The following is a 72,089-nucleotide window of genomic DNA, read 5'->3' as shown; positions in this document are numbered from 1 at the left end:
AGCTTCTTTCATGGCACGGCGGAACTGTGCTCTACATTTCTTGTATATGACTAAATTCTCCTCATTACGGTGCATGCGCAATCGAGTTAAAGACTTTCTTGTGGCTCTGTGCAGGGCAGTTAGTTCTGACGACCACCAGGGGACTGGTCGTCGTCTGAATATCCCAGTTGTTTTGGGAATGGAATTCACTCCTGCTGTGTGAAGAGTTCCATTAAGTAAGTCTATGGCATCATCAACTCTTTCAAACTGTTCTGCATTTCCTTCAATTTCACTTAACTCCCGAAATCTATTCCAGTCCGCCTTATCAAGATTCCATCGAGGTGATCTTTGTAAAGGTGGACCATTGTTGGTGTTTATAATGATTGGTGCATGATCACTAGTATGCCAATCATCTAATGTTCTCCAATTAAAATCGAGAAGACAGTTAGAGCTTGCAACCGATAAGTCAATGCAGGACAAGGTACCTGTCTGTACATGAAAATGTGTGGGCTCTCCTGTATTGAGGAGTCCGACATCTTCATTCTCCAAAATTGACGATATAATATTACCCCTTGCATTTGCTAAAACATCACCCCATAAAGGATGTCTACTATTAAGGTCTCCTAGTAAGAGAAAGGGTTGTGGGAGTTGTTTAATCACCTCTACTATATTATCATATGAGATGTTATCATTTGGAGGCAAGTAAAGAGAACAGATTGTGTATTTTCTCCCTATATCAATCTGTACAGCCACTGCCTGCAGAGGGGTACAGATAGACAAAGATATTTGGGGAACATCTCGACGAACGTATATAAGACTTCCCCCATGGCTCCCTGCTCGTTGATCATATGGTGTCCTATAGCTAACATACTCTCGAGGACAAGGAGTATTAGCATCGAGCTTGCTTTCTTGTAGACATACTGTTATAGGGGAGTGCTCACGTATGAGGAGCTTAAGTTGTTCATATTTCGCCCTTAAACCCTGGCAATTCCATTGCAGAATGGTGGAAAAAACTATGTTTTATTTTTTGGAAGACACCTTAGATGAAGTCTTCCCATTGGCAATATTTGATCTAACAATGTTTCCCGGAGGTAACTCTAGAGAGGATCTTGATATAGTGGGTTTTGTGTTTCTCTTTTTCTTTGTGTCCTTTTGATCTAATTGTTGAGGAGGATGGTGGACCTCAACTTGAATTTCTGATTGGTTCAATTTACCTTCTAGTTGTTCAGAAACATCAGCAGACAAGATATCATATTTATTGGAAGTCGTGACTTTAATGTTTCTTATGGTAGGAGGAGAGAGGGAGGGAGGTCTCTCTCTTTTTCGATTAAAAGGTTGTGATCTGTCAGGTTTTTGCGACTTCCCCACTACGGGTTCACCAGGTAAATTGGTTTCGAGTGCAACCTCCATCAGATCAGGCAAGGAAACGGCCTGTGAGAGGTTTGTACTATTGTTTAAAATCGGAGTAGTTGGCTTTTGAATAATTTTCAGATCTTTAAGTGTCCGTTTTGATTTTTCCACAATTTCTGGATATAGATTTTCGATGGGACTTTCAACCTCTTTAACTACTTTCATTTGTTTCTTTATCTTAGAAGTAGAGATATAATTTTCGTCTGTGTGGTTTGACAAGTTTTTCTTCAGAACCATTGAAAAAGGTTCCCCTGGTCTTATTTGCTTTTCAAGAGCTCTTTTACGAGCCTCTTTAAAAGTAACCCTTTCCATGGTCCTAATGGCCTGGATTTCTTTTTCAAAAATAAACTTTACACAGCTTTTAGATGTAGCTGGGTGTGCTTCCCCACAATGTATGCAATTAGGGTTTTCTATGCATACTCCATGACTACTTTTTCCACAGTTGGCACAAACAGCTGGCTTATTGTTTAGTTTTTCTTTACATTTCTGGCTTAAATGGCCATACATTTGGCAATGATAACATCGCAATGGTGACGGGATATATGGTTTTACCTTCAAAGATAGCCATCCAGCTTTTATAACATTTGGTAATTGGCATTGATCAAATGTTATAATCAGAGTAGCAAGAGGGATACGTTGTTCTCCAACTCTCTTTCTCATTCTGACTACTTTAACTACTCCTTGACTTCTCAGTTCATCCTCTATTTCTTTCTCCTCTATATCCAACAATTCTGGAGCATATATCACACCTCTACTCTGGTTGAAAGTAGGGTGTGAAACGCATTTTACGCTATGACCATTCAATGTTGTAAGTGTTTTTAACCTTTCACCTTGTAATGGGGAGAGTGTCTCTATTAAGAGACTTCCATTTCCCTGGGGTAAAATTTTTGGCTGCCCTCCACATAAGGTAACTATTTCTCTATTAGCTTTAAAAACATTTATACGCTCATTTCTTCCGTTTTCAAATTCCAAGATAAAAAAATTTTCATAATTCACTACTTCATAGTGACCAGGTAATACTTCTACTTTTCTATACCTTTCTGTACTGTCATCATTTTTCACTCTCTCTCTCTTCTTCTCTAGCATTTTATTATTCACATGACGTGAATAAGGTTCTAACGTTACAATGTTAGAACCCGAGTTGGAGCTGTCTGTGCCGAGGTCCATGTTTGTATTTTCCAGGTCGTCAACAGAGGTGTTGGGTTTTTTTGAAAAAGCAAGCCGGGTTATCCACCTCTTATCGGAGGATGTCAGTCCTCCTATCCCATGTGGCCCAACACGAGAAGAGGCTTCAGCGGGGACCAGTCCTCTATTAGAGAGGGGCTGCCTCTCTTAAGGTGGGCGTACACTGGTCAGTGGGGGTAGTTAGCCCCTCCCACCGTCGACTCCAATGCCTGGCGTCAACCATTACCCGCAAATATGGGTGACTTAAGACCGGATCACTGGAGCCCGACTCTTAACAGACTTGGTCTGCACCCAATGGGGTCTGCCAGAGGGTGATGGCGTCTAAATTGGCACAGGTTGAGATGGAATGCACTCCATCCCACACTCTGCCAAATACAAAGCGGCATCCAAAGTAAAATCGAACATGCCAAAGTCGTCAACAATATCGAGCCCAAAAGGAAGAGATGGGAGGAAAAAAGAAATAATCAAAAGCAAAAGAGAAAGTGCTGACTGATTTAGTTGAATCGACAGCTGGGCACCGAGGTCCAATGGGAAATAGTTCCCACTGTTCATTAGAGCCCAGCTGCTAATCCCTAAGCCCCCCATCCTCGTCAAGGCTTCAGCATCTGGGGGGTCCATTCCTTTGAGCCTGAATGCAAGACTTAAGGCTGAGCGATAGCCTTTCACTGCCGAGACTGAAAGGCGCATTTCCTCCCGCAGATAAACGAGGAACTCCGCTATTGCTGGTAAAGTGGCATCGAGGGGAGAGATACCCCTTCCACGGCACCAACCACAGAAAACTCGCCACATCGCCTGGTAGACTCCTGCGGATGACTTGCGCAGGTGGCCAGACATCCTGTTCGCAACTTGTTGCAAAAATCCTCTCTCTGTGAGGAGATGCTGGATAGTCTCCAGGCGTGAAGTCGAAGCGAAGCTACGGCTTTGTGGTAGATGTTGGAGTGTGGTTGTTTGAGTAGCTCGCGACGTGGAGGGAGCTCCCTCGGAATCTCCGTGAGGAGCTGCAGAAGGTCCGGGAACCACTCTGCATGATGCCATAGCGGAGCTATCAAGGTCATTGAGAAATTGACTGATGTTCTGGTCTTGTTGAGTACCCTCCTCATCAGACAGAACGGGGGAAAGGCGTACACATCGACGTTGTCCCACCGTTGTTGGAAGGCATCCTGCCAGAGCGCCTTGGGGTCCGGGACTGGGGAGCAGTACAGCGGGAGCTTGGTGTTCAGCGCCGCAGCGAACAGATCCACCGTTGGGGAACCCCCCAAAGTCAGGACTTTGTTGGCTATCTGAGGATCCAAAGACCACTCGGTACTCACTATCTGCGTCGCTCTGCTCAGACTGTCGGCGAGCACATTCCTTTTGCCTGGAATGAAGCGAGCCGCTAGTGAAATCGAGTGGACTTCGGACCATCTCAGGATCTCTACTGCAAGATGGGATAGCTGTTCCGAAAAGGTACCTCCCTGCTTGTTGATATAAGCCACGACACTGGTGTTGTCGCTCATCACCACCACAACGTGGCCCGCCAGGCCTTGGTGGAACTTCTGAAGTGCCAGGAATACGGCCTTCATTTCTAGCAGGTTTATATGAAGGTACTTTTCTGATTCTGACCACAGGCCTGAGGTCCTGTGGCTCAGAACGTGGGCCCCCCACCCTTTGTTTGATGCGTCCGAGAACAGCATCAAATCCGGGGAAGGGACGAGAAGATCCACTCCCTTTCGTAGATTCTCGTCTGCCACCCACCAACTGAGGTCTGCCCGTTCCGCAGGTCCCATTGGGATCGAGGTGTCCGGGGAGTCGTGTCCTTGACTCCACCGAGACTTGAGTCGCCACTGGAGGGATCTCATTCTGAGGCGACTGTTGGGAACGAGACGGGTCAGGGAGGAGAGGTGGCCGAGGAGACGAAGCCACGATTGGGCTGGGAGTTCTTCTCGATTGAGGAAAGGTCTCACAACCTTCCTCAGCCTTGCTATCCTTTCGTCTGATGGGAAGGCTTTGTGGAGATTGATGTCTATGACCATACCTAGATATACCAGTTTCTGAGAGGGCTGCAGGGAGGACTTCTCGAGATTTACCACGATCCACACATCCTGGCAAACTTCGAGGAGTCTGTCTCGGTGGCGAAGAAGGGTTGCCTTCGAGTCCGCTAGGATCAGCCAGTCGTCCAGATAACGAAGGAGATGGATGCCGATCCTGTGAGCCCACGAAGAGATGATGGTGAATACTCCTTCTCCAACATGGTCTGGACTTCGGCCCAGAGGGCCTGCCCCTTTGCCGATCCCATGGCAAAAGAGCTCAGCGACACTGGATTCACTGTCAGGGGAGGTAGAGAGGCTGTGAACGGGACGCGATAACCTAGAGAGATCATGGAGATCGTCCAGGCATCCGCCCCGAGTTGCTGCCACCTTGTCGCGCAACTCTGTAGGCATCCCCCCACTGGTGGACATGCAGGGGGATTGCCAACCCTAGCGTTTCCGGCCTCGGCTGGTACCTCTAGGGTTTTTGCCTCCCCTGGAGGACTTCCTGCCCCTTCTGCTCTTGGCAGGAAAGGGCTTAGACACCTTGGGCTTCGCTGCGGTGGTGATCTTCTTTGTGTCCTTAGCCGGACGGGGCTGCTGGACTGCTGGAGGTTTGTAGGGCCTCGATGTCAGGGCCCTGTGGATGAGAGAAGCCTGGTTGGATTTCCTCCACCTCTCAGCAGTGAGCTCCACGTCCTTAGGCTCAAACAGGCTCTTACCGAGAACGGAAGTGTGTCTGAGCCTGCTAGCCTCTGCACCGAGTACCTTATGATGGAACCTCTCGGCCACAGCGTCCCGACGCTTGAGGATCGTATTGGCCCACAAGCTCGAGACTTGGTGGGCCAGAAACTCAATGGTCCGTGTGCCTGAGAGAAGAAAGGTTTCAGCCCTTTCCTGGTGCTTTCTTTGGAGAGGTCCTCGGGCCGCACCAGGATGCCCAGAGACCCCAGCCAGATGTCGAGCCACGAAGTCGCCTGCATGGCGCACTTGGTGACCTTCTCCTGGCTCAGGATCTCAGTGGCTGAGAAGGACACGTGCCAGTTGGAGTGTCTCTCAAGAGGGACTCCCCCTGTGAGTTCTTCCACGGAGTGGTGTAAGGGAAGACTCAGACAAGACTTCTCGAGGATCTCGAAGTACCTCCTCTGGTGGACTCGAGGAGGAGGGAGGAGTTTATCACCGGCACTCGATCTGCTGGAGGAGGCAAGCTCAGAGAGCTGGCCCTTGACCTTGTCCCTGGCACTCTTCATCCCCTGAGACCAGGGCAAAGCTGCACTGGCCCTAAAGGGTTTCTGGGTGCCGTAGACGCGGTCCAGGACCGTGTCCTTCCCTTCACGAGGTGGGACCTCAGGGTCTGGGATCCCATTAAGGTTCCTCATGCGGGTCAGGACTTGCCAGAACACGTGTTCTGACTCCTGGTGTTCTCCTCCCGATGGACTTGCAGCGAAGTCTCCCGTCCCCAGAGGCTCTTCCTGGGGGAACACATGGACATCCTCGACGGCTCTAGACGGTTCCTGCCTGATCCTCGCTGACAGTTTGGGAATCGTCTTAGAGTCCTTAGGCTCCCTCCTGGGCGGGAAACAGGACTCAAGCAGCGAAGGGGGCAGGCTCTTCTCCACCTCTGGACGAGAAGACCTCTCGGGGAGAGGCGGAGCCTCCCCCATTGGTGCAATGGGGGAGTGTTCCGGCTCATCCGACTCTCCTGAGGAGGGGGTAATCCTCCTCCGCAGGGGAGGGCGAAAAGGTTTGGGGGGGAGAAGGAGCCTTGCGCAAGGATCTGCGCGGAGACAGAATAGGCCTCGCAGGAGGTTCCACGGGAGAGACTCCTCTCTTCCTCTTCAGGGGGGAGGAAGCTGCTGCTGGTTCGTGGCCTGAATCACAGAGGGCGGGCTTAATAGCCTGCACAGGGGCTCTGACTAGGGTGCCGAACCAGGGCTGCTGTCTGACACCCCCTCTGGAGGGAAGGGGACCGAGGGATCCCTAGGAGGAGTCGACAAACGAGGGTTCGCCTGCAGGGCTGAAAGAGAAGAGTCCCTAGACCTGTCCGGGAAGCGCCCCTCCTCCGGCGAGCGCGCTGGTCTGCGCTTGCGGGGAGGGGAACGCGACGAAGAGGAGTCCGCCTGGTGGCGCTCGCGCTATGCTTCGTAAGCCGGGCCCTGGTCAGGGTCGCGTGTGAATGGCTGGCGCGATACTAGAAACTCTCGTTCGCGCGGGGGCAGACGCGATGGCGGGGATTCAGGAGCGATGGCGCGGGTGCGTGGTCGCAAGAGCGTGTAGGCGATGGTGAGGGCGTGTGGCGAGCAGGAGCCGGAGCAGGAGGCGGCCGAACGCGCGGGCGCGCAGCGACCTGGTGCGGCCCCGAAGGGCGAGAGATAACGGAGGCGCCTGAGCGCGTGTCCGGAAGAACCGGCCGAGGGTGCATTAGCGCTGGAGCAGGGTCGCGAGCGACCTGGATGGAGCGTTGGCACGGCGGTTGGCGCTGGTCGGATAAGACCGGCATACCCGCCTGTGGGCGCGTTGGTCGCGCCGGCGATCGTGGGCGTGCATGGCGCACATCAGGATGCGGTCGCACCGGAGTGCGTTGTTGCGGCGGCCGCGCAGGGCGTGCCGTTGGATGAGGACGCTCTGGTGTTCGCTGAAGGGCAACCTTAGTCGCCTTGAATACAGGAACAGGGCGCGTTACCGGCGCGTCGTGCGCGGTTGCATCGGATGCAAGCTCGCGCAGTCTGGAGGGAGAGCCCAGAGGCGGCCGTGAGCGCCCGTGCGCTAACTTGGGAGCCTCCTAGGCGACGGGCTGAGATGTCGCAACGCGAGGGCGCGTTGGTGAGCGCATGGTTGCTGGAGCTGGAACCGCGCGTCTCCCCAGACGGGCGCGACGAGTCCGTAGGAACCTGTGCACCAGCTTAGGTGCCTCCTGGACCACGCGCGACGAAACAGGAACTGGAGGGCGCCGAGGCGCTGGAGGGCGCGTGAGCGCAGGTGGCCGCTGGGGCACCGGTCGACGCGTATGTGCATGCGAGTGCAGGAGCGCCGTGTCAGGAACTGGGCGCGTATGCGCAGGTGAGCGCTGGCGCTATCTCAGGAACTGCTGGTGGGCGCGATGGCGCAGGTGGGCTCTGGGGCACCGGTGGGCGCGTATGTGCAGGTGAGCGCTGGAACGCCGTGTCAGGAACTGGGCGCGTATGCGCAGGTGAGCGCTGGCGCGCTACCTCAGGAACTGCTGGAGGGCGCCGGGGCGCCGAAGGGCGTGGGTGCACAGGGGGACCCTGGCGCGTAACAGGATCAGAGGCGCGAACGCCTGAGGGTAAGCGCCAAGGGGCTAAGTCAGGAACAGCAGCAACATCAGCAGGCGAGCGCTCAGGCTGTGCCTGGCGCTTGAGAGCAAGAGGCGCAATTTTGCCCGAAGGGCCCGGGGACTGCGCAGTGGCAGTATCAGATGGCGCGTCACGCGCATCAGGAACTCTGGAAGTGGATGGTCTGGGCGACAGGTCACAATGTCCCGAAGGGCGACCATCCTCCGAAGGGGATCGCAAACGATCCCCGGAGAGGTCTAGGTTGGTAGCTGGCAGGACAGGAGAACGGCGAGTCGTCTCCTCCGCAGAGGATTTTGGCGACGACGAGCCGAAGAGGCACCTCTTAACCCCCTTGTAAGGGGAAGGAAGGCCTCTACGGCAAAGGGGAGGACGAGCCTTCCGCCTTATACGCCCACGAGGGGCCGTGGGATCAGCAAGCTGACCATCGATGGGCCTCCGAAGAGGAGTCTCTGTAAGCGAACTCCCCCGAGGGGGAGAATCGCCGGCAGGAGAGACCATGGGACTTAGATCCTCCCTCGAAGGATGTTCGGAGGGAGAGTCTAAGCCTTCAGCTACCTCAGCCACAGGAACAGGAGTTTGGCTAGACCCACGGGATGTCTCCGTCACAACAACGTCAACCACAGACAGAGGATCTATCTCCACTGTAGTTGGCGATTGTTTGACGGCTGCAACCAGTTTGATCATGTCAAACAGGGCTTCCTTGGAGGGTGAACCCTGAAGCCCCAAGGAAGCCCAAAGCTGCAATAAATCATTGTTAGACACAAAACCCTCCTCCGAGGGAGGAGGGGCAGCTGCCTCGCTATGGGAAGCAACTACCTCTCCCGCACCCCGGGATCGGTCAAAAGCACAGCGGTCTACGCTACCACTCGCCGGCCTCTCGGAAGAGGCCGCTCGAGGGGGAGCTTCGGAGGAGGAAAGGGCAACGGAAGTAGTCGTCCTGGAATTTTCTCTCTTCAGAGAAGCCTCTGAAGGAGAAAGATCCCTTTTGGCCTTCTTCTTACGACGCCGGGCAAACCTCTCCCACTGGGAGGTAGGCCACTCCCTACATTCAATACATACGTTACCACTATCACACCGTTGGCCCCTACAGTGAGGACACAAGGTGTGGGGATCCGTGTTGACCGCCGACATAAAGGTCCCACAAGGGCGGCCAGGAAGTCCAGGGCACGTACGCATAACGGCAGAGGCCAACTTCAGTCACACTGCGAAAAAGAAAAAGCAAAAAAGACAGATTAATTATGGCAGTCAAAGCGATGAAGAGCACAGACAGGTCTGTTCCCTACCCGAGCCAAAAGTAAAGTGACCCTTTCACCGGTGTGTGTGAGGGGGGGGGTAAGCTAGCTACCCCTCCCTACCCCCCCGCTAACTAGCGGCGGGGTAGGAAACCCTCGTTAAAACTTTTATGGCTCATCATTCAGCTACGCCGAAGTAATTACCCCATGTAAATATTGTGGTTTGTATTTCAGTTACAGAACAAACCCCTATTAAATATTGTGGTTTGTATTCCAGTTACGGAACAAATGCATGTTCTGACTCTTGCTGGTCTCCTCCTACTGAAGGACTTGCAGCGAAGTCTCCTTCTATCCCCGAAGGCTCTTCTTGGGGAGAGTCGCAGAAATTCCCTGAGTGGCTAGTTGACTCCATCCTAGTCCTAGTGGAGGACTTAGGCAATGTTTTGGAGTCTTTAGATGCCTTCCTGGGAAGGATTTAAGACTCCAAAATTGACGAGGGTGGCATGTTCCTTCCAATCCCTGACTGAGTGGACCCCTCGGCGCTTAGAGAGGTTTCCTCCATTGGTGCGATGGGGGAAAGTCTCTCCTCGCGTGATTCCCTTGGAGACGGGAAATCTTTGTCTGAAAGGGAAGGAGAGGCAGTCTGAGGAAAAGACGGAACCTGCCTCGAAGGTCTGCGTGGAGTCAGTTTCGCCCTTGGGAAAGTGACCGCGTCTGGAACTCCTCTTTATCTCTTCAAAGGGGTAGAAGAAGCCATGGTTCTGTGTCCCAATTCAGAGAGGAAAGGCTTGAAAGCCTGAGCTACGGCTCTGATCAGGGCACCGAACCAGGGCTGTTGGCTGACAGACGCGCTGTCAGACATACTCCTTGAAGGGAAAGGGATTGAAGGATCCCTAGGAGGAGTCACTGTAATTGGTGGGTTCACCTGTGGTAGCTTTGGGATCCTGAACCCCTCTGGAAGTTTCCCTTCTCCCACAATGCGCGGTGGCATGCGCTTGCGGGGAGGGGAATGAGGCGATGGCGACCTTGCCGTACGTCGTTCTTTGGGATGTGTAGTCTCGCGCGCGGGAGGATATTGACACTCGAGCGAGGGAGAATAATAGCATTCACGCAAGGGACAACATCGGGCCTCGCGCGCGGGAGACTGGTGGCGCGTGGGCGCGCACTGGATTCATGCGGGGAGCACGGGAGAATGTTGCCGCGCATCCCTAGGAGAGGATTGACGAGCGTGCGCATGGCGCGCGTGCATATCCTTGTGGATGCGCGCGGAGTCATGGTTTGACAAACACAGCGGTTCCTTTCAGTATTCATTATTCAAAACTCACGGTGCAAGACACAGTTCAGTACTGAATACTGAGAATAGTATATACAGGAAGTAAACAATGATTATGATAGTTAACAGCAATAGCAGTTAAGAACTATTACAGCAATAATTAGCTTAACAGTTATATGAATATTACTTCGGAGAATAACAATAGTTAGACAGTTAAGTATACAAACTATCTCACTCCCCTTCTTATTTATGAGACAATGTATGAATAAATCGGGAATATAAACAAAATAAATTTACTAAATAATACAAGAATAAAATAACATAAAATAAATAATTGCTATTTAACAGGTTGCATTTATCAAGACGAGTATTATTGCCATAAGCAATTCTGATCGTCTTCTAACTCATTCTCGCTGTTAGAACATTCATCCCAGAATTCCTCCTCTTCCGATTCATAGGATCTTTTACTGGGATCTACCTGCAAACGACTTGGGGGATGGCGCTCCCGAGTAGACCGACGTATTCCTCCTGAACTACTTCCAATCCCTGACTCTATTCTGATGACTTCTTCATCTGAAAGATCAGCCAATGCGGTTTCCCAAGAATAATTACTTACAGGTGCCTTCTCCAGTTCGTCAAAATGTCTTATCTTTACTTCGTCTGTTATTGTCTCTGCTGGGGTTAACTTATACGTCCAGCCACCACGAAGTATTTCTATAACTCTATATTTCTTCGAAAGATATGGTGCAAGTTTACCACCTCCACAACGGCGTCTCTCAGCTGTCGATAACTTCAATCGAACCAAATCTCCAACTTTGAAAGCTTTGCCGTAAGACTTCCGCTGGTTATTCCTAATCTGTTGTGCCATTGCAGTCTTGTTCCGTGCGACCTTAATAATTTTCTCAATTTTATCTACTTTCTCTCTCACAAATCTTTCTGCGATTGCTGCATTACCCAAAGAGTCCGGTTGATAATCCTCATCTTTGGAAGTTTCCTTTTTTAGAACCTCCTCTGGACGTCGAGCCGGAGTCCCATAGACGAGCTCATGTGGAGTAAATGTAGTCGTAGTATTTGCAGCTGTATTGTGAGAGAACTGTACCCTGGGTATCATTTCAGGCCAAAGATCCATATTATTGTGACACATGCAACGAACGTTGTCTAATAATTGATTTTGACGTTCTACCTGGGCCTGACTTCTTGGATGGTAAGGAGAACCAAAGTCCTGCTTAATACCAAACATGTTACACATTGCCTTGAAGATATCAGCCGTAAAATGTGATCCTCTGTCCGACATTATGACACGGGGCACCCCAAACATGCAAATCCATCTTTCAACTAGAGTATCCACTGCTGTTTTTGCTGAACAATCCTCAAGAGGTACCAAAACAACATAGCGAGTCAAAATATCTTGCATTTGAAGGATATAACGATATGGATGTGAGGATGAAATGGGAAACGGACCCATGAAATCAACTTGCACCTGTTCATTCATGTATTCCGGGAGCTCGCGGTTCTGAAAAGGGGCCTTCCCTGGATGCTTCGATCTTTTGTTACTCCCACATGCTTCACATTTACTGACATGTGCATGGACATCTGCCTTCATGCGAGGCCACCAGAAACTCTTCCGAGCTCTTTCCCATGTTCGATCACGACCCATGTGACCACTCATTGGACTGTCATGAATCATTTGAAGTGCATAGAGTCTCATATCTTTAGGTATTACAGGTAACCACTCTTCTTTCACGCCATAGGGATGTTCTTGTGAGCGTCTTCCTTTATAATTTATATAACACAGAATTCCATTTTTAGTAATACCCAAACGGTTACCATATTTGGCAAGCTCATTCTCCTCTGACACACACCCCGGTGAACTCGTATTTTTCATAAAGTTCACTACTTCCCTGATCCCTTCATCGCAATGCTGTTTTTCTAACATTTCATTGGGATCTACAAATACTGTGGCCCACTGCTGAGAAGATCCTACTGCTATACTTGCAATATGCGATACCAGATTTCCATCAGCACCAACTCTCGACAGATAATCAGCCATGGACATCACAGCACTGCGACCACTTTTATGAATTGGATTTATGTCAAACTGCTGAATTGTTTCAATCCATCTCCCTCGACGCCCTCTCTCTTCTCTAATATCCAGGGTGTTTAGCCATCTTAGTGCCTGATGGTCCGTTATCAGATCAAACGGTGCAGAGGAGAGGTACATCCGAAATCTCTTTATCGCCAGGATAACCGCCAGTAATTCCTTTTCTGTCGTTGAATACCTCTGCTCGGATTTGGAGAATGTATGGTGGTAAAAGGCAATTGGTAACAGTTCCTTGGATGCTGACTTGTTGGCTAACATTGCTCCTGCTCCAACATCACTTGCATCAGTAATCAAAACAAACTGTTTACTATAGTCAGGGAGATGGAGTGCCACAGCATTTGCTACCTGGTTTTTAAGCCTCTCAAAAGCCTCAACCATCTCGACCGACCAATGCAATTTCTGGTGTGGGTTTTTTTCCAAAGCCTCATACAGGGGCTTAGCAGTCTGTGACATCCCTGGAATCCATTTTTGCACATAAGAAAATGCCCCAATTGCCTGACGCAACTGCCTGACAGTCAAAGGCCTAGGAAGATCCCTCAGTTGATGAACTCTTTGCTCACTAATGCGAAGCATGCCATCACCAACCACAGAACCCAGATACTCCACTTCACGAACCCCAAATTTACACTTATTCGGGGCCAGCGCAAGCCCAGCATCACGAATCCTGCTCAACACATTTCTGAGCCTTGCTATGTGTTCTTTCCATGTTGAACCCCAGACCAGTATGTCGTCGAGATAACACAATGCATCCGTATAGTTGCAATCACTGAGTATTGTAGCCATCATCCGTTGAAACGTATAACCTGCCCCTTTCAGACCAAAAGGAGTTCTACCATGCCATTCAAACTGCCCCCATGGAACTACAAAGGCTGAGACCTCACAATCCTCCCTCCGAAGAGGCATCTGATGGTATCCAGACTTTGCATCAAGCACTGAAAAGTATTTTGCCTGACCAAGTCTATCAAGAAGATCCTCGACGACAGGAATTGGATGCAATGTTGCTGGCTGGGACACGCTATTTACTCCCCTATAATCAATAGCCAACCGAAGGCTTCCATCAGCTCGACGAGCGCAAACAATAGGAGCTGCCCAAGGGCTACATGATTTCTTTATTACGCCCATATCCTGAAGTTTGCTTAGCTCCTTCTTGACTTCTGCCTCCAAAGCAGGTGACAACCGCCGCGGTCTATTTGCTATTGGTGCTGAATCTGGGTTAACTCTGATGGTGTGTTCCACCCCTATCTGTACCAGCGGCAGTGGGCCTCCATTATAGAAAACATTCTTGAACTCATGAAGTACCTTGTTCATTTCCTCTTTCTGCTCAAAAGTAAGAGACTCTCCAAGGATAAAATTTCCTCTTTTCCCCTCAATTGAACTTGAAAGGCTATGGTTGCCATCGTATCCTACCACACTGGGCTCTAGTTCCCCGATCTCCTCTCCACTCTGCACAGTTTCGCTTTTATCCGATACATTTGCAACTCTCACATACATTTTCTTCTTGATTGAACCTTGGATGCAGCAATGAGGGGGGGCAACCGGAGAACCCTCAGGGCGTCGGGGACACAACAGATACTGCTCATCTGGAACCATCCCATCAGCTGAGCAGCATATAAATAATTCTGTCCTAGGAGGTATCACAACTGCATTCTCAGCTCTAACAATGAGCTTCACCACTCCATCAGAACATGATTTATGTGATAGTGTCCTTTCCCCCGTATTCAAGGGCAATGATAATTTTATTGAATCCACTCGCAACCTCCCTTTTGTCAAATCTAGAGTGACTGTGCCAAGTTTTATCCATAAGTCCATCCCAAGTATCACTCTAGTAACAAGTTTAGATACCACAACGAACCTATGTTGTCTCACTATGGTTTTGCCTAACTTTATATCCATCAGAATTTCTCCCTCAATTTGAAGTTCTTCACTGCTCGCTCCGCAAGCTGTAATATTACTCGAGCTGACAAGAGATTTCTGAGCATCACTCAAGATATCCTCAGAAACTAAGGAATAATCACTTCCGGTGTCCACCAAAGCATTATACTTAGTTTTCATCATCTCCACAGTAACGTAATTTGTAATATTTTTCAATATCCGAGTTGCTGTTTGGCTGGAGAGCACATGCCGATATCTCATTTGACCCTTCACCCTTGGCTGTACCAAAGCCACAGTGCGTTGGAAAGCGGAAGTAGAATTAAATTTTACAGACTGCTCCAAGCTCCCGTGTGGAGCAGTCCTCACTGAAAATTTCTTCCTTGAACCTGGGGAGGGTACCAAGCAGGATTTTCATCTTTCCTTCGTGCACATGCTTTCCATCCACCCGCATGTGTCATTTTACAATAATAACACTTAAATTTACGAGAAGTATAGGATTCCCTCTTCTTGCTGCCCCATGATCCAGCATTAGCATTTCCTCGTACAGTTGCAACCTCCATATTTTCCGGTGTGTCCTCCATCAAACAGACATTGGACGTACCCTCAATTTGATTCACATGGACACTGGGATTCCTAGGTCCTGTAGCTTTAGTTGCTCGTTTAGTAGACAACGCTGCCAATGCAATTTTTACCACCTCATCATACGACTTGGCAGTCTCCTCTGACTCCATCCACTTCTCTCTAATCAATTGGGATCGAACATCTGCATCGTGCAACCCCGAGAGAAATCGCCATACAACACGCTTCCGTACAATATCAGTTGGTTCTTTAGCAAATGCTTGACCTGCCAACAGTTGCAGACGAGTCATATAATCACTCAGACTCTCCCCCTGCAACTGTATAGATTCCTCAAACCTCAGAATCCTTACTTCAATTGCATCCGCCGTGAGAATCCGCTGCGCAAGTCTGTCCATAATTGCAACATCGTCCTTACCCCACTCAGGGTCCTGTAACGACTGTTGCTCAACATAGTTGGCTGTTGGTCCCCTGAATTGTAATCTCAGCATGAGGGCCCTATATCCTGCGTCGCGCCAAGACGGTACTCCTCGTAGTAAGTTTGCTTGCTTGACTAACGAGAAATGCGATGAAAAGGACTGCCAAGACATTGGAGACACATCATCCCCAAAAGACACACTCAGCATAATCTCCTTTGCAACAGGGTTATGTTCGGTAGGCGTGGATTCTGACTTGCTGCCACCAGTCATGGTTTGACAAACACAGCGGTTCCTTTCAGTATTTATTATTCAAAACTCACGGTGCAAGACACAGTTCAGTACTGAATACTGAGAATAGTATATACAGGAAGTAAACAATGATTATGATAGTTAACAGCAATAGCAGTTAAGAACTATTACAGCAATAATTAGCTTAACAGTTATATGAATATTACTTCGGAGAATAACAATAGTTAGACAGTTAAGTATACAAACTATCTCAGCGGGAGAAGGCTGACGTTCAGGTGAGCACTGGCGCGTTGGTAAGGGTTGGTGCGCAGGAGAAGGCAGCATGGGGGACTTCCCAGAAGTCCTGCTATCAGTGGAAAGTTGGCGCGCAGGTTTTAACTGGCGCGTAGGATGGTGCGCAGCATGGCGCGCATGAGAGTGAGATGTTGGGTGCGTGCGTATGCGCACGTGCAGGAGAGTGCTGGCGCATAGGGGAGCGCTGGCGTGCAAGAAACCGCCATTGCACAGGAGACTGATGGCGTGCAGGAAGTTTGCACGCAGGTGAGCGCTGGGCGCGGGTGAGTAGGAGACTGTTGGCGCGTAAGCGCAGGGCGCGTGGGCGCAGTGTGCGCAAGGCATGCAGGCAAGACCTGGCGCGCAGGAGATTGTGGACGCATGTGCGCATGAGGGCGAGCATGGCGCGTGATGGGACTATGCTCTTGTTGGAGCGTATGCGCGTGTTGACGCGTACGCTCTTGATGCCCTGTGTTAGGGTTAGGATGAATGTCAGCGCGTAGAGATGGGGCCTGACGAGCTACTAATGAGCGCTTGTCAGGTTTTGCGGGCGCGTAGCGCGTATCTGGTTGGTGCGCAATAGCACGTTTGGATGGAGCCTTATTAGGCCCATGCAGGAACGGCGACGGCAGGTCTGTCGGGTGCAAGGTCGACGTGTCCTTTAAACCGTCCACCGAAGGAGATCGCGAACGATCTGCAGAGAGGTCCAGGACCAATGCAGGTGCAGTGACGGATGATTGGTCTAGAGGCTCCTCTGCGGGGGACTGCATCGAAGATTTTGAACCAAAGAGGCGCCTCCTTACTGCAGGTGAAGGAAGGCCTCTCTGGGGGCAGTTGGATCAGGAAGCTGACCTGCAATCTCTGAAGAGGAGTCTCTGTAAGTGAACTCCCCCGAGGGGGCAGAAACACTAACAGGAGAGACTGACAATGGACTTAGTTTCCCCCTCGTAGGTTGATCAGGAACGGGAGAAACTAAGCCGTCAGCTACCGTAGAGTTTGGAGTGGAAGAGGAGATGGATGAGACCGCATTGGATACCTCTGACACCATAACGTCGACAAGAGACAGAGGATAAACCTCTGACAGTGACGACGATGGCTTGACAGCAGCACCCAATACAGCAGCACCCAATCGGATGTAGTTAAGCAAAACCTCCTTGGAGGGCGAACCCGTAAGGCCCAAGGAGGACCAAAGCTGAAATAAGAAGGTTAGTGACATCCTCCCCCGAGGGGAGAGGTGGAGCTGCTTCGCTAGGGGAAGCAACGTCATCTCTCGAGACCTGAGGTTGATTAACAATAAATCGGTCTACGCTACCACTCGACGGTCTCTCAAAAGAGACCGACCGAGTGGGAGCTTCGGAGGAGATTTGGGCAACGGAAGAAGAGGCCTTGGGTTTTTTCTCCTTTCGAAGCAACTTTCAAAGGAGAAATATCCCGTTTGGACTTCTTCCGTCGTCGCGAAAACCTCTCCCACTGGGAGGCAGACCATTCCCTACACTCACTACACTTGTTGGTACTATCACACCGTTGGCCCCTAACAAGAAAGACAAAGGGCTTGAGGATCAGTCTCGACCGCTGACATGAATGTTCCACAGGGGCAGTCGGGAAACCCAGGGCAGGTGCGCATGATTGCAGAGGCCAACTTCACATATACAGAAACTAGAAAAAGAAAAGAACAAAAGCAATAAAATGGCTGCAAATATGACGGCGAGTATGAGAGCGGACACGTCCGATCACCATCCGAGCCGAGAGCAAAGTGAGCTCAAGCACATGTGTGTGTGTGTGTGGGGGGGGGGGGCAGGGGTAGCAAGCTACCCTCCCCTACCCCCGCTAACTAGCGGTGTGGGTAGTAAACCCTCGTTAAAAATTAATGGCTCGTCATTTCAGCTACAACGAAAGTAATACCCCTATTAAATAGCGTGGTTTGTATTCCAGTTACGGAACAAATATACTATAGAAAAATTAAGTTAAAAGACAAAAATTAATGGCAGTCCAAAATAGGCGAGGAGGAAGACCGGATACGGTCTCCATCCGAGCCAAAAGTAAAGCGAGCTAAATCACCGGTGTGTGAGTGGAAGCGGTAGCAAGCTACCCCCCTACCCCCACTAACTAGCGGTATGGGTAGTTAACCCTCGCTAAATTTTAATGCCTTGTCATTTCAGCTTCGCAAAAAGTAATACCCCTAAATAAATAGCGTAGGTGTGTATTCCAATTACGGAACAAACAATAAATAATTAGCGTTAATTTGGCATATCAACATAAGAATGAATACACTCAATTAATTAAGAAAGCCTTTCCAGTACAAAGGAAACATCTACAAATGAATCCATATGGAATGGTATTAAAAAAACTTGTTCTCCATGCTTTCACCAGTCCTCTATCATTACAACAATATTTTGATTTCTGTAACTTTTTTTAATTACGATGAATGGCTGTTTTATGATGACTGATGGAAACGTAATATGTTACTTTAAGATATTATAGAAAAACAGAAAAACTTTACTTACAAACGAATGGGGTTTATATGAAAAAACTATTGACGCTACTATAGCGTGATTCCTACCCTCATTTTCTGTTCCTACCTCAATATGGGGATTCGAATCTACTACAGAGTGATTCCTACCAAACCACCTAAACAAGCAAACAACCAAATAATGTTAGGTTAGGTTTGGTTAGGTTAGGTACTCCAGGGGCACTTGGATGAACACTGCTGGCATGTTTTGAAAGGAGATCAAGACCACTTCGCAGCAATCTTAACTGACATTAAACAAGTTTTTGTTAGTTAATTTTTGTTACTAAATCAGGGTTTCAATTTTTCAATATTGATGCCCAAAGTTAATTCTGATATTTTAAAGTGTGTTTTATGGATTTTTCAGCATGTTTTATAGAATAGAGTAGATTAAAATAGTGTCAGGAAGTATGTTTTAACTATCCTCTTTTGGTAGGAATCACCTCATACCCAGAAAATGGGGTAGGAATCACACCATAGTAGAATCCTGATGGTAGGGATCACACTATAGTAGCACCAAACTATTTCTTTGAAAATTACCTTTACTTTCCGTCGCAAATACATAGTTAATGAGATATATCCTAATATGTCTTACTGTTATGGGGACAACCTAGTGGAAACCAGAGTTTTGGGTGAGAAAAATTTACTGGCGAATCGATATGCAAAGGTAAAACTAACGTTTTCTGCTCTACACATTATTCTCTAGAATGCATAAATCCACAAAAAAATTATTCAAAATATTAGCACCCTATTCCCATGATATATTTATTTCCCCCTTTTTTTCAAATTTTACAATCAACAAGTATACCGTCGTGTTTGCTAGTGTCTCTAAATGCGCTTTAGAATTATCATCTAGGAAAGACCAACAAACTTTTAATCGTAACTCAACTGTGAAGATTGCAAAAAAACCATGAGGTCCGGAATTATACACGATTTACTTTTAGTCTGTGACCTGAGAAGGGGGAGTCTAGGGGGCTTGACCCTGGGCTAAGTCTGTGACCTAGGAAGGGGGTCAAAGCTCTTGGTTAGGTTTGTGACCTGGCGAGTTATATTAGGTTCTGTGACCTTTTAAAAATCTTGAAAGTGTTAATAATCCCATTTTCTCCTGTTTTCACCCACCCAAAAGTCCCAGGTTCCCAGCTATGTCCGGGATGAAGGGGGGGGGAGAAGTTTATTTGCGGAAGAAATACAGGTCAAATTTGTTTAAGGCACAATATTTACTGTTGGAAGGGTTGTTTTTTTTTGTTTCATAATAGTGTATTACAGGGCGATGTAACCTAGCAAAACAACTACTTTTTCTTATAGAAAAAATTACGCTCTTCGGAAATGACACTCGTTCCTGTCACAAATGAATAGTTTCAGAAATATATATACATCTATATCCTCCGATAATGGGGGACCCCCAGTGGGAACTCGGGGTTTTGGGTGGGGAAAACATACTGGGGAATCGATATATAAACGTAAAACAAGCCTTTTCTTCTCTATTCATTACCTTCTTGAAATTATAATAACCGGAGGAAAATACAAAACAGTATATCTGAATAAACTTTGGAGGCGCCGTTGCAAAGATTGTGTCATGAAAAAATACAGTAACCAGTGCTGCCAACGTCCGATGTAGATCAAATGTTATTTTGTGACCTGTCATACTACAAGGCTAGGTTAGGTGGGTTTGTTAGGTTCTGTGCCCTTTTTGTACTTTTTATATATTGGGTAAAACTTATATGGAGAAATTATTTAAAATTCGTATGGAAATATCTATCATTGCTATCGTTAGTAATGTCAGAGTGCCGTTGGTAACTGTGTACCATACATCAACGTTGGTAACACTGTATTATTGGTAACGGCGAAAATGTTATCGTTCGCAGTACATTCGTAAGAGAAGTGACACCGTACAACTTAAAGTTAGCCGAATTGGTTGATCTGTTTGTTTCCGATTGAAATGAACAGTAAATTCGGTTAAATCACGTTATTTACTATAGGAAAACATATATTTTCTGTTCGAAATCTCACCCTGTAATACAATAAAAAATTACCTTTTTTTTCCTATTGGAAACATAGTTCTGTGTTATTCTATAATTTTACCCTTTGCACATCATATAATTAGACTGATACATGGTATGTATACTTTTGGCTTCAAACACAACAGATGACACCTAGCGAAAAGGTTCAAAAGACCACAAAATAAGTCTTATTTTCTATAACGTGTTTAAAGATTACTCATGAATGGCAGCATTAAAGGACATTGACAATGCCTTAGCAGGACAATGCCCCCGAAACTGACTATATAATATTATGAACAGCGTCCATGCCACCCCTATGCCCAGCAAGTAGATCTATAGGCTCCCCCAAACACCCAATATTTAGCTCACAAGGATGGTGAAGTTGCAGACACAAGAAACCATCGAGCTTGTGCAGGACTATCTCCGTCCAGCACCAGCAGAATGCCAGTCAGGAACGTTTGCAATAGGCCACCACAATTTCAAGATTCACCAAAATATGTCACATTAGACCTAACAGATAAGCAGACAAACTACAAATCAATAAGTAAACTACATATCAAAGTATTCAACAAAAAGATTGACAGATTGTCCTCGGGGAAAATTAAAGATAAATATCCTGTAGTCTTACTTGAAATTCCTACAACTAAGCTTTCCGAGTTTCACCATGCATAAAATCATGACGGTTCCATACTAACATGAAAGAAAGTGTTTAGGGACACCAAAACAAAAGGAAGAATTACCTGCGTTTTGATAATTTGATACTCTTGTTCCTGTTTGATAAATTGGTGATGTGCTGCCCTCAATGTTACAGTTGAAGTTTCATATTAACTGATTCACAACAGGCTTATCATGGGCAAATGCAGCCCCAAAGACTATATACTGAAGGAAGATAGGAAGGCTGAACTTAATATTACTCAAATAAGTGTGCGAATAACAAATGCCAGATACTCCTATGCAAAACGAATGGCTCCATCTATTGAGCGAACGGTTAACCATTCAGAGCGATAATGCTTACGGGAATATAGGATGGAATTCGATTGTAAATTTTGCGACATATTTGTTCATAAATTGCATTACTACGTTGGTATATTTTATTCTTATATTTATGACATTCTTAAATTTTAGATAACTAAATTTCAAATTTACAAATTGGTACACATACAGATTTAAGAATACACGTTCTTGTGTTTCTCAGTAAATTTTTCAGAAACTTAATAGCTTATCATTTAGTTAATTTTCTTGCAAATTTAAGAATTGTATATTTCAATCATTTTAAATGTTCTATACAATATAACGTTCGATTAAAGTGAAACCTACTGTATATCTGATTTGTTAAACTTAGTCACAAGTGCATATGTGTAGGCATTCATTTAATTGCAGTTTGTAGGCCACTGTAGAATGGAGATATTAGGTGTATATAAAACACAATTGTATTTTCTTTATTGAAACGGAAATGCATTATGCACTCATGTATACTCTTTAGTAATATAAACTAATAAATGTATAAATATACAAACAGAAGGAATAAAATTAGCACACATAAACCTAATCAAAAGGAGGTTGGAAATAGAAATAAGATAGCATACAGCCAACCAAAAATGCAAGATAAATCACATGCAAATGAAATTTAATAAATTTGACATAAATTAGAAATAAATAACTCAGTAAATAGTATTGCACTTATAAAAACTGTAAAAAAAAAATAACATACAAACAAATCAAAATTACACCATGAATTACATGCAAATAAACTTCAATATAATTACAAATATGAGAAAACATAATACTAAAATAAGGGTTTTCTCAAAGAATTAAATACATGGTGCAAACATGAGACAAAGCAAGTATGCAAACAAAGAACATTCTAACAAAATAATTTGTTGAAGCAATATACTCCTGTAATGCTACTCAGGTGCGCAAACATGGTGAAATTTTCATGTTAAATGAAAGTTAAATATAATACACACCACTAAACATGTTCCTAACGCCAAATATGTCAGCTCCTGAGAAATATATTATTCTAACAGCTTTGTGACCAAAAAAAAAAAGTCTGAAACAAAAAGAAATGTAGGACTACTGCGAATGCTTTGCCTTAATCTTGTATCCAATATCAGTGGGACTTACTCGTTAGTGGCACATATTTCATGTATCATAACCTACTGTTAGTACTCATCTTTCTTTGTCCTTAAGGAACCTGAGAAACACCAAATGGGGATCGGTTTCTTTTCGTTTATTGCAAACAACACACTTGTGTGACTTATTCACTGTTGGCGCCATGATTTCATGTGTCAACTGTCAAATTCTAAATATAAACAAACAGACGACATGAGACGTACCTACAACGCCATCTGAACACTGAGCTGTCAAACTATTGTGTTCACTTTTGAAGTTGCCAACTAATGTATTAACATTCATATTTTGAGCCTTACTATCTTCCTTCAGTATATAGTCTTTGCTTGTTCCTGTTCGATAAATTGGTGATGTGCTGCCCTCATGTTGAAATTTCATAATTCAGATTAAAAATGGCCAAATGCAGCCCTTTTGCTTATGGGCTTTCACAAAGAATGAAATGTATTTTTTTTTTTTCATTATAACTAGCCTATGCAATGGAAAAATCATCTATTTCTATGGAATTAATTGACAAGAGAATGCCTCCCAAGTTTGGCACACCAATAAATTACTTTACACAGAATTCTGAGATTAACACTAAGATATAAAGATACTTTCATCCTCATTATTATTATTATTATTATAACTTGCTAAGCTACAACCCTGGTTGGGAAAGCAGGATGCTATAAGCCCAGGGGCTCCAACAGGGAAAATAGCCCAGTGAGGAATGGAAACAAGGAAAAACAAAATATTCTAAGAACAGTAACAACATTCAAATAAATATCTCCTATATAAACCATAAAGAGTTTAGCAAAACAAGAGGAAGAGAAATAAGACAGAATAGTGTGCCCTCAAGCAAGAGAATTCTAACCCCAGACGGTGGAAGACCATGATACAAGACTAGAGAACAATGGTTTGATTTTGGAGCGTCCTTCTCCTAGAACAGCTGTTTACCATAGCTAAAGTCTCTTCTACCCTTTCTAAGAGGAAAGTGGTATTGAAGTTCTGAACAATTACAGTGCAGTAACCCCTTGGGTGAAGAAGAATTGTTTGGTAATCTCAGTGTTGTCAGGTGTATGAGAACAGAGGAGAATATGTAAAGAATATGCCAGACTATTTGGTATGTGTAGGTAAAGGGAAAATTAACCGTAACCAGAAAGAGGGATCCAATGTAGTACTGTCTGGCCAGTCACAGGGTCACATACTCTTGGGGTCCTTTATTGCTCGTTATTGTTCATCTGAGTAGCCAAACTCAACCTCTTATGCTTAATTAATACGATTCAGATATTTCCCCATAAATATCTGTAGCCTACTGACTACAGTCTTTATTTATTATTTAATTGTTTATGCCTCGACCTCTAATGCTTAATACGCATCAGACAATACATTTCCAAGTAAATATATGCGCTAGCTAACGTCTTTATTTATTACTTACTTGTTCACGGCTATATTATATATTTAAGTTGCCCTTTTCACTTGCAGTTATTTGATCGCCTCAAGTTCTATGCATTTTTCATTTTTGGTCTGCTTATTCAGTTATTCAATTAGCCAGGGATTCTTACTTCACACGAATGCTTAGAATTCTAAAATAATAATACATAGCTGATATTTGTTATTCAACACAATTATACGTTTAAAAGTTGATAGATTCCTAATACAACACACAACAAAAGTTTTCTTCTTCTAACACTTTTCTTAATAAATCAGTTTTCTCGTAAAGAGAAAGATCTGAAAGAGGCACCACAAAGAAGTTGCATACTCATTTCTTCATGATCCTTGTCGAATATTGATGAGTTCATATTTTATAAAGAGTTAGTTAAGTGGGTAATTCCCCCGATGTGCAGTAAGGTAAGTCGTTTGCCTTACTTTTATTTGTTTAATGTAATTTGCATCAGTGATAACTTATTACATTTGCCCTAGGAGCACAGATTTTAGTGGTAACTTATTACATTTGGCCTAGGAGCACAGATTTTAGTGGTATCTCGTTACATTTGGCCTAGGAGCACAGATTTTATCATTTATGTTGCAGAAAACGTACTCTTTAGGTTTGAATTTCATACATTTGTAAATTGTATGATATAAATGTTAAATACACACATTTCATACATGGTAGCCCTACTGTTTAGTGAATGTTTAGGTTTTTTGCTGTATTCTAAAAAAATTTCACTTTGGCTGGAGCTAAGCCCATCAGGCCAATTATACATTTTCTATTATAGTTTACTATGAAAGACATGATGATTGAATACTCCTATGTGATAATTCAATTAAAATAGCTCCACCACTAATAATTTTGGTATTTTTTTTATTTCTGATGAATTACTTAGTGCTTTATCTAAAGCTGACCATTTTTTTTTTATTTATTTATTTTTTTTTTTTGAGAAGGGATAGTATTTTTACTCTATTTAATAACCTTTCCAATCATGGGGGACCCCAGTGGGAAACCAGGTTTTTGGGTGGGGAATGAATTAAAGAATCCGTTTTAAAATACGAATAATGGCACATGTAGAATTAGCAATAAACAAGGCCACCAGCTAACCTAAACAAACCACCTTGCCTAACCTAACCTAGTAGCTGTATCCTTACCTAACGGGGGGGGGGGGTGACTTCGGCCCCCTGTAACCCCCCCCTCCCTTACACAGCCATATTAAATATAAGAAAGCCTAAAACCCTTTGTGTACTTAGCTTGGAGGATAAAGGTGAGCTGCACATTTTCGACTCGATACCCAATGCACAATAACAACACAATGAATGAGCACCAATCATTTATAGTTTTATAAGAAATTCTTTATTCCTTTTCAACAAATTGATAACTAAATTTAACACCAATATAATCATATACAAGTAACAAATTAGATTCTATATCTAAATGAGACTTCAAACCAAGTTCCCTTAAAAATGAATATGTTAAAACTACACCTTTTTCCCTTTCGTCATGTTTTTCAATACAACATGCCTGCTATCCCACCGAAGTGCTTTTTTGTTAATATCAGGTCGGCACTTAGAACCACAGGTGGGGCAAATAGTGTCACTTTCATTAACACCGTGATCTTGGCAGTACTATGTTATTCTTTCGATGTTACCAAAATAATGCAAAACAAAATATTTTTAATTTAAATAACAATTGACACAAGAACTTGGAAGAAAATTCACAGAAATTGATGTCAAAGTAGATGGTAAGTGAGAAACAGCACCAGAAGTTGAAGGTTCACATGCCGCCATGGCTCTCAAAAGATTGAAAAATTACCTGTGGAAACTGTGTGAAAAGTGTCGAAAAGTGGTAGTTAACTGGTAAAACACCTGATTGAGTATTCAATTCACCCTGATCCCCATGGGAACAGCGGAACGGATGGACCTCGAATAGCGAGTGTCAGATGAGAATCTATGAAAAGGAGTGGATTGTCTCGTCCTCCACCCACATTTGATGCTGTTCTCAGACACTTCAAAAAAAAAGGGTGGAGGGCCCACGTCCTGCACTACATGACCTCGGGTCTCTGGTCAGAGTAGGAAGAATACCGCCACATAAATCTCCTAGAGATGAAGGAAATCTTCCTGGCGGGCCACTCAGTGATGGTGATGAGCTACAACACCACAGTAGTGGCTTACATCAACAAACATGGAGGTACTTTATCGCAATCCCTATCCCAGCTAGAAGTAGAGATACTGAGATGGGCCAAGATTCACTCGATACCACTATCGGCACGCTTCATTCCAGGCAAGAGGAATGTGCTCATCGACAACCTTAATCAGAGCATCTCAGATAGTTAGTACCGAGTGGTCTTTGGATCATCTAGTAGCCAACAAAGTCCTTACTGTGTGAGGTTCTCTGACGGTGGATAAGCAACGGCCCTGAGCTTTAGGCTCACATTGTACTGCTCCCCAGTCCCAGCCCCTAGGCTCTCTGGTAAGGTGCATTCCAACAACGGTGGGACATCGACGTCTACACATTTCCCCCGTTCTGTCTGTTAAGGAGGGTACTCAAAAAAGCCAGAACATCGGGCATCCTCTCAATAACTCTCATAGATCCGCTATGGCATCATGCGGAATGGTTTCCGGACCTTCTGCAACTCCTGACGGAGTCTCCAAGAGGACTCCCTCCACGACACGATCTACTCAGTCAACCACTTGCCAAAATCTTCCACAAAGCCATAGCTTCGCTACGACTTCACGCCTGGAGACTATCCAGCATCTCTTCACTCAAAGAGGATTTTCGCAACAAGTTGCAAGCAGGATCTCAGGATACCTGCAGAAATCATCAGCAGCAGTCTACCAGGCAAAGTGTAAAGTCTTCTGTGGTTGGTGTCGTGGAAGGGGTCTCTCTCCTCTCGATGCCACTATTCCAGCAGTAGCAGAGTTCCTCGTGTATTTGCGTGAAGAAATGCACCTTTCAGTCTCTGCGGTAAAAGGCTATCACTCAGCCTTAAGCCTCACCCTTAGACTGAATGGAATGGACATTTCCTCATCGCTGGAACTTCCTTTACTCATGGAGTTAACGAACTTACTTGTCCTCAGTCGGAAGTGAGACCTCCCCCATGGACATGGTTCGAGTTCTCAGTTCTCTGAAGAAACCTCCCAATGAACCATTTCACCAGGCAACAGATCGCCACCTAACTTGGAAGACGGTGTTTCTACTAGCTTTGGCTTCAGCCAAACGAGTCGGTAAACTTAATGGTCTGTCATATGATATTACCCATTCATGGGGATGGGGAGAGATGATGTTCAGCTTCATCCCCGAGTTTGTTGCCAAGATTCAGAATCCGAGAATGGCGGATCCCCGATTCGACTCCTTCCGGATTTCGAGTCTCCACTCCGTAACAGATGACTCTGATCATCTCTTACTCTGCCCAATGAGGATTTTGATGCTTTATCTCAAGAGAACAGCCGCAGCCCATCCCCGTGTGTCCGCACTTTCGTCAGCACAGAAAGGAACAAGAGGAGGGTCACCAAGAACACCATCTTTGCATGGATTTGTAAGGTCATAGACCATGCCCTGAATCTGGACCTTCCTCATTAAAGTCACCCCAGAGCCCACAATGTCAGGGGCGTAGCTATGTCCCTGGCCTTCAAGAGAAACTTCTCGGTGACGTAGGTTCTATAAGCTGGGGTGGGGAAACGTCAAGATACGTTCACAGCCCTCTACCTGCAAGACATGACCCACAGGAGGCTCGATACGTTCTCTATAGTCCCTGTGGTGGCTGCACAACAGCTGGTATAATACCTCAAGCTTCTTATTGGACAAGTAGCAGAAGGTTGAAGGCACTGTTACCCGGTTTTAGTCTGCATGAATGAAAAGGTTTGATCGACTCATTCTTTTCTTCATGCTCTCCTCTCTTGGGGAAAGCAGCAACCTGGGTTCTCTGCACAAGCTCACTTTAAACCACTGCAGGTAAACCATGCTTCTTTGTGTACATATTATTAAGCTAATACTGTTGCTCCCCATTACCCTGGCGAGGTGGTATCGGGAAAGTCTTGGTTACAACAGATTTTCCTACAAAGACTCAGAATAACTTCTACCTGGACAGTCGCACTACTATTTAGTGACGTGTAGGGACTCCTTATTTTTGGTACAAAACCTATTCAAAATGCGAAGCCCCCAGGTAGCCATAAAGCCAGTTTGGTAGGGATGTCCACCCTTCTAATGGGCGAATTATCCATAATAAATAGCGTAGGTTTGTATTCTAGCTACGGAACAAATTACAAATTCGGAGATAATTTGTAATTTTCCTTACAATACAAACCTTTAGCTATTTATGTAAACTTACCCCCCAACCCTGTCCCCCTTGAAGTCCTACCTCTAAGCAAAGCTATCCCCCCCTACCCCAGCTAACTAGCGGAATGGGTAGTTAACCCTTGCTAAATTTTAATGGTAATACCCCTGATAAATAGCTAAAGCTTTGTATCGTTAGGAAAAATACAAATTATCTCCAAATTTGTAATTTTTCCATCGATACTGTACAGTAATCTATTCACTTAAGAAGGAAATTTTTTTGGGTGATGTTAAAAGTTTTAGATTATAACTTTTCTACTGTATATGCTTTTTACATTTTACTTTTTAATAGTTTTTTTTTCTCTCTATCAAGGTTTTTATTCTGGAGGGCTTGCCATAGAAAAGAATAAACCCCAAGTCTTCTTGTATAGTTCTTCATCACTATATTAAAAGTAAAACTTTTAACTGAAATATCAGGCCAACAACCAAATTCACCATGTCCTTAGAACATAGAGGAGAAATTGAGCCAGGATCATATGTTCCAGCGAGACTGTCTTATGTGAGCAAGGCATGTTTTTATGTAACATTAGTTGAAGATGAACCCTTTTTACAGGTAAGTTGAAGTAACGGAAGAATCTTAATTTTTAATCCTATTATCATATCAGAAGATAATTAGTGCAGGTATATTCCAGCTTACAGACAGGCTAGGTTTGAAACTATTGTTCAATAGTTTATTTTTGAAAAGGGGCCAATTATGTAGCATAGGGGCCAATTATGTTGCATACTGTGCAGACAAGTGTAAAAAATTAGTGCATGTAACTTTTTCCAATTCAGTAATACTTCCTGTAAATATAGGAAATAGTAAACATACAAGTCACAATAATGAAATGAATGTTGTAAATATTTAATTCAATCATATGGTAGATAATTGGTTATTGTTGGTTAATCTCTTTCCTGAAGTTTATTGAAAACTGTCCACCTTATTATATCTTAGAATGTTCTTTGCTCTTTGCTGATTTTTGTAAGCTTTCATTAACATAATTGTTATAACTATTATTTTTCATAAAATTCTACACCTCATTCCTATATAATATACAAATAACAATATCCAAGAGTGAAAAACTCCTGTATTAGACATAAGTGTTGTTTAGTCTAAATTGCCTACTAGTGCAGAATGGGTGGTAGGCATGAAGTGATATAATTAATATCAATAAACATTTCTGTTCCAGTTGTGATAAAGTACTTTATCAAGGTCAGAGGTATTATATTTCCTTTGATTTTTTTCTTTTTAGAGCGGGTTTGTACTTCAAAATGTTATTTTCATTAGTAAAATAAATTTTTGAATATACTTACCCGATAATCATGTAGCTGTCAACTCCGTTGCCCGACAGAATTCTACGGGAGGGATACGCCAGCTATCACTATACTAGAAGGGGGTGTACTCACAAGCGCCACCTGTGGCCAGGTACTACAGTACTTGTTGTTGACGCCACCTCACTTTTTCCTCGGTCCACTGGTTCTCTATGGGGAGGAAGGGTGGGTCAATTAAATCATGATTATCGGGTAAGTATATTCAAAAATTTATTTTACTAATGAAAATAACATTTTTCAATATTAAACTTACCCGATAATCATGTAGCTGATTCACACCCAGGGGGGTGGGTGAAAAACCAGTATACAAGACTAAAGGATAGCTAAGTATCCCGTATTTCATATAATCAGTTATCCACAATAACAATGAAATAATAAGTACCTGGTAAGGAAGTCGACTTGAACCGTTACTCTGCCTTTAATAAGATCGTCTTCCTTACTGAGCGCAGCGTTCCTCTTGGAAGGCTGAATCAACTCAAAGGTGCTAAAGTATACAGGGCTGCAACCCATACTAAAGGACCTCATCACAACCTTTAACCTCGGCGCTTCTCAAGAAAGAATTGACCACCCGCCAAATCAACAAGGATGTGGAAGGCTTCTTAGCCGACCGTACAACCCATAAAAAGTATTCAAGAGAAAGGTTAAAAGGTTATGGGATTATGGGAATGTAGTGGCTGAGCCCTCGCCTACTACTGCATTCGTTGCTACGAATGGTCCCAGGGTGTAGCAGTACTCGTAAAGAGACTGGACATCTTTGAGATAGAATGATGCGAACACTGACTTGCTTCTCCAATAGGTTGCATCCATAACACTCTGCAGAGAATGGCTCTGTTTGAAGGCCACTGAAGTAGCCACAGCTCCCACTTCATGTGTCCTTACCTTCAGCAAAGCAAGGTCTTCTTCCTTCAGATGAGAATGTGTTTCTCTAATCAGAAGCCTGAAAAGTAAGAAACTGAGTTCTTAGAACTTGGAAAAGAAGGTTTCTTGATAGCACACTATAAGGCTTCTGATTGTCCTTGTAAAGGTTAAGACCTTTTTAGATAGTACCTAAGAGCTCTAACTGGGCAAAGTACTCTCTCCAGTTCATTCCCCACCAAGTTGGACAGGCTTGGGATCTCGAACGACTTAGGCCAAGGACGTGAAGGAAGCTCGTTTAGCAAAAACCGAGCTGCAAGGAACATGTAGCCGTTTCAGATGTGAAAACAATGATCCTGCTGAAGGCGTGGATCTCACTTACTCTTTTAGCTGTTGTCAAGCACACGAGGAAAAGAGTTTTTAATGTGAGGTCCTAAAAAGAGGCTGATTGGAGAGGTTCAAATCTTGATGACATAAGGAACCTTAGGACCACGTCTAGATTCCAGCCTGGAGTGGACAACCGACGTTCCTTTGAGGTCTCAAAAGACCTAGGGAGGTCCTGTAGATCTTTGTTGGTGGAAAGATCCAAGCCTCTGTGGCGGAAAACCGCTGCCAACATACTTCTGTAACCCTTGATCGTAGGAGCTGAAAGGGATCTTACTTTCCTTAGATATAACAGGAAGTCAGCAATCTGGGTTACAGTGGTACTGGTTGAAGAAACTGCATTGGTCTTGTACCAGCTACGGAAGACTTCCCTTTGAGACTGATAGATTCTGAGAGTGGATGTTCTCCTTGCTTTGGCAATCGCTCTGGCTGCCTCCTTCGAAAAGCCCCTAGCTCTTGAGAGTCTTTCGAAAGTCTGAAGGCAGTCAGACGAAGAGCGTGGAGGTTCGGGTGTACCTTCTTTACGTGAGGTAGACGTAGAAGGTTCACTCCTAGAGGAAGAGTCCTGGGAATGTCGACCAGCCATTGCAGTACCTCTAAGAACCATTCTCTCGCGGGCCAGAGCGGAGCCAACCAACGTCAGCCGTGTCCCTTTGCGAGAGGAGAACTTCTGAAGTACCCTGTTGACAATCTTGAACGGCGGGAATGCATACAGGTCGAGATGGAACCAATCCAGCAGAAAAGCATCCACGTGAACTGCTGCTGGGTCTGGAATCGGAGAACAATACAATAGGAGTCTCTAGGTTATCGAGGTAGCGAACAGATCTATGGTTGGCTGACCCCACAGGGCCCAAAGTCTGCTGCAAACATTCTTGTGAAGGGTCCACTCTGTGGGGATGACCTGACCCTTCCGGCTGAGGTGATCTGCCATGACATTCATACCGCCCTGAATGAACCTCGTTACCAGCGTGAGCTTTCGATCTTTAGACCAGATGAGGAGGTCCCTTGCGATCTAGAACAACTTCACGAAAGAGTCCCTCCCTGCTTGAAGGTGTAAGCCAGGGCTGTGGTGTTGTCAGAGTCCACCTCCACCACTTTGTTAAGCTGGAGGGACTTGAAGTTTATCAAGGCCAGAAGAACCGCCAACAACTCCTGCAATTGATGTGAAGTGTCCTTTGCTCCTGATTCCATGTTCTCGATCATTCCTGTCCGTCCAAAGTCGCACCCCAGCCCGTGTCTGATGTGTCCGAGAGGAGACGGCGGTCGGGTTTCTGAACAGCCAAAGGTAGACTTCCTTGAGAAGAAAGCTGTTCTTACAACACGCGAGAGAAGACCTCCTCTCTTCGGAAACAGGAACCGAGACCGTCTCTAGCGTCATGTCCTTTATCCAGTGAGCAGCTAGATGATACTGAAGGGGGGGAGGTGGATTCTCCCTAACACGATGAACAGGGCCAGCGATGAAAGTATCCCTGTTAGACTCATCCACTACCTGACTGAGCATCGGTTCCTTCTCAGCATGCTCTGGATGCATTCTAGGGCTTGGAAGATCCTTGGGGCCGACGGAAAAGCCCGAAAAGCTCGACTCTGAAGATCCATACCCAGGGAGACAATGGTCTGGGATGGGATGAGCTGAGACTCCTCAAAATTGACCAGGAGGCCCAGTTCCTTGGTCAGATCCATAGTCCATCTGAGAATCTCCAGACAGCGACGACTTGTGGGAGCTCTTAAAAGCCAGTCGTCTGACGGAGCCGGACACAAGATCATGGTACTGCTGCACAGTCTGTGAACTGTCAACCATGGGGAAGCGAGGAAGTACAGTGACAACCCGAAGCTGTCTAGACTGTCTGGGTCGTACAGACAACTCCTTATCGGGTTGCTGAGGTTGCCGCACTGCGTCACAACAAGTCACTTCTGCTGGTTGTTGAACGTCTTCCCAGTGACACACTGACTCCGTAAACAAAAAATCCTTTAACAAGGACTAAGCTTGGACTGTATGTCTTGCAACACAGCTCAAGGTCTATGGGAGCAGGTGTGGTAACAGACGGGGTTAGTGACTGAAGTGGAACCATTACCTTCCCTGGAAGCATGTTATGCTTAAATAAAAGTCCATAGGAGGCTACGCAGCTAAAGGCTCCTCTCCAAATGACAGAGTCCTCAAGGGAATATCAGAAGGAGGGAGAAAAGCACTTTCTCATCTACAGGGACCATATCAGAGAAAAGTTAAGTTCTCTCAGTGAGGGTTTCAATGGTGCAAAAGCAGCAGACTAGAAGGCAACATTATGAAACTGCTTGACAGTCTAGTGAGTTGGCAACAACCAAAGATGTATGACTGAGAAGCATGCGGTAAGGTATGCAGAGCATGTTGTATGCAGAGCATGCTGTATGCAGAGCATGCTGTATGTAGAGCATGTTGTATGCAGAGCATGCTGTATGCAGAGCATGTTGTATGCAGAGCATGCTGAATGCAGAGCATGCTGTATGCAGAGCATGTTGTATGCAGAGCATGTTGTATGTAGAGCATGTTGTATGCAGAGCATGCTGAATGCAGAGCATGCTGTATGCAGAGCATGTTGTATGCAGAGCATGCTGTATGCAGAGCATGCTGTATGCAGAGCATGCTGTATGTAGAGCATGCTGTAAGGTAAGCAGAGCGTGTTGCATGGCGTTTAACATTTCTCAGAAATTCCATGACCAGTGCTAGAGTGCTTCATGCATGCTTGCATGGGGTTTTAATATCAACATAATATTTACCTTACATTCATAACTCATGATTCATTTTTGTTTTGAAGATATTTTGCCATATTTTGCGATATTGTTAAAAATATATTGCAAGGAATACATATATATTTTTATATAAGTAAGACAAATAACCTCCATTATCATAATGTTTGTGTAGGCATACATGTATATGATTACAAATGCAAGTTATGAAAGTAATGAGGTGTTATTATTGTCATTTGTTATTTCTCAAGTTGAGGAGAAAGTGGCAGATGCATGCGTTGAGGTGGCTGACTCATAGCATGAGGTTGCTGCCTCAAGGGTTGCGCTTGCTGAGTGGTTGGCGGATGCGCAGTAGCAAGTTCCTGAGGAACGAGTTGAGGTTCCTGAGGTGTGAGCTGTGAGCGATGAGGTAGTGGCTGCGCAGAACACAGTAATTGTCTCGCGAGTTGAGGTTCCTGAGGCGCAAGGCTAAGGTGTTGTGCTTGCCTTGAGGAGGGTTGAGCTCGCTGCAGCGAGAGCTGAGGAGACTGACTCATGGATGGGAGAGGTTGTTGTACCTCAAGAGAGTGTTGCCTCACTGGTGGAACTGCAAGTGGAAGCGGAGGAAGTAAGGTATAAGCTTCCTGTTCCCATTGCTGAGGTTGCCTTAAGGAAGGCGGAGGGAGCTGCACACCACTGGAAACAGTAAACTCAGAACGTGGTAAGGTATCCTGAGGAGCCTCAACATCGTACGCCTGGCAGGCAGTACTGCGGTCAGGCGGAGCGATCGCAGGAGGAGGTGTAACCTTCTCAGCCTGACACTCTTCTCAAAAGTTAGTAATTGCGAAAACAGAATTACAATGTAACAGAAAAATCTAATGAAAGATAAATAATTCAGTGGCTGGAAAGAGACTAAACACTAGATCAAATAAACTACGTTTAAAATCTCTCACCGCATAAAGCTTGAGAACAAGAAAAACTCTAGAAACGTTTACCTTCTTCCCCTAAAGAGACTAGGGAGAAGAGCAAAAACGATAACAACGTTACTCGCTTGAACGAAACGTTTATCCTCCTCTTTCTCCCTCCGTCTCTATCTCTCTCTCTCTCTCTCTCTCTCTTGACTTAGAACCTGAGAGAAGAGCCCAATCAAATATATCGTTAAAACATATTATTGTTAAAGGAAAATATTTCCCAAAATGAAAAGTTCCTTTGTAGAATTAAAACCATTAAGTTAAGAAAGAATGAACAAAACGCTAGACACGGTTACTCTTACTGCAACGTGACACCGTGAAAATTCTCTCTCTATCGTAACGATAGAGCGCAAGTTGAACGTTCTGAAACGTCAACAACTGCAGAGACAAAACAAAACGTTAGTTCAACTTTGAAAACAGTACGAGACTATCAAAGAAATTCTTTCAAAAACATTAAAATAGCATAATATGTTAACAGGTAAAACCGAAATGACGGGCTCAATGTTAATTAACTTCGGTACAAGAAAAGACCGCCTACCATTAGGAAAGGTCGAATATATAAAAATTAATTTTAATAATTTATAATAAAAGGAAGTTAATCGAAGAGGCCTATAAAAGGCGGAGAGATATAAAATAAATCTATAACTTTTGTTAAGCAAAATTAAGAAAGAGAGTCTATACTCTCTTAGACACCAACACTTCCGTCTAAGGGAAGGGTCGGCCATTTAAAGGTGAAAGAGAGTTCATACTCTCTTCGTCACCATAATAAAATTAATTCCAAAAGCTAACTAAGCTAATATAGAAGTTTCTAGTATAGCGAATAGCTGCAAATTTTAGAGAAATACTTCACCAAACCGTGAACAATACTCCAAAATCATAAGCGTATCCAAGAACGTCTTGCCGGAAGCACGACAGAGGAAAAAGTGAGGTGGCGTCAACAACAAGTACTGTAGTACCTGGCCACAGGTGGCGCTTGTGAGTACACCCCCTTCTAGTATAGTGATAGCTGGCGTATCCCTCCCGTAGAATTCTGTCGGGCAACGGAGTTGACAGCTACATGATTATCGGGTAAGTTTAATATTGAAAATAAGGGATTTTGAAGGATTCTTTTTTTTTTTTTTTTTTGTGGAGGCATTGCTTAGTGGTTCCCAAGAACTTTTCTGTAAAGTCTGGAAGAGGGAATCCAATATGACCTTGTATGCCAAAATAATATTGCCTTCCCTGCATGCCCAGGGCCAGTGTATCAAAGTGCAAGGAATGGACTCTGTATAAAGGAGACCCACGGTTTCAGGCTCCATTGATTCCTCCAAATTTAAATTAGTCTACTAACTAATAATAAGTTACCCACAGAGAATCATTACTAAAGATCAACACGATACGTATCTGGGAACTTGTTTACACTTGGCAACCATTGTTCCAATCTACGAGATGTCTCGGTTACGTCTTGCTTCCCTTCGCAAGTCTATGGAGGGGATACTACACAGAATCCATTGAAATAAGTTTTTCATTCATCAAAACCCTTTTGGGGAGTTAGATTCTCTGTGGTTCCCAAGGAACTAGTACCCAAGCATAAAAAATTAGCCTAGTGCACCACAAGGATCAAGTTACCCATAACTTAGCAAATATACAATTCATACTAACATATGTGAAAGGAAATGACTAGCAAGTTAACCAACTCCCCTCATGAGAGCAAATCTCTGGAAATGGATCTAGATGACCATCATGATGCTAATGCTGAGGGACCACGTAGGTTCTATGATCAAGGCGAACACCATGACTCGTTGAACCTCTGGGATTCATTTTGGATAGTGTCTTATAAACTCCCTCTACCCAGCCCAGACCAATCCATAAAGCTCTGGATGTCCTAAAATTACATATTAGAAAAAATTGCTAATGAAGAATCATTTTTTCCACGTGTTTTAAGGATGGAAATCCTGAAAGTGGATTGGAATTTTTGATGAAGATGGTTATGAGAACAGATAGTCTTCATAGAAGGGACTACAGTAGCTGGTCTGGCTATTTTGAAACGGATCATTGCACCTGATGACCTGAATCCCTACAGATAGGATTACAAGGTAGACATTAGAAGTCGCCACAACTAGGCTGTAAAGCCAAGATATAAAGAGGGCATTTCATTTTTGGCCAAAAAAATGAAGACCTGGGGTTAGTATCAGGAGACAGCCAGAAGTGATGGTGAGGAACTCCCGTTCTCAGAGGAATGCTGCAAGTTCATGGACTCTAGCTCCTAAAGTTAATGCTATTAGAAATACAGTACAGCCTTCTAAAGTTGCTTTTATAGAAGATCTACTATTGTGTGACCATGATATTGAAGTTGGTAACAATGGTCATTGCAAGGCGAAGAACAGTAATTTATTCAAACATGTATATTTATACATGTTTAAAGGAATTACTGTCTTCGCCTTACAATGACCATTGTTACTAATTTAAATGTCACGGTCACATAATAGTAGCTCCTCTACAAGAGCAACTTGAAATTAAAAACTTTAAAAAACTCTGTCAAGACAGACTTTTTTCAATATTAAACTTACCCGATAATCATGTAGCTGTCAACTCCGTTGCCCGACAGAATTCTATGGAGGGATACGCCAGCTATCACAATACTAGAAGGGGGTGTACTTACCAGCGCCACCTGTGGCCAGGTACTATAGTACTTCTTGTTGACACCTCCTCAATTTTTCCTCTGTCGTGCTTCCGGCAAGACGTTCTGGGATACGCTTATGATCTTCGAGTATTTTCACGGCTTTTGGTGAAGTATTCTCTCAGATTTCGGCTGTCGCTTTACTGGAAACCTTCTTATATTAGCTTAGATAGCTTTTATATAGTCCTGATTAACGGTTAACGATCTTTTGCTTGATTTTGGAACCCCACTTGGCTAACTCTTTGGATTCAAGATGTCTGACATTTCGCAAGCCCCCACCCATAGGCGATGTAGGTCTTGCAATAGGCGTATTCCGAAGGCCTCGGTAGATCCTCACACCGCTTGTTCTGACTGTAGGGATAGGCCCTGTCAGTTAGAAAATCGATGTGAGGAATGCGCCGGACTTTCGGAACTTGATTTTGTCCGTCTTTTGAAATATTCAACTAGGTTAGAGAAAGGTAGAGTTAGGAGGAGTTCTTCTCACTCTTCACTTTTTTCCTCACCTCATGATCCCCTACCTTTTCCTACCCCTGTAGTGGCTACCCCCGAACCTACTATTTGCCCTCAGCCTGATATGTCTGTTGTGTTGCGTGCTATTCAGGCCTTAGGCGATAAAGTAGAGTCAGTGGTAAGTGATCATAAGTCTCTTATGGCCGAAGTCAAGGAACTTAAGGTCAAGAGTGCAGTGGGTGGAATTAGTGCCAGTGCTGTGACGAGTGCTAGTGCAGTGCCAAGTGCTAGTGTCAGTGTCAGTGTGGTGCGTGAGGATACTTCTGTGCGTGACAGTCGTTCTCCCTGTCCGGGACCTCTTGCAAGCTCCCAAGCCCAGGGGTGAAGCAATGTCGAAGGGCAAAAGGGTTCGGCAGGCCTTGATCGGCGCACAGAAGTATCCTCGGTGGTTGCGGGCGTGTCTTCCAGAGACCGTCACTCCCACCTGCAGACGATTGAGCCCGTCTTTTACTCGTCCGCTGATCTATTGTCAGGGAAGAAACGCTGGACTCAGGTCTCTAGACCACTCAAACGCAGAGTCCAGACCTCAATAGAATAGAAACCAAGAAGTCTGGGGTTATCTGGCACACAGTCCTATCCCAAAGGAAGGCCATCCATTCCTTCCACACTGACTGGTTTTGTCTGATAGAAGAATAACTCTTATAGCTCAATAAATACATTGCGTTGTTAGCTAAGAAGTCTCTTCTATATTTATAGGAGAGAAAATCCAGGTATTGAGGATCTCTCTCAGAAAAGAGGAAGCAAAGATATTGCAACTCCCTATTCTGTGCTACAGCTGTACTGATTTAAAATGGTGTATCTTGACTGAGGGAGTGAAAACCATGGACGGTTTGGCCAAAATGGAGCCACAAGCAAAGTGATTTCTGTGAAGTCCGATAGGATCTTCTAAACCTTTGAAATCAAACTTGTCTATGGAAACACAGATTGAAGACAATCTGTTCCAGTCTAGGTTCAAGGCATCTTTTACAACTGCCTAAGAATGGACATATGGGTTACATAAAGCTAAAGTTTGTAGTTTTATGAAATTGCAAAGAGGCCCACTTGGAGATAAGGGATACTTTTGAGGATCTCTTAAAATAAGCTCTAGTCTAAGATCCACACTGTATCCAGGACTGTCTACATGGACAGGGCATTCACAATCTCATTGAAAGAGCCTAAGAGTTGGACTGGGGTGAAGAACAGATCCCTCTCCTGAAGGAATAACATGATTGGAAAGATTACTGCATTCAGAGTTCTTGAACAGGATCCCCCTCTCCTCTGGAGACAACAGAGTGCTGTCTGGTTGTTGATTAATATTTTTTTTTATGAGTTCCTTCTTAGACCGAGCTGCTTCAATGTCAGCAACACTGCCATCAGTCCCAACACATTTATGTAAAATGCTGCTAATCAAGGGGAAAATTTCCCCAACACTTAGGTCTCTCCTGCAGGACCTACACAACTCAACTTGGATGTGTCTATGTGAAGAATAAGGGACATCAGGGGAGGGACTAACACGATTGACATGAAGAGAGCTTTTGGTGAAGTGTGTTGTCAGAGAATCTTTTAGTAACAAATGGAGAACTGGGAACCAATTGAGGTCTTTCATCCTGATCTTCAAAACTGGGTTGGCAATTAAAGCAAGCTTCCATATGGAGGAAAAAGAACTCCCAAGAAAATTTTTGATCATGTGTTAGAACCTTTTTTGAGGGACTTTTGAAGGCCTGTGTGAATTGTGATATGTTTCAGCAAAGTCCCAACCACTTGAAGTACCTACCTTCTCTGGAACTAGTCTTGATTTTGTACATTGATGAGGAATCCTATATCATGAAGAACTTGAAGGACATGATTTGTGTACGAGACATAATCTTGTCTCTGCTCAGAGCAGGGGGCAGCGGTGTGATGAAAGTAATAAGTGTATCAAATGCCGGGAGTGGTCTGGCTCCCAGTGGGCAAGGTTTGGGCGTCAGCTAAAGAAGAACGCTAAACAGGATTCTTCTCATTCGTAGGTTCCTTCGAAGCAGAAGAAACCTAAGGCTGTTTCTTATGCTTCCCGATCTTCCTCCACTCCCGATCTTCCTCCTTCGGAAGAGGAGCAAAGTCCAAGGCATGTCTCTCCTGCGAGTGACCACTTCTCTCATTCGCAAGAGAGGCCACTCATAGAGACTCCTCTCCGGAGGCCTGCTGCTGATCAGCCTGCTGATCCTCCTGCCCCTGCTGGGGATAGTCACTGTGGTTGTAGACCCCACCGTGCTCGTCCACCGCTTCGCATTAGGGGTGCTCCTTCGCTTTCGGCTAAAAGACACCTCTTCGGGTCTTCATCTTCATCTCTGCAGCTCTCCTCATCGGAGGAGCCTTCTCGTCTGGGTTCTGCTGGTTCTCGATCTTCGCCTGTTTCTTCAAAGTCTCCTGTGCATCAACGAACCTTGGTTCGTGACTCCCTGTCAAGGACTCGTTCGTGATCCTCTCCTCGGGATGTTTGCCCTTCCAAAGGGCACATCCCTTCTCCAGATCATCATTGGGCTGTTCGCCGACCAATTGCTTGCTGATCGCCTGATCGCTGCTCGCTGATCGCCTGCTTGCCGATCTCTTGCTCGCCGATCTCTTGCTCGCCGATCTCTTGCTCATCAGTGTCCTGCTCACCGACCTGCTGCTCGTCAACCTCCAGCTTGCTGATCGCCTACTCGCCGATCTTCTCCTGTTGGCTCTTCTCCATCTCGCCAACTCCAGAATCGCTGACACGTCGGACTTTTGATTGTAAATAGCTGACATACGACTCAACTAGCTCCTACGCATAAATCTCCTGCTTACCGATCTCTGATCATCTACACATTATTGATCTCCTGTTCTTCAACCTCACCATTTGCTGAAGCAGTGCTCACATCACTGCTCTGCAGCCCGTCGTTCGCTTGGGCATCTGTCCGCGACTCGTCAATCTCTAGCTTGCCGATCGTCCATTCACCATCCACCCTCTCGTCAGGTATCAACAGTTGACCCAGCATCAACTTGACAGCTCTTGCCAACCCGTCGGCAACCCTCTTTTGCACAATGGGCCTCCCGTTGTCTGCCAACTAAGGAGAGTAGTCACCATCAGCTACGCGACAATCGTCGACCATTGTCTACCTCTTCCAAGAGGCCACCCCTCCAACAGCAGGTCTCCCATTGTCAGGTAGGTACGCGCGAGCACCCTACCTACTGCTGAGACACTTCCTTCAGACCAGAAACATAGAGGTAAGCAGCTTTATAAGTCGTCTCCAGTGAGAGCTTTAGTTCTCTCATCGACGAAAGGCAAATCTCCTTACCACCGTTCATCGTCGCCCCATTCCCCTCCCCACAAATGCATAACAGTGCGACCGCCGAGGTAGGAGGAAAAGGGCAAGCTGCAAGTTCTTAAGATCCCGAAGCTGCCTGCCCATAGGAAGAAACCAACATCACATCGTTCGACGGTCTCAGAGACTTCCTCTTTGGAGATGAAGACTCCTCGGAGGGACCCTTCAGCTTCGTTCCCTTCAGAGGAACCGTCGGACAGCGCCTCCCTCAGTAAACGACCGTGGTTCGGAGCCTTGGTCAAGGCTGTTACACAGGTTTTCAGGCCAAGTATACTATCTTCGCGCCCGGTAGAAACTTCTGGGATCCCCCTGGAAGTCTTCCTTATCTTCGGTCCCAAGGCAAAGAGCCATGGTTTCATCCCCACTGAAGAGGAAGAGAGGAGTCCCCAATGTCATCGCGTCATCCAGGGTTAAACTGACTCCAGTCAGGACGTCTAGGGTAAAGGCTAACCTCGCTAGTTCCTCTTCCCCTTGCCCTCTTGCTTACTCGTCACCTCAATCAAGAGGCACCGACCCGGAAGAGTCTTTACCAGGCTCTCCATGGCTGTCCCCGATGGAAGAAGCTCCATGAGATAGCAGTCACAGCCTTGGAACCTGTAGAAGTTTCCATCCTTCCCTCTATGGGCATCCATCAGAAGGTCATGCCATTCAGACAATGCCAGACCTTCAGTGTTGCAGACTTTTTTTGGTGGGAGCCTAAAGACTCCAAGACACCGCCCAAATCCTCTTCAAGGATTCAAGACCCGCAAGGGTGTCAAGTCGTCAGTCAGCCAGTATAACATCGACCATAACTCACCCCAAGACGAGATCTTGGCGGTGGACAACAAAGTTCATGCTGCCAGTGCCACATTGGAAGGAGATCAGAGGGAATAAGAGCACATCTTCTGGCAAGTTCTGGCTTGTATGAGGGCCCTCAATGGGTTGGCAGACTGGGAGATGTCTCCTCAAGAGGGCAAGGACACTGTCTTGAATTGTGTCTTAGGCACTCAGAAGCCCCCAAAATCCAGTGCAGCTTTGCCCTAGTCTCAACTTTCAGATTGGGCTCATCCTCTAAGCTCCTCCCACCTCTGGGTGTTCAGCAGAGGAGATACTGTACTATGAGGTCCTGGACGAACCTCGCCTGGCTCTTCCTCTCAACCATTTGCTAGAGGAACTGACAAAGGGGATCCCGCTGGAGAGGCTTTCTGGTCGTCAGGTCACTTTCTCGGCCTCGGAGATCCTGAACAAGAAGGTAGAGAAGTATGCCATGCAGGCTACTTCGTGGCTGGATCTCTGGTGGGGATCCCTAGGGATCCTGGTACAGACTGAGGATTTCTCCAAAGAAAGTACTGTACCAGGAAGGCGATGGAGACCTTACTCTTGGGTACCTGTACCATCGAGTTCTTGGCTTACGAAGTCGTAAACTTGTGAGCCAACACTATCCTGAAGAGCAGAGACTCAGTAGCTGAGAGGTTCCATCACCAAGTCCCTAACGTCGAGATTGCAAGGCTCCAGAACTCCTCTCTACGGTGATCCTAGTTGTTTGAGCCAAGGGACTTTGAACAGGCTGCGGAGAGATGGTGGAAGTCCCCCCAGGACTCCCTCCTCCATAGGGCCCTACAGACCACCATCTCCGCAGACCAGCCAACCTAAACCTTCGAGCAAAACGGCGGCAAAAGACAAGTCTAAAAAGTCCTTTCCTGCCAAGGACAGGAAAGGGAACAAGTCCTCCCGTGGAGGGAAACGACCTAAATTTGGTGCCTTGGCTGCAAACGCTAGGATAGGAGATCCCTCTGTTGTCCACCAGTGGGGGGATGCCTACATTGCTGCTGGAAGAGGTGGATGCAGCTCGCGGCCAAACCCTGGACAGTCTCTGCGATTCATTCAGGGTATTGCATTCCTTTCATTTCATCTCTCCCTCCACTGATTAAAACTCCAGTGTTGAAAAGCTCCTTTGCGATGGGATCGGCAGAGGGGCTGATCTTTCGGGCCAAAATCCAGACCATGTTGGAAAAGGGTGCTCCCCAGGGAGTCTCGACGACTCCCTAGGCTTCTTCAGTCGACTCTTTCTTGTGAAAAAGGCATCTGGAGGCTGGAGGCCAGTCATCGACCTTTCAGCTCTGACCAAGTTTGTCAAACAGACTTCGTTCAGCATGGAGACAGCAGATACCGTCAGATAAGTGGTAATACCACAGGACTTCATGTGCACATTGGACCTAAAGGATGCATACTTCTAGATCCCAATCCATCTGTCTTCAAGGAAGTATCTGAGATTCAGTCTGGACAACAAGAAATACTTGATTCAAGGTGCTGTTCTTCGGGCTTTCCCCAGTACCACAGATCTTCACAAGAGTGTTCGGCAGGCAACAGATCGCCGCCTCACATGGAAGACGATGTTCCTACTCGCTTGGCTTTGGCCGAAAGAGTTGGCAAACTTCATGGTCTCTCGTATGGCATCGCCCATTCAAGGGGATGGGGGGAGGTAAGTTTCGCTTCATCCCTGAGTTTGTTGCCAAGACACAAAATCCAGGGGTACCGGATCCTAGATTCGATTCCTTCCGAATAACGAGTCTCCACTCTGTAACCAACGATCCGCATCATCTGTTACTGTACCCAGTAAGGAGAAGGAGTTTGAGGCTCTACCTCTAAAGAATAGCAGCAGCTCTTCCTTGAATGCCTTCGCTTTTCGTCAACACTGGGAGAATTAAGAGGATGATCACAAACATATGGACCAAGAGCGCATGATGTCAGGGGCATAGCTATGTCCCTGGCCCTCAAACAGAACTACTCTGTGAAGCAGGTTCTGCAAGCAGGCATGTGAAAGCGTCAAAAGACCATCACTGCCCATTATCTGCAAGACGTGACCCACAGGAGACTCGATACATTTTCTGTCGGTCCTGTGGTGGCTGCACAACAGCTGGTTTAGTACCTCAAGCTCTTTAATAAACAAGTAGCAAGGTTGAGGGCACTGGTTACCCAGTTTTAGTCTGAGTGAATGAAAAGGAATGACTGGCTCTTTTCTTTTCTTCATTCCCCCCCTCTCTTGGGGAAATCAGCATCCTGGGTCCTCTACACAGCTGACCTCAACCACTGCAGGTAAATCATTCCTCCCTTGTGTAATCAGGTATTGTTAATATTGTTACATCCCCATACCCTAGCGATGTGGTATTGGGAATGTCTCGGTGAACTCGGTTAACTCCTATGGACTCGGAATACCTTACACCTTGAGTCACACTGCTAGTATCTCAACACACAGCTTGTGTAGGCTGCAGACCATGTATAGCAAGGTTTAGTGAGGTGTTAGGGTTTCCTTATTTGTGTACTAACCTACACATGAGTACTCCCCAGGCAAAGCCTAAAAACCAAATTGGCAGGGACTTCCACCCTCCTAAGGGGTGAGTCAACCCCTATAAATAACGTAAGTTTGTATTCCAGTTGCGGAACAAACGACAAATTTGGAAATAATTTGTATTTTTCTTAACGATACAAACCTATACAGATTTGCCCGCCAAACCAGTCCCCCATAAAGTTCTACCTCCAAGCAAAGTGAAACATAGTCATAGGTGTGCGAGTGAGAGGGGTAGCGAACTACCTCCCTACATCCCGCTAAAGTCTAATGGATCGTCTTTTCAGCTTTGCCAAAAGTAATACCCTTATACTGTAAATAGCTACAGGTTTGCATCGTTAGGAAAAATACAAATTACTTCCAAATTTGTCATATTAGTTGCTAAGCTACAACTCTAGTTGGAAAAGCAAGATGCTATAAGCCCAAGGGCTCCAACAGGGAAAAATAGCATAGTGGGGAAAGGAAATAAGGAAATTGATAAACTAAATGAAAAGTAATAAACAATTAAAATAAAATATTCTAGGAACAGTAACATTAAATCATCTTTCATGTATAAACTATAATAAGGGACATTTCTGCCCGTTCAAAATAAAAACATTTACAGTACTGCAAGTTTGAACTTTTGAAGTTCTACTAATTCATTTGCCTAATTGGGAAGATCCTTGCACAACATGGTCATAGCTGGAGTAAAACGTTTAGAATAGGCTACTGTGTAGTATTGAGCATCATGATGGAGAAGTCCTAAATATTAGAATTAACTGCATACCTAGTATTACGAACAGGGTGGTACTGTCCAGGAAGATCTGAATGTAAAGGATGGTCAGAATTATGAAAAATCCTATGCAACATGCATAAACTAATTGAACGACGGTGTCAGAGATTAACATCTAGATCATGAATTAGAAATTTAATAGCCCATACATCCCTGTCCAACAAATTAAGATGAGAATCAGCAGCCGAAGACCAGACAGGAGAACAATAATCTAAACAAGGTAGAATGAAAGAATCAAAAAACTTCAGAATAAAGTAGACTGATCACCGAAAATCGTAAGGCTCAATAAGCCAATTTTTTTGTGCAATTGAAGAGGACACAGACCTAATGTTTCTCAAAAGTAAATTTGTTACAGAGAATCGTACCTAAAATCTTAATAAGTCATGTCGAGTTAAAGAAACACAATCAATGCTGAGATTGGGATGTTGAGGAGCAATTGTCCTTGACCTTCTTACAATCATACTTTTGAGTTTTGTTAGGATTCAACTAAATGCCCCATAATTTATACCATCCACTAATTTTAGCAAGATCTCTATTAAGGGATTTAGCAAGCCAGATCTACATTCAGGAGATGGAATTGATGCAATGAGTAGGATCATCATCTGCATATGCAACAAGCTAGTTTTCTAAGCCAAACCACATGTCATGTGTATATACTGTAGTATGAAAAGTAATGGGCCAAGAACACTACCCTGAAGAACACTAGATATCACATTTCTATACTCACTATGGTGCCCATTAACAACAACGCTTTTCAACCTATTACTTAGAAATTCAATTATGATCCTAAGAAAAGACCCACCCACTCCCAAATGTTCAAGTTTGATAACAAGGACCTCATGATTAACACGGTCAAAGGCAACACTAAAATCAAAGCCAATCATGCGAACTTCCTGACCGCAATCAAGGGATTTCTGTATACTATTGTTGATTGTAAGAAGGGCATCACATACTCCAAGGCCTTTACAAAAGCCAAATTGCAAATCTATTTAAATATTTTGCCAGTAGACAAAAATTTTTTAGATATGGGAGTTATGGAAATTGGGTGGTAATCAGTTGGACTTGAGCTACCACAAACACTTTTACATAATGAAGTAACATTACTGATTCTCCAACAAGTGCTAAAAGCTCCTCCTCTTGCTAACTTGCACAAAATAAGATAACTTTGGAGCTAAGAAATCTGCAGTCTTTATAAAAAAACAAAGGAAAAATACCATTTGAGTCTACACCTCCATTAGCATCAAGGTCCCTCAAAAGAGCTTTGATTTCATGAGATAGAAAAGCTAAACTAGTTAGTTTAGCCTCAGGAAAACGGGAATGAGGAAGATCAAGTTTCTCATTACTCTGCTTACTGTTAAACACATCATCCAAAAGAGTTGCCTTTTCCTTTGGACAGTGAATGACAGAGCCATGTGGTTTAAATAGAGGAGGAACTGTTGCATTTACACCAAAGAGCGCAGATTTAAGGGTATCCCACCACTTATGTTCCTGAGCTGTAACAGAAAGGGTTTCTTTTATGGTTAAATTGTATTCCTTTTCATTTGAAGCATAAACTCTGAGCAAAAGCTCTAAGCCGAGTATAGTTATTCCAAGTCAAATCTAACCTGATGCCATTCCAAAGATGATAGGCCTCCTGCTTCTCCAAATGGGCACATCTACCATCATCATGGAAGAGATTCGCCTATCAATTATGTTGACTTGGTTCTCATTAAAAGGAACAACAGTATCAACACTTATATAATTGTGACCAATTCTAGCCCAAAAGATCACTCAAAATGCCATTCATAACTACCCAAGAGGGTAATTGAGAACTCTCCAACATGTCAGAGAGTAGGGAAAAGGGCAATCCACAAGGCAATGAGGAATTAATCTTTCCTCCTAACTACCCGTGAGTAGTCTACTTCCACTGAAAAGTCAGTGGGTAGGAGAAGGTAACTCGATATGACCCCCGAATATAGCTCTTGAGTTGAGTAACCCTCCCAACTGCCCAGTTACCCATCCCTAAGGATTAGATGGAGAGGGAAGGACACTCGTGCCATATAGGGAGATGTATCCCCTCCTAGTGCAAAACATCTATTTTAGGGGAAGAGAAAGCCACTTAACACATTCTTATGTAAATACTTTCACTATCATCATAAGTAGCACAGTAAAAGATATTTGTAGCTTTATGCACAAAACTGTAAATTGTAACCATTATAATACTGTACACTTTAATAGAAACTAGTTTGTGAATATATTGAATATAATCTCATGAATGTATAATTATACAATACCTACTGTGCCAGAATACTCCACAAACCTTATGGTACAAGTTTCCTTAAAAAGAAATACTGTACTGTATGTGATATTACAGACTAGAGCCTCAGGAATATACTGAATATGGGATATTCACTTTGTCAATTCCAGTACTCAATTTACAAATATGAGTTATATTAAAAATTTTCATCAACATTTCTCTGTTCCTTGAGAAAATTATAAACACTCAAACATATGCAAGCTTGTACAGTATGCATATGAATACAAATTTACTAGCTTCAAGAATATGAATAATTCAACACATGCCACCTAACCCAACTGAGGTTATACATGAGTGAACATTCATTATTAAAATATAGTAGGCAACAGAAAAAGTGAATTATGGATAAACACTATTACTTAGTGCTAAAATTAAGTCAATTATTCATTCAGGATGTAATTAACTGTATTTAACTTGGAAGTTAAGGTAGAATTCTCACCTAAAATTAGTAGCACTAACAGTTGTTCCTTACTTCAAGGCTACAATATTGAAAAAATAGATGCTGGCATAAATGTCAGATAATTGATTTTTGTGTTAGTAATGGTCCTCAGGGGGTGATATGTTATCAGTTAGAAGAAGAGTTCAGCATTGGAGCTGTCTTGACAGGTTCAATACAGCCTGAACCTGTTGTAGCTCCTATCCATATCAAATCCATGCCTTATGCATTGATACACATGGAAAGCAGCCAAGTGCAGAAAGGAAATAGAAAAATAACAAACTATAAGTGAAAAATAATAAAAGAAAAAAAATATTAGTAGTAACTACATTAAATGGAACAGTCATATATAAACTATGAAACAAGACTTGTATCAACCAGTTCAATAGATGACTATTTGCAACAAGTTTGAACTTTTGAAGTTCCACTAATTCAACCAACAGACTAGAAAGATCATTCCACTATCTAATCCCAATTGGAGCAAAATTTCTTGAATACCGTGTAGTAATGTGCCTTATGATGGAGGAACAAAGACTGTTAGAATTAACTGCATAACTAGTACTGTACTACATACTGGATGGTTCAGTTTGGGAACATGCAAATGTAAAGGCTGGTCAGAATTATGAAAAATCTTATGCAACAGAGCATTCAACTTAAAAAAAAAAAAAAAAAAAAAAATTGAACAGATTTTGTATTGTCATATATTATTAGTAGTTCCAGTAAAAAGTGTAGTTTTGCAAAGCATTTAGCTATAGTAGATACGTATTAGAATTTTAGCATTTGAAACTGGTACCCCTTTCTGCAACTTTGCAAGTGACTTTCGGGAACCCTAACATTAACTTTTTTCTTCACTTATCCTTTAAAGGATATAAGGAGAATTTTGAAGGAGGCCAACGAGGGAAAACAGAGGACTATAAACAGAAAATTCTTTACGAAAGGAGATGCAGTATCTGTTTTAGATGAAGCAGACCAATTTTGGCATAGGGGTCTGGTTACTGGATGCTTTGGTCACTTGATAGAAGTGTTCCTTGTAGATTCTGGAAAGGATATTATAACAGAGAGAAACATGGTAAGTGCTGGACCTGCTTTGCTTAACATTTTGAAATGTCAATCGTATAAATAGGAAGCTATTTATAAGCCTGAAAGTAAAAATAAGTAATGTTTGAATGTGAATACAAACCTTCATCCTTTAATATAATACAACCTTAGTTCTTTAATATACAGTACAAGTACAGTATTTATGCCAGAGCAAACTGTATTCATATTTTAAAGAATCAGGTTTGAATAGCCAGGAACAATAGAAAATAATTATTAAATTAATTTTTTCATGCGTTAACCTAAATTTTTCCATTAAGAAAAATGAAAAAAATTTGAATTTTTTAATGGAGAAGTACCGAATTAAAAGCTCAAAATAAAGTCGACTGGCAACATTTAACTGAGGCCCTTTGTGTCTATAGGTGTAAGAGATGATGATGATGATGATAACCCAAATTTTTATCCTTTCATATAGAAGTATTCTTCAGGGGGAACACACTGATATTAAAACGAAGTTTTTATTGCTATGAAAAATATAAAGAACATTTAAAATCTATTCTACTATAGTAGTGGATAGTAAAAAGACTAAAACTGTACTTCTAGTATGTAACAGTTTTTGGGCATGTCTGTAAAGTGCTAAATTTTCTTGACGCATTCCACTTATCATTAAAGCAGTATAGTACAGTACTTGTAAGAGTAGCCAATGCTTTTTTTTTTTTTCTTAATGAGGATAAAAGGTTCACAAGCTATCAACGTGGCCGTGCATTTCAGGTTTGTCTCTGCCAAATGACAATTTTAAATATTAAACTTAGCCGGTGAATATATAATAGCTGACGTCTCGGACGGCTCGACAGAAACACAAAAACTCGCGAGCGATCGCCGTGAAGGTTGCGGGTGTGCCCACCAGCGCCGACTATCGGTCAGATACCGCATATACATGTAAACAGCCTCAGTTCTTCTCTGTCGGTCTTGTCGACAAGTTGATTCCGCTCGCTGTTAACCTGGAGTTTTTTCGTCATTCTTGGTGAAGTACTTCTTTTTGGTTTTGAGCTTTCGCAGTGACAGGTGTTTTTCTCTTCAATTAAAACTCTTGAACCCTTTTTTGGATAGCGTTTATTGTTGATGACTTTGGGTTGTTTTTGGATTTTCTTTGACTTTTCAAAATGGCTGACCCTTCTCCTATCCCTGGATCTAAATTTCGTAAATGTAATGCTAGGGATTGTAACAAACGTCTTACCAAGGCCTCTCTTGACCCACATACCGTGTGTTCTAATTGCCGGGGTAAAACCTGCCAATTAGGAGATCGGTGTGATGAGTGCGTGGTACTTTCGGAATTCGACTGGCTAGAGTTTGATAAATATTCTCGTAAGCTTGAGAGAGATAGGGTGAGGAGAAGCTCCTCTAGGTCGCTGGATTTTTCCTCCTCCCATGCCCCTGAACCTAATCCTTCCCCTGTAGTAGTTGTTCCTGAACCCTCTACTAGCACTCATGAACCATCCATGCGGAATATGTTGCTTGCCATTCAAGCTTTGGGCGAGAGAGTTGAGTCCTTAGCATCGGACCGTAATCAACTCATGGCGGATGTGAATGTGTTAAAGTGTCAGAGTGCCAAATCAGAAAATCGTGGGGATAAAGTGATTAGTGCGCAAAGTGGTTTTAGTGTTGCGACCGAGGGTTCGTCTGTTCGTGCTTGTCGTTCTCCTAGTCTGAGACCTCTTTCAGGCTCCCCTGCACCAGGGAGAAGTAATGTCGTAGGACTTAAGGGGACGAGAGGCTTTAACCAACGAACAGACGTTCCCTCTATGGTATCGGGCGTGTCTCGTCAAGATCGCCCCTACCATAAGACGAGCGAGGCTGTTTTCTCCTCGTCATCCGAAGGCTTCTCGCGAAAGAAACCTTGGAGCAAAGTTAACTTTTTAGATTGGTCTCTAGGAGCATTAAGCAGGAAGATCTCGTCTGCCGACCAGGATGTTTCCGTGCTTATTATGTCTTGTATGGACAAAGCCATCCGCGATGGCTCCAATGAGCTCGCCGCCACCTTTACGTCTGGAGTCCTGAAGAAGAGGGAAACCCTTTGCTCTTTCCTTTCAGCAGGAGTTACTCCCTGTCAAAGGTCGGAGCTTCTCTTTGCCCCCTTATCGGCTGCCTTGTTTCCTCAACAGCTGATCAAGGACATTGCGGCTTCGCTTGTACAGAAGGATACACATGACCTGATGGCTACTTCTGCTCGCAAGGGAGCTCCTTCTTCGTCTTATGTTGTGAGGCCCAGAATCGATACTCCAGCGACTAGGTTTATCCCGCCCTTTCGTGGCAGAGCCCCCAGCAGGGGAGGCGCTCGTGCCGACGGAAAGAGAGGCAAGAGGAGAGGATCCAAGTCCTCCCGTGGCAGAGTCTGACTGCCCACGTCCTCAGTGAGTGGTAGGGGCCAGACTGAACAGCTTCTGGCAGGCCTGGGAGAAGAGGGGTGCAGACCAAGAGTCTGTTTTGTTGCTCAAGGAGGGGTACAAAATACCTTTTGTACGCAGACCTCCTCTAGTAACAGTTCCTCTAGATCTCTCTCCCAGGTACCGAGAGGAGTCAAGAAGACAAGCTCTACATCAGCAGGTGTCTCTGTTGCTAGAGAAGGGAGCGGTGGTGAAAGTCTCGGACCTTCAATCACCGGGATTTTACAACCGTCTCTTCCTAGTCCCAAAGCATACCGGAGGTTGGAGGCCAATGCTGGACGTCAGTGCGCTCAACGTTTTTGTTATAAAAACAAAATTTACGATGGAGACCACGAAGTCCGTCCTAGCAGCGGTCAGAGAGGGAGACTGGATGGTCTCTCTCGACCTGCAGGATGCGTACTTCCACATTCCTATTCATCCAGATTCTCAACCGTACCTGAGGTTTGTTTACAGGAATGTGGTGTACCAGTTTCGAGCACTGTGCTTCGGCCTCAGCCCTGCTCCTCTCGTGTTTACGAGGCTCATGAGGAATGTGGCAAAATTCCTTCATTTATCGGGAATTCGAGCCTCCCTGTACTTGGACGACTGGCTTCTCAGAGCATCGTCCCGTCATCGCTGTCTGCAGGACCTTCACTGGACGTTGGGTCTGGCAAAGGAGTTGGGACTGTTGGTGAACTTAGAAAAGTCTCAACTGAATCCATCCCAGACGATTCTCTATTTGGGGATGGAGATTCGCAGTCTAGTTTTTCGGGCTTTTCCGTCTGCCACCTGGATAGAGCAAGCCCTGCTCAAAGTCCGCCTCATGCTGAAAAAAGCCCGTTGCTCAGTAAGAGATTGGATGAGCCTCTTAGGGACTCTGTCATCCCTGGAGCAGTTTGTCTCACAAGGGAGGCTTCACCTTCGCCCTCTCCAGTTCCATCTAGACTCACACTGGAACAAGAGCATGACTTTAGAAGCTGTGTCAATCCCGGTCTCCGAGCCAGTAAAAGCATGCCTGAACTGGTGGGACAGCAACATAAGTCTGCGAGAGGGTCTGTCCCTGGCAGTCAAGAACCCAAACCACGTGTTGTTCTCAGACGCGTCGGATTTGGGTTGGGGAGCGACTCTGGACGGTCGGGAATGTTCGGGTCTTTGGACGTCGGATCAGAAGAGCATGCACATCAACGGCAAGGAGCTGTTAGCGGTTCACTTGGCCTTGATGAGTTTCGAGAGCATTCTTCGAAACAAAGTGGTAGAGGTCAATTCGGACAACACCACAGCATTGGCGTACATCTCCAAGCAAGGAGGCACTCACTCCCACACACTGTTCGTCATCGCAAGGGACCTCCTCATCTGGTCAAAAAATCGAGGCATCTCCCTGTTGACAAGATTCATCCAGGGGGACTTGAACGTCTTGGCAGACTGTCTCAGTCGGAGAGGTCAGGTGATCCCCACAGAATGGACCCTCCACAAGGACGTGTGCAAGAGTCTTTGGGTGACTTGGGGTCAACCCTCCATAGACCTCTTTGCCACCTCGTTGACCAAAAGGCTCCCGACCTATTGCTCGCCAGTCCCAGATCCAGAGGCGACCCACATAGATGCGTTTCTACTGGACTGGTCTCATCTGGACTCGTACGCATTCCCACCGTTCAAGATCAACAACAAGGTACTGCAGAAGTTCGCCTCTCACGAAGGGACAAGGTTGATGTTGGTTGCTCCCCTCTGGCCCGCGAGAGAGTGGTTCACAGAGGTACTTCAATGGCTGGTAGACGTTCCAAGGAGTCTTCCTCTAAGGATGGATCTCTTACGGCAGCCCCACGTAAGGGATCTTCATCAAAGCCTCCCCGCGCTTCGTCTGACTGCTTTCAGACTATCGAAAGACTCTCAAGAGCTCGAGGTTTTTCGAAGGAGGCAGCCAGAGCGATTGCGAGAGCTAGGAGAGCTTCTACCATCAAGGTATACCAGTCGAAGTGGGAAGTCTTTAGAGACTGGTGCAAGTCATCATCCATTTCCTCTTCCAGTACCTCTGTAGCCCAAATTGCAGACTTTCTCCTACATCTGAGAAATGTTCGCTCCCTCTCAGCGCCCACTATTAAGGGCTACAGGAGCATGTTGGCTTCTGTATTCAGACATAGAGGCTTAGATCTTTCCAATAATAAAGATCTCCAAGATCTCCTTAAGTCTTTCGAGACCTCTAAGGAGCGTCGTATGGCAACTCCTGGATGGAACTTAGACGTGGTCCTAAGGTTCCTAATGTCCGACAGGTTTGAGCCATTACATTCAGCCTCCCTGAAGGATCTCACCCTCAAGACGCTTTTCTTAGTGTGCTTGGCTTCGGCTAAAAGGGTCAGTGAGATCCATGCCTTCAGTAGGAACATCGGCTTTTCTACAGATAAAGCCACATGTTCACTTCAGCTTGGTTTCTTGGCCAAAAATGAACTGCCTTCTCGTCCTTGGCCTAAGTCGTTTGATATACCTTGCCTGTCAGAGATCGTAGGCAACGAGCTTGAAAGAGTACTGTGTCCAGTTAGAGCTCTTAAGTTTTATTTAGCTCGTACCAAATCCTTACGAGGTGGATCCGAGGCCTTGTGGTGCTCAGTTAAGAAGCCATCATTGCCTATGTCTAAAAATGCTTTGTCGTATTTTATTAGATTTTCAATCCGAGAGGCTCATTCTCACTTGAGTGAAAAAGATCGTTGCTTGCTTAAGGTCAAGACGCACGAAGTAAGAGCTATAGCAACTTCCGTGGCCTTTAAGCAAAACAGATCTCTGCGAAGTATTATGGACGCGACCTTTTGGAGAAGCAAGTCGGTATTCGCTTCATTTTACTTAAAAAGACGTCCAGACTCTTTATGAGGACTGCTACACACTGGGTCCATTCGTTGCAGCGAGTGCATTAGTGGGTGAGGGTTCTACCACTACATTCCCTTAATTCCAATATCCTTTTAATCTTTCTCTTGAAATGTTTTTAATCTTGTTTTGGGTTGTACGGAAGGCTAAGAAGCTTTTCGCATCCTTTTTGATTTGGCGGGTGGTCAAATATCATTTCTTGAGAGCGCCCAGATTAAGGGTTTTGATGAGGTCCTGTTGTATGGGTTGCCGCCCTGGATATAACAGCTCCTGGGAGTCTTTCAGCATCCTGAGAGGATGGCTGGGCTTCGTGAGGAAAGCGGACTAACAAGGCAGAGTAATCGTCAAAGTCAGCTTCCTTACCAGGTACCTATATTTATTTGGGTTTTGTTATGATATAACTGTCAAAAACTCTAAGCATATACGCCTTTATTGTATTAATACTGGTCTTTACCCACCACCATGGGTGTGAATCAGCTATTATATATTCACCGGCTAAGTTTAATATTTAAAAATGATATTTTGATTATAAAATAAATTTTTGAATATACTTACCCGGTGAATATATAAATTAAAGGCCCTCCCTTCCTCCCCGATAGAGACCCAGCGGAATGAGAAGAACTGAGGCTGTTTACATGTATATGCGGTATCTGACCGATAGTCGGCGCTGGTGGGCACACCCGCAACCTTCACGGCGATCGCTCACGAGTTTTTGTGTTTCTGTCGAGCCGTCCGAGACGTCAGCTATTATATATTCACCGGGTAAGTATATTCAAAAATTTATTTTATAATCAAAATATCATTTTGTTTGATTTCAGCTCGGGTATCGTCCATTAAAAGCATACAGTTAGTGCTGTTGGTTTCTACTTTTCTCTAGACATTATGTTGATACAGTATCTTAATTGTCCACCTAAAATGAATTTGATTTACCAGTATTACTATTCTACAAATGTGTGTGCTAGACCGAACTGTCAATACTTTTTGTTCCTTTCCACCTTAATTCGATCTGCTAATCAGATTAGCCCTCTGCCTAAGAGAAAATATTAAAAGTGCTTTTCAACATATGACCATCAGCAAGACTAGAAGCTATTTAAAAATGCCTATTCTTTTAACCAAAACAGGAATCCAGTCTTGCTAAAATTTAAATTTGGATTAGCTCTGCTATCTTGTTACTTTTTTTTTTTTTTTTTCTTGTCAACCAAGATGTGGTTCAAGTCTACGCTGGTCTGCCTTCAGTTTCAAATAGGTTTACCTCAAGTACCTTAATAACTTTTGTATCTACCCTGGGCACCTTCTAACTGAATAGTCCTTTCATTTCATCTTTAAACAGATCACTACTTCACTTCCTCTACGATCTTCCCAAAAAAGTATCCGGACATTAACTCCTAATGGGTTAAGCAAACTAGTCCCCTTTTAGAATCAGACCTAAGCTGGCAGTCGAACACTGTAACTAAACTCAAATGGCAGTCAATAAACTTGAGAGGGTTGATAAAAGATAAATTTAAAAATGAAACCCAATGATTTATAATTTGTAAGAAACTTTAGAGACAGCTTGTACTAGTATTCATTGCCCAGAAAACTTTCAATCAATCAATCATTGCCCTCTAAGGTGGCATGATATTTTTAGGTAGTGCCCTCACCTCTCACTAATTGTTTTGCCCAAGTAAGACCGTGGTTTGTATTTATGGAACAAAGTTCATTCAAATTTTTAAAATATATTTTCCTTCAAAAATTTTAATTACCGGTGGTGTGAACAAAATTGTATATAATGTTATATATCATATATCATTATCTGAATGATGCATTGATTTTTTTATTCTACATAGCTTTGCAAATAAGATGCACAAATTAATAAAATTTTTACTTTTTCCAGCTTCAGAAATTGCCTAATATTCCATTGGTCATAGCTTTACCCGCAAAGGCAATAAAATGCACACTTTCTGACAAAAATATATCTCTTGGGCATTTCCTATCTATGCAGAGTGATGTTGGTTGTCAGTTTTTAACGCACTTTGAAAGGAAAGAAGATGAATTATGGGAGGTAAATTTGTAAAAAAATTTTATTTTCTATTAAAACATTTCTTACAACCAATTAGCATTTTTGGGGTTAATATGCCATGTGGCCTCCAGGGACTTTCCCGTAAAGGCTAGAATAGGTAATCCAATGGTCATAAAAATACCAAAGAAATATAGTCTCCCTTGCTCTAGGGCCAGTATTTTAAGTCCAAAGCACAGACTCTGTGTGTCTGAGAAACCTACAGGTTGAGGTTCTATAGAACCTGTTGGCACCTCTAATTCTGAAATTCATCTGGCAACTGATTAAAAGTCATCTAACAGTTTCTCTTCTGAATTGTTGGCCAATATAACAGCAGGAGAACTTTGGACAAGAGGCAGTGGGGTATTACCTTCACTAGAGGAAGGCAAAAATCCTGTCTCACTTATAAAACTCCCTGATGAAAGGCAGGGGCGCCCTTCTTACTTCCTAAGATGGACATACCCTCAAACGGAGAAGAACATGCAGAAATCTTCGAACCCGAAGAAGGGATGAAGGAGCCAGAGAACTTCTAGGGTATCAGCATGGGGATACCCAAGACAGATTACTAAGAATCTCTCAGACCTATGCACCAGAGGCCATGCCCTACACTCAAAGAGCGGGTAATCCTGTTCAGTAATGCTCCCTGCAGCTGCACAAGTAACACTACTACTACTATATTGTGTTCTGCCCTAAGACAGGTCCTTTCATGGATTAGTCGTCCTCCATAATTCTCTATTCGTGGCCACCTCTTTTAACTCTTGGTACCTTCTCTCTACCTTCATTTCAGCTAGCATTGACTTCCTTTTCCTTCCTCTGGGTCTTTATCCTGCAAATTTACCTTCTATAATGTCCTTCAGTAACCCATCTCCCCTTAAAATGTGTCCTATCCAGTTTTCCTGCCTTCCCTTTATTGTTGTAATTATGGTTCTCTTCTCCAACTATTCTTTGTACTTCATTTGTTTTGTGGTCTCTCCAATTTATTTTCAGCATCCTCCGCCATATCCACATTTCAAATGCTTACAGATGTTTGTCTGTTGCTTTTATAGTCCATGTTTCAGAACCGTACAATGCCACACGCCATATGAAATTTTTTTACAAATCTTTTCTTCAGTTCCATTTTCAGTTTTCCTGGTAATGTTCATCTCTCTTGAAAGCTAACTTACTTTGGGCTATTCTGCTCTAAATCTCTTTACTGCAGTAACAATGTTGCCAGTATTAGTATTGGTTTGCAGTGGTGCCTTACCATCAGTTACCAGATGATTCTCAGTATTGGAGGGGCTGTGAGTTCCAACAGATCCTGAACCAGTAGGTTTCCCTTCTAATCACTTTGAGCCCATGCTTTGGTATGTTTGTTAGATTTTATTACCTGTCCCAGCTTTTACAGGAAAATCCTGGAGACCACATAGCACCATCCAAAAATAGGCTTTGCCTTTGTCAAAACCCTTTTTGTGGCTAAATTTATAGAACAAAAAGCCAGTATTTACTTGGTCCAAGGTTCTAAAGGGAACCACAAAACTTAACATTTGTAAGTACAGTAATTTTTCTTTCAAAGCTGAAACAAATTTTCTCAAGTTTAATTTCAAATTCAAGAACATGAAATTATGTCCCTTATAAACAACTTGGTGTATTGAATATATTTTGTATATATTGTACAAACTGTCTTATAAATCTAAGTAAATATAGATTATACGTTAGATGTCCTTATAATCATTTGAAATCTAAGACATATAATATTGAGTAAAGTAGCAGGTCCTGTTTGGAATAAAATCCAGCAGTGTTTTTAAGCCCAGATACTGGTGAGCTTTCTTCACCTAATTTACCCACATCATATGTTTTTCCATACTGCAAGTAGATTCTGCATAAATTCTAACTTTCAGGTTAAGCTGTATATTGAGAGAGTGTATCCAGCTAATAGTCCTGACAAAACAATGCTGAACAAGAGCAGGTATGATGTACTGTAGTTACATAAGTATTTTCTTGTTCATCTACAGTATATTTTAGTAATTTACATTGTTGTATCTCATTATCTGAAAAAAATTATTGACAATTTAACCATTTTAATAATAATAATAGATTGTTACAAAGGAGGACCCTGGAAGCCACTTTATACAGATGACTTTGTGTTAACTGCCAAATCTGAGAAAAGTTATGGGTACTACATATGATGATATTCAGCTTGGTGAGCTAATATGTTCAGGAATGGGTAGTTTCTTTCACTTTTGATGTTTTGAGCCCCGGCCTTACAGCTCTGTTGCTGCAATATAAATTTCATTAGTTTCTTTAATGATACAAAAGAAATGTAAGACCTTGAAAGTTTAGAAACCTACACAGTACTCAGTATGCCTAACACCAGTTTAACCTAAATACACTTACAAAAGAAAGATTACCTTTGGTAGAAGTTTCTGATGTTTCCTATTATCACTCGGGGTACCTTCGTAAAAATTTTCAAAATGTGAGAAAAAAGTTTTTTCTTGCTATTGCCAGTGAACTCTTTCATTTGTTAAACATTATTTGCATGATTTGACATATATTTATATTTGTATATATTGTATGTGGATAGGTCTGTATTGTCCAAGATTTTCAAAAGAAGAATGAATATTTTTCCATATTTTTTTCTTTTATTTCAGGTCATACAGTAGTCAATCAGAAGAAATATCAGACAACTTAATTGTTGAAACAGGTTTCAAACATTTTACCAGAGAAAATGCTATAGGTGCAGCAAGACAAAGACTTTGTATTGCCATGAAAGATAACCTGTTCACTCCTAACTCTGATACGAATTTTGAATCAAATTGTTCTATGGAAAGCAATAGCATGCAACTTTCCATTTCTACACCATGTAGAGGTATAGAATTTGATGCATATGTAGGTGATTACAGCTGTCAAACTAGTGGAGTTAAGCCATGGAAGGGAACATTTTACAGTAAATCAGATAAAGGTCATTCAAGTAAAACTGATGCAAAAAAATCTTTACGGCATCCTAAATGTTTTGGAGATTATGAAAACCTTGGATTTCAGACAGAACTCCGACACACTGAAAAAGGAACTGACACGTCCTCTGTAGGCGACGTCCTGAATCATGAGTTATATGAGATGCTCAATAGGTCTTGTGTAATTAAAGAAACCCCAAAGAATATCGCTCCAAAGACATCAGTTGCACACTCCCTAGTGGGAAATAGAGAGGCCCAAAGATTATGTATAACAGAATTGGATACAAATGAAAATTATGAATGTGCAACCAATTCATTGTCTAATGAATCGATAAAAGATTTACAACACATGCTAAATTCCAATAGTAAAAAGTGTCCCAGTATTCCTAAAGCACAAATAAGGTGTAATGTTGAACTTACAGCCATTATCAGTGATATTGATGACGATGGAAATTTGTGGATTCAAGCTGTAGACCAAATTTCCTCACTTGATAAACTTATGAGTGAAATTAATCAAACAAATTCAGAATATCTGAAAAATTTCAAAGACAAACCATCCATTAACAGTCCATGCTTGAGCCTGTACAAAGAAGACCAGAGGTTTTACAGGGCCATAGTGAAGGAGTACGTTGGAGATAAAGATTGCGTTCTTGTTCACTACGTGGATTATGGAAAGAGTGACAGTACTGAAATAAGCAGTTTGCGTGTGATTCCAGATAGATTCCTTGATTTACCAAGTCAAGCTATCCAGTGTAATTTTCCAAAGTCTGTAAGAGAGCAGTTATTAGGGATACTTCATGAGGAAATAGAAAATACATTTACAGAGGAGATAAACATTACTTTGGTCGAAGATCCTTTAGAGAATACCTTAATTTTGAAGAGTTTCATTATAAGTGGTTGTGATTAATTTCCAAAATTCACAAGGAAGAAGAGGCTAATTGTACAGCATACAAAGGAGATGAAAGTGAGGAAATCTTGCATGAAAATCAAGTGAATGAAGTTACTAATACATGCATGAAGATTCCCCATCACTCCATAAAGTATGAAACCGAAATGACAGTGCACGTCACTCATGTTGACAATATTGGAAAGTTTTGGGTGCAAGTATCAGAAAATTATTCACAAATTGAAAAAATGATGGTTGTGATGAATGAGTTTGCTTTGAATTCAGGGAGTACACTGATATCTTCTCCCAATATAGGAGAGCCATGTTTGTGCCCTTATTCTAAGGATGGACAGTTCTATAGAGCTGAAATCAGACAAATTAATCCACAAGTGAGCAGTGCTAAAGTTCACTATATAGATTATGGAGATACTGGCAATGTAGAAATTAGCAAATTGTTTGTTTTACCCAGACAATTTGTTACTTTACCAAGGCAAGCCATCTGTTGTTATTTCAGCAGTGATATTAGAAATAAATGGTCCTCAAGTACTCAAAAATACTTGGAAGAGCTTTTGGAGAAAGATATATTTTTGACTCTGACACAGGAGGTAGATGGATCTGAACTTAAAAATGTAGTGATGAAATTATCTTTGGATGGCAGTGATGTAGTTTCTCAGTTGACATCTCTTGTTCTAGGTAATGATTCCAATAGGGAAACTGCAAAAAGTGGAGATGATTCTGATACAGAAGATAAGTTGAAAATTGAAAATGCTGACAGTAAAGTCGAAACTGATGAAAAAATATTGAAAAGTGAAAATGACAAAAGTGAGGATGTCCTGTGTGAAGAGGATATTTCACAGATACTCCTTAAATATGATGACAATGTTGATGCATTTGTTTCACATGTTGAAGGCAACTGTATATGGATTCAGTTGTTAGATCAATTTTCAGCTTTAGATGAGCTGCAAGAGAATTTGAATTCCAGTTCACTGCAGCCTCTGACAGGGATACCAGGTGTTGGCAGTATATGCATTAGTTACTTCTCTGATGATGAAATGTTCTGCAGAGCTTTAGTTAAGGAAGTTGATTTAACTTGCAATTCTGCTTTAGTTCAATACATTGATTATGGCAACAGCAGTCTTGTGAAAATCAAAGATCTTTATATTCTTCCATTTGATTTTATAAGCTTACCAAGGCAAGCAATTGAGTGTTATTTTAGTAATTTCCCCAAAGTATATAAGGAATGCATTGAGGAATTATTGAACAAAGAAGTAACTGTGTCCATTTCATCAAACTCTGGGGAGGGTAACAATATTCTACGTAGCTGTATAGTTGATGGTGAAGATATTCTCTTATGTGAAAGGTTGAATGCCTCTGATGTTGAAGAAAGAGCGGAATCCTTATATGAAGTAACAACAAAAAAGGAAATTACTAGAGAGGCTCCAGTATATGCTGATACTCGTCATTTACCTCCTCCACACATTTTGTATGACAAGGAATTTTCAGCTTTTGTATGTCTTACAGAAAGGGATTCAATTCGGATCCAGTCATCTCAATATCTTCCGCAATTGAAAGAATTGATGGAAAAACTGAATACAATGCCACTTCAAAAAATGCAGAATTTTCCATCTGTTGAATTTCCTTGTGTTTCACGACTGGATGAGGACGGAAAATACTACAGAGTTGTTGTTAAGAAGATTGATACAGAATGTTTGACTGCAGTTGTAGAATACATAGATTATGGTAAAGTAAACACAGTGACATTTGAAGATCTTTTTGAACTTCCTGAGTGCTGTTATTGTTTACCAAAACAAGCAATACAGTGCTATTTCAGACACGAAAATGATAAGGTTTCAGAATTACATGAAAACAAAGTTGAACTATTTGAACAGTTTGTTGAAATATCTCTAAATTTAGTTAATGAAACAGGAGAAAGTATCAATATTATCAGTAACTGCACTTGGAACAGCACTGATGTAGTATCCAGTTCTAGAGCAAGAAATTCAGAAAGTAAGAAGAGTTTGTCAGAGATTACTAATGAACCTGTATTTAAAAAAGATAATGAAATTGTCAAACCTGGCAGTTCTAATCAAGTTGAAAAAAGTGACTACAAAGTTAACTTAGAATTAAAAGAAAACACCGGAACAAACATAAGTGTGTGTAATTCTAGAATTTTGTCTAGTGACTGTAATAAAATACACTGTAAAGGTATTTCAACAGATGAAAATATAGTGAAGTCTGAGCAACCTTCATTAAATTGTGAAGAGTTATTTACTGCCACTGTAAGTCATATTGAGGATGATGGATCATTGTGGATACAACCTTGTAGATGCATACCAGCCCTAAATGCTTTGATGGAGAAATTAAATGAATTAAGTAGGTCATTAATACCAGTGAAAGATACCCCACTGGTTGGCAGTGTGTATGCCTGCCCATACGTTGAAGATGGAAGGTGGTACAGGGCGACTGTAAAGGAAATCCTAGCAGACAAGTGTCTTGCATTGGTCCAATACATAGATTACGGTAATGAGGGAAGTGTGAAGATAAACGAATTACACACAATCCCAGAGGACCTCTTGAGGTTACCAGAACAAGCTGTTCATTGCTTTTTTGATAAAACCATCAATAAGGATTGGTCAGAGCAGCAGCAGAGCCTAATGGAGGAAACCGAATATGAGGTGCGTGTTTCAGTTTGTCGTGATGCAAAAGATTGTGGTTATCTAGTATTTAAAGACTTCTTCATTGGAGAGACAGATATGTTGTCATTGCTAGAATATAATAAAAATGAGCCTCAAGTTCATGAAATGAAAAATAGAAAACTATACAGAACTGAATTAAGAAGTTCCAATTCAGATTCGGAACAAAAACTTTATTTTTCTGAAGATAAAGACATGAACAAGTCTTTGGCTACGAGTACAAAGCTCTCCTTGTTGCCAACAGAAAAGTCAGAAGGCGTGATGAAAGTAAATATTCACGATTACAAGTTCATAAAGGATAAATTAAACAAAGATGCTGCTGAAATAAAACCAGAAGATTTACATACCAAGCTAGATACTTTAAAGATTACTGGACCACATGTGGGCAATGGAAACGTTTTCAACTTTAATATTTCAAAGCTTTCTCTGAAATCTGAAACAAAATTTGCAGGGGTCATATGCCATGTTGAAAACGATGGCTCATTTTGGCTCCAAATGAGTGATAATTTGTCAGCTCTTACTGACATGATGGAAAGTTTGAATGAATTAAATGTTTGTACCCTAGAACCATTGCTGGAGTCGCATGTTAATGGGGATATTTATATATGTCCTTATGCTGCAGATGGTAAATTATACAGAGCTTCAATAGTACAAGTACTTACTGATGGTCTAGCCAAAGTCCACTATATTGATTTTGGTAATGAGGACCATGTAAAAACAGATCAGTTGTACAAGATTCCTAAAGAATTCCTTGATTTACCACCTCAAGCTATTCATTGCTGCTTCAATGAAACTATTAGAAAAAACTGGTCTAAATATCATCAGTCTTTTATTGAGGAACTGGCAACTGAGGTTAGTGTGTCCATCTTTCCTGATACAGGAGATTATGGTTATTTAGTAATTAAAGAAATTTCAAGTGAAGAAATGGACATCTTATCATTACTTTCCTGTGATGAAGAAAAATTTGAAGTTCTTAAGAGAGAACAAGATAGTAAAGTAGAGGAAACCAAATTATCATCTCCAATTATGAGTAAAGATAAGACATGGGGATTAAATGTAAGGAATCCAGAGTTGACAGAATTAAATCACGATGAAATAGCAGTAGACCTCATTAGTTTGCAAAACATATCTTCAATCAGTGATGGTGAACATTTTAATATGAAAGAGAGTGGTACAATGTTAGTGGCTCCTAAGCTTTCTCTTAATTATGAGGAAACTTTTACTGCAGTTATTAGCCATGTTGAGAATAATGGTTCAATTTGGTTGCAGCTTTGTGACAATTTGTCATCTCTAACTGACATGATGGCAAAATTGAATGAATCAACTGATAAGCTCTTAGAACCCATCGCAGAGTCTCCAGTTATCGGAAATGTATATGTTTGCCCATACTCGGTAGATTATAAACTATACAGGGCTTTAGTGAAAGAGGTATTAGATGATCCTCAATTTGTAGTTGTCCATTACATTGATTATGGAAATGAAGCCTTATTACGAATAGATAGTCTATTCAGAGCTCCAGAAAACCTTGTCAACTTACCAGCTCAAGCTTTTCTTTGCTTCTTTGATGAGGCTATCAGAAACACTTGGTCAGAATGCAATCAAAGTCTGGTTGAGGAGATAGAGACTGATGTGTGTGTATCTTTCTTCCCTGACAGTAAAGATTGTGGTAATATAGTAATCAGAAAATTTATTACTGAAGGGAGAGACATCCTTGCCTTGCTACAATGTGGGGGAGAAAATTAAACTCCAATGGTGGAATACAAAAACCAGAAGGTTTGAGGTACAGTAATCATATTTTAAATTTGGTCACAAGAGATTCAACCTGTGAATAGTCACCATGAAATCTTTTTGTATAAGGAATGCCTTGAAAAAGGTGTTTGTTGACAAATGGTGTTCAGATACTTCATTGAGGTTACATATTTAAACATAGCATGCTTAATATGAAACTCTCAATTTGCTAAGTACGTTAATAGGTTTCCATAGACAAAAACAATTTTATTATTTTAAGTATAAAAGTGAAGAACCAATAATTTGTTTTAATCACTGTTGGGTATCTGTTTTAGAGAAAAATTTTATTGATACAAATTTTCCCATTTTGCACATGTAGGTGTGCAGGATTTCAGTAAAATTAATTTACAGAATCCCCCTAATTAATGCATTGTTGCTAATGAATGCAACTTCACATATACCCTATTGTGAGATGTCTATTGTCAACAGGGGTAGTCCAAACCCAAACTGATAGTCTTGCTATCAACTGATTTATATCTAGGAATTAGTAACTTTAGAGCAAGGTACATCCAGTGTTTCTTCAGTTTAATTCTTTTATTTTTATAGGGGGAAATTAAATTATTTGTAAATAATTAGTAATTATACTGTACAGAACATTTAATGGGAATCAAAATTCAGAACTGAAAATTTTTAAATATTAACTTGTGGCATAAATATTAGTCAGATAAAATACCTTAATAACTGATGAAATTCATATGAAATTTAATCAAATCAAAATTTAGATTGATGTCCAGTGCTATAACAGTTTTAAGGTACCTTAATATTTTCCTTATTCCTTACTTTTTTTATAGCATTACATTGTTTATATGTGTTTGTATACATACTTGACTCTTCATGTTTAATGAATTTATATATGGGTAGGAACTTAATTTTTTACTGCAAATGTCATAGTGTCATTTATTTTGGCTTAGAAATAGGAACTAATGTATTCTTGCGGTTTAAGATTTGTATAATGAATGATTTTATAATTAAATTTTTTAACTGAAATAACCAGTAATTAAACATATAATTATAGGAAATATTATATGAACATATGATTTATGAAATAAGCTTAAGGTTTTTTGTTCTATGAACATGAATATAACCTCAAATTACCAGATATTAGTGTTTTAAGTACTGAATTCAATTAAGACCTTGTTTAACCTCAAAATAAATCCAGATGAATAAAAAGTTACTCTTATTATTTTGAGTATATTCAAGTTCATCCATGTAAACTAAAGTAACTTAACTAGTTTATTTATTTTAAAGAAAAATATTACTTTTGCTATGGTCCTTTGTGAATGTAGTATTTTTCTAAAGCATACTGTAGCTTGTATACGCAAGAGGTCTTAATGGAGTAGGTGGTCTGATTTGTCAGAAAATTTTTTTTTTTTTATTGCAATACTGTATAGTTTTGTTACCACATTTTAAGAGTATTGTAGAAACTTACTGTATTTTAGTTTCTCTATTTTTTAATAATTCTATAAAATATTACTTGATAGAAGCATTATCTACTTGATTCTTTCATTATTACATTTGATTTTAGTATCCTGTAATATGTACCAAATTAATCGAGTTGTCCTATTTTATTAGTTATAATACCAATCTTTCTTTATTCAAATAAAACTTTTTAATGAGAACTATTTTTATATGGACCTAATAAATGTAACCATCAATAAACTTTTGATTTTTGTAACATCATCTGGTCAAAGCTATATACTCTATTTAACCATCATTTGACTGTTCCTATATGCCATGCAAACCTTCGTCCTTTAGTAAAAGGCAAGATTCTGGTGCAAGCTGGTAACGGCCAATGAAAAATCAAGGTTCTGGCAATTGCCACCCAGTATTTCCGGGCGTTTCAGATTGAACAGCACTCTGAAGGTAAAACATGACGATCCACAAGGCTATAGGCCGAGAAACTGCTTACCTCACACTCCGAGGAGTGAGCAGATGCTTCAGAGACAAACTAATTCTTGTAAGCATCTAAACTGAGGTTCATGATAAAGGCCAATGGCGCAACAGGGCGGTTCTCATCCACCAAAGGGTGAGCTCTGACCAGAGCAGACCCAATGGTCTAATATCCAATTCTGAAGAACAGTGACCCTCTTGAAATGAATACCTCTCTGCATCCATGGGAGAAGCAGGAGTTTAATGCTGGAGCCGGAGGTCCCTCTAAAAGTAGGTCATCAGTAAAGAGCCAAGTGGAGAAGATTCAGTGGTGATTTTCAGATGCAGGGGGCTGTCTTCGCTTTCTTCCCCAATTTTGAGGACGAATATGAAGAGGAATGATCTCGCTTACAGGATGACTGCAAGGGAGAACAATCGCGCTTGGCCTTCTTCTTCCAGCTCTAAATCTGCTCTAAAATTTTGCCCACTGGGAAGGGAACTACACCCTGCATCCATCACAAGCATAATCCAAATGTACAGAGGTGCCCTATGCACATTGGACACGAAAGATGAGGATCCACCTCAATCTTACTCATGTAGGTTCCTCAGTGATGATCTGCAATCACTGGGGATGTATGCATCTTGCACTCATAACAAACGAGTGTGTAAGAAGTGGCTAAAAAAAAAATTCAGGCCAGTTGGTTGGAGTGTTGAGAACACAATAAGGTTCTTATCAACTTACTGGCCAGAATCTCAAGCTGCCAAAATGTGTGATCTTACCTCAAGACTTCATAGTAGAGCTTACTAACTAGCTTTGATACCACCTAAGATGCCCCACTTACAAGGATTCCACAGCTGATCCAAGTTGAACAAGGTCTGTCCGTCACTAACTTTCTAGTTTGAAAGTGATCTGGGACAATAGGAAATGATCGCAATTGATTGGTCTCGACATAAACATCCCATTTCTTAGGAGGGAAGATTTCATGAAATCCTTTTACTTCCAGGAATCCTTCAAGCTCATAAGATTCAGTCCTCGAATGGAACTACTTATTTGGGAAAGGTTAAATCACTTTAAAGCAGAAACACTCACTAACTCGACTGCTATTTTAGTTGTTTTGGCCAAAAAGGGAGTTTTCTGGCCAGGTAATGTCATTCCAACCACCGAATCCTCAAGCAAGCTATGGTTGAGAAGGAAATCTTCAGCATCTGATCAACTTTACAACTAAGACCAAGACCGTTACATTGGGTGATGTGCTTACAACATTCGTCAAATCGAGAAATTTAAGAATTCTAAATCACCAAACTGAGCATAATGTTAAAAAGCACAAATCAATACAAGAAATTTAATACTTGAAATCAACAAATAATAATGTAAAGTATTAAAAATTGCCAAAGAACATGAATCGAGTAATCAAAATTTAGTTACAAATCGCCAAATGCAGTGTAATGTTAAAAAGCCCAAGTCAAAACATGAAATTTAACATTAGATATGGGTAAATAATACTGTACAGTACCATATTAATCGCCAAAGAAAGCTAGTCAAATCGTGAAATTCAGCATTAAAAGTTAGAAAATCCCATAAGTTAGGAAATTATATCAATGATACTCTGTTAATTATATTATTATTACTTGCTAAGCTACAACCCTAATTGGAAAAGCAGATGCTATAAGTCCAGGGGCTCCAACAGGGAAAATAGCAGTGAGGAAAGAAAACACGGAAAAATAAAATATTTCAAAAATAATAACATTAAAATAAATATCTCCCATATAAACTATAAAAACTTCAACAATACAAGAGGAGAAATAAGATAAAATAGTGTGCCTGAGTGAACCCTCAAGCAAGAAAGAACTAACCCAAGACAATGGGGATGACCATGGTAGGTAGTACGTTGGCCAGGGCACCAACCATCTGTTGAGATACTACCGCTAGAGAGTTATGGGGTCCTTTGACTGTCCAGACAGTATTACATTGGATCCTTGTTAGGGTTCATTTTCCTTTTGCCTACATGTATACCGAATAGTCTAGCCTATTCTTTATATATACTCCTCTGTCCTCATACACCTGACAACACTGAGATTACCAAACAAATTTTCTTCTCAAGGGGATAACAATTGCACTGTAATTATTCAGTGGCTACTTTCCTCTTGGTAAGTGTAGAAGAGACTCTTTAGCTATGGTAAGCAGCTCTTATAGGAGAAGGACACTCCAAAATCAAACCATTGTTCTCTTGTCTTGGGTAGTGCCATAGCCTCTGTACCATGGTCTTCTACTATCTTGGATTAGTTCTCTTGCTTGAGGGTACACTTGGGCAGACTATTTTATCTAATTTCTCTTCCTCTTTTGTTAAAATTTTTATAGTTTATATGGCGAATATTTATTTTAATGTTGATCGTGCCTGTTGGTGCGCGTGCTCTAACACGGGAGAATATTGGCGCTCGCGCGAGGGAGAATATTGGCGCTCGCGCGAGGGACAATATTGGTGCTCGCAAGCGGGAGAATCATGGCGCAGGAGAGAGATCGCACGCGCGAGCAGGTGAGTGCGAATGTTCTGGCAAGCGCTGGCGGGCTGGTGAAAGTTGACGCGTAGGTGAGGGCGGCAACGTGGTGGTCGTTTCACCTACAGACTTGTGCGCTAGGGAGTGATGGCGCGCAGGTATCTGTTGGCGCGTTAGTTGGTGCACAAGATGGCACACGGCAGAGTGCTGGCACGCAGGCGATGTAAGGCGCACATGTTGACGCGCAGGAGAGCACTGGCGTGCGGGAGGGCGCCGGCTCACAGAAGAGCGCTGGCGCACAGGAGAGCATTGGCGCGCAGGTGAGTGCTGGCGCGTAGTAGAGAATTGGCATGCAGGTGAGCGCTGCCGCACAGGTGAGCACTAGCGCGCAGGAGAATGCTGGCACGTAGGCGAGCGTTAGCGCGCAGGTGGGCACTGGCGCGTAGGTACAGGAGAGCACAAGTGCGCTGTGGTGTGTTGGTGCGTAGGCGACCCTGGGCGTGTGTGGGCAGGGTGCGCAGGCGATCTGGGCACGTGTCGCGCAGGAGAGGGCTGATTTGCAGGTAAATGATGGCACGCAAGCGCGTGAGGCTGCTGCCGTCTGTGAGGGCGAGCAGGTTGAGTGGTGCGCCGAAGCGTTGTAGAGTGTCGAGCTGCTGGTGAGCGCTGGTCTGACTGCGTACGCGTGGTGCGCAGGGCAAAAGTGATGGCGCGCAGCTGCACACTTTTGGAGGAGCTACATTAGGCTCTACAGGCGACAGGAACGGCGATGGAAGTCGGCAGGTCTGTTGGATGGACGGTCGACGTGTCCTTTGAAAGGACGACCATCCACCGAAGGAGATCGCTAACGATTTGCAGAGAGGTCCAGGACCAAAGTCACAAGACTGGTTGCAGGTGCAGTGATGGATGAATGAAGGTCTGACGGAGGCTCCTCTGCGGGTGACTGCAGTGATGTCGTTGAACCAAAGAGGCGCCTCTTCACCGCTGGTGAAGGGAGACCTCTAAGGCGAAGAGGAAGGCGAGCCTTCCGATGGATGAGCCCTCTGGGGGCCGTTGGATCAGCAAGCTGACCGTCGGCAGTCCTCCGAAGAGGAGTCTCTGTAAGTGAACACCACCGAGGGATAGAAACACTAGCAGGAGAGACCGATGATGAACTTAAGAGTTTCCCCTCGGAGGATGATCAGGAACGGGGAAAACTAAGTCGGCAGCTACAGCTGTAGAGTTTGGAGTGGCAGAAGAGATGGATGACGCCCCATGAGACACCTCTGACAACAACGTTGACAAGAGTCAGGGGATCTACCTCTGACGGCGACGACAATTGCTCAACAAAAGCACCCATGCGGATGAACTGTAGCAGGGCCTCCTTGGAGGGCAAACCCATGAGCCCCAAGGAAGACCAAATCTGAAAAATGGAAGTTAGTGACAAGGCCTCACCCGGGGGTAGAGGTGGTGCTGCTTCGCTAGGGGAAGCAACCTCCTCTCTCGAGACCCGGGGTTGGTTGGAAATAACTTGGTCTACGCTACTACTCGAAGGTCTCTCGTAAGAGACCGACCGAGTAGGAGCTTCGGAGGAGGGTTGTGTGACAGAAGAAGAGGCCTTGGGTTTTTCCCCCTAAAGCGACCTTTGAAGGAGAAATATCTCGCTTGGACTTCTTCTTCCGCCGTCGCGAAAACCTCTACCACTGGGAAGAAGACCACTCCTTACACTCACAACACTTATTGACACTATCACACCGTTGACCTCTGCAGGAAGGACAAAGGGCGTGAGGATCAGTCTCGACTGCCATCATATATGTTCCACAAGGGCGGCCGGAGAGTCCAGGGCAGGTGCGCATGGTCGCAGAAGTTAACTTCACACACATTCTAAGAGAAAAAGAGAAACTAAATGGCGTTAATGGCTGCCAAAAGTCGGCGATGTGAAAAGCGGCAACCCCCATTCACCATCCGAGCCGAAAACAAAGTGAGCTCAATCACAGGTGTGAGGGGAAGCGGTAGCAAGCTACCCTCCCTATCCCCCGCTAACTAGCGGTGTGGGTAGTTAACCCTCGTTAAAAATTAATGGCTCGTCATTTCAGCTACGCCGAAAGTAATACCCCTATTAAATAGCGTGGTTTGTATTCCAGTTACGGAACAACTCGCAATTATGCGCACGAATCTCCCGATTTCATGAGCAAATCGGTGATTTTCGCCAGCAATACACGAGCAGATGTGTCGAAACCGCGAGCAAGTGCGTTACCAACACCTTCGCCTCGTCCCTCTGCATTTTCCACCTCCAGCAGAAGACCAAAACCCTTCCCAGAAGGGTTCAAGGAGCCCCCTAATAAGTTTGCAAACATTCCTATTAGTCCAGACCTTCCTTCACATCCGAAAGAACGTGTTCCTCTGCCTCAGAGGTTGTCACCTCTGTTGACTGGAGCTCCTTCTATAGTTCCACCCAAAGGACATTCTCCTAGGAAATTCCTGGGTATACCTCGGGGCACAGAGCTTCCTCCTTGGGTGAGTATCTTCATGACCACCCTCGTGAAGACTGAATGTAGCTCCTCCACTGCCACAACCTCCAACTGTCTCAGTCAAGGCAACCTCTAGGATGCCCCGGAACCCTCGTTGGGTTCGTCAGTTGGGAGACAGGACCCTAGAAGTAGGTCGACAGCAGACAAAGCGCGCAGACCACTTCCACCCCGATCACGTGCCGAAGGCACTGTTCCTTCTGATTCTTATATGGCAAACTTACCCTTTACGCCAGTGAAGGTAAATGAGGTCATAACTAAGAATCAGAAGAGAAAGATGTGAGGCATAAAACCACCTCATGCCGATATCATCCATCTTAGGATGAGTAGGGAGATAGGCTCGCCCAAGGAAATCACGATCCATCCCTTCAATCCTCAAGACATTGAGGTAGTGCCTCCAGACCAGTGTCCAGTTTCTGTTCCTCCTCCAGATCTCCAGAGGAGGAGCCTCCTGCTCCTGCTACCAAGGCTTCGTCTAGTGCCTCGAAGACCTCGCAGTTTCCCCCTCCTAAGACCGCGGAGGAACGTCCTGTGCATAGGGAATCGAAGGACTCTAAGACGAAACCTAAGAACACTGCGGCACGGGAAGCTAGATTGGCTGAGGCACAGAGGCGGTCCCCTGTGGCGGGCCCACCCAGTGATTCTGTTGACGACCTTGACCTACCCAGGCTCTGGATGTAAGCCTGGAGGTGGTCGACCCCTTAGACTCGGAGGATGAAAATCTTCCAAAGGTGGCCAAGTCAGAACTATCACTCTGAACAAGACAGACGCGAATTGGAACATAC

The 72,089-nt window shown here is 43.3% G+C and overlaps 1 protein-coding gene across 1 annotated transcript; it reads left to right on the top strand.

The window, feature by feature from the left end:
- Positions 1–28,567: 28,567 nt before the first annotated feature.
- On the top strand, positions 28,568–65,793 carry LOC137658499 (tudor domain-containing 6-like). The gene is given in 6 exon segments (XM_068393267.1): positions 28,568–28,821; positions 48,658–48,861; positions 55,974–56,141; positions 58,013–58,080; positions 58,763–59,967; positions 59,970–65,793. Coding segments are annotated over 6 exon segments (6,180 nt in total). The 5' UTR covers positions 28,568–28,704; the 3' UTR covers positions 64,388–65,793.
- Positions 65,794–72,089: the final 6,296 nt, after the last annotated feature.

This window comes from Palaemon carinicauda, chromosome 19 (assembly GCF_036898095.1).
Source record: "Palaemon carinicauda isolate YSFRI2023 chromosome 19, ASM3689809v2, whole genome shotgun sequence".
Classification (NCBI taxonomy): domain Eukaryota; kingdom Metazoa; phylum Arthropoda; class Malacostraca; order Decapoda; family Palaemonidae; genus Palaemon; species Palaemon carinicauda.
The sequence above is the reverse complement of the archived record's forward strand: the minus strand, read 5'-3'. Positions and strand labels throughout refer to the sequence as shown.